The 64190-nt window shown below is 38.5% G+C and overlaps 4 protein-coding genes across 6 annotated transcripts in view; all 4 read right to left on the bottom strand.

Moving 5' to 3' along the window:
- Window positions 1-24917: 24917 nt before the first annotated feature.
- LOC104226623 (protein trichome birefringence-like 33) lies at window positions 24918-28642 on the bottom strand. 2 transcript variants are annotated; one of them, XM_009778650.2, is made up of 6 exons: window positions 28494-28642; window positions 27740-27953; window positions 27481-27652; window positions 27188-27381; window positions 26939-27109; window positions 24918-25287 (listed from the first exon to the last, which is right to left on the bottom strand). In XM_009778650.2, exons 1-6 carry the CDS (start codon window positions 28627-28629, stop codon window positions 24948-24950), a joined length of 1227 nt encoding a protein of 408 aa, XP_009776952.1. In that variant the 5' UTR covers window positions 28630-28642; the 3' UTR covers window positions 24918-24947. The 2 variants fall into 2 exon arrangements, with proteins under 2 accessions (XP_009776952.1, XP_009776953.1); XM_009778651.2 differs by having other exon boundaries at window positions 26939-27097.
- A 7422-nt stretch (window positions 28643-36064) lies between these two features.
- LOC104226628 (uncharacterized) lies at window positions 36065-36610 on the bottom strand. The gene has a single exon (XM_009778658.1). It carries the CDS (start codon window positions 36608-36610, stop codon window positions 36065-36067), a length of 546 nt encoding a protein of 181 aa, XP_009776960.1.
- Window positions 36611-51151: 14541 nt separating this feature from the next.
- On the bottom strand, window positions 51152-54672 carry LOC104226624 (protein trichome birefringence-like 33). Its single transcript, XM_009778652.2, has 6 exons — window positions 54404-54672; window positions 53576-53789; window positions 52863-53034; window positions 52561-52760; window positions 52235-52393; window positions 51152-51812 (listed from the first exon to the last, which is right to left on the bottom strand). Exons 1-6 carry the CDS (start codon window positions 54597-54599, stop codon window positions 51473-51475), a joined length of 1281 nt encoding a protein of 426 aa, XP_009776954.1. The 5' UTR covers window positions 54600-54672; the 3' UTR covers window positions 51152-51472.
- Window positions 54673-57148: 2476 nt separating this feature from the next.
- LOC104226625 (uncharacterized) overlaps window positions 57149-64190 on the bottom strand; it is a 12674-nt gene continuing 5632 nt past the window's right edge. For both annotated transcript variants that reach the window (XM_009778654.2, XM_009778655.2), the window contains exons 10-11: window positions 58299-58346; window positions 57149-57588 (exon numbers count right to left, since the gene is read on the bottom strand). In XM_009778654.2, coding sequence (XP_009776956.1) covers window positions 57508-57588; window positions 58299-58346 — 129 coding nt within the window. In that variant the 3' untranslated portion in view covers window positions 57149-57507. The remainder of the gene's footprint in view (window positions 57589-58298; window positions 58347-64190) is intronic.

Genomic DNA, 64190 nt, shown 5'->3' with positions numbered 1-64190 from the left:
AAAGCATGAAATGAAAGGAGTTTGAAGAAATTTAGATGTCTGTTTTGTAATGCTCATGGTATATTGACTTCTTTTGTATAAATTGATTAGTGCGTGATTCAGTAGTGAAAGATTAGTCAGATAATACTTAATCAAGTTTTAGCCTCTTGCATCTTAGTTTATAGTTGTTTGTTAGTACAAGATGTAATGGTACAATATATAGAAGGTATGGATAATTGGTATAGAATTTTCGACTGGATTCTCGTTTAACTAATGACATGCATAGGATAGAATATTTCCACCTTACACAATAATGTTCTGTGTTATTTTTTAGTTCTTTTATCAGGACCGCTAGGCAATATATAGGAGCACGTTCGAATCCCCATTAGTAATAATGCCTAGCGTTCAATTTCCTTAAGCTAGCCTAAATAAGTCTAGTTAAGTTCGATTCGAGAAATGTTCGGATTAAGTATTGCATTCCATCCATCTCACATATAACTTCTTTGTTCAACCAAAGTATTTCGTAAGGTATGGCGTCTTTTCACTTTATAAGTAATTAGAAATTGATAGGAATCCGGTTTAGGCCAAAGCATATACTTCAATTAGCATACATCTTTCTTTCTTCTATTTCTGGAAACCAAAAAATAATAAGAAATGTAGTCACTATAGGTTTATCCTTTAAAAATAGTGAGATGAGCCTCGCCAAATAAAAATGTAAATTGCGGGGCCCTCAACAACTAATCATAATATTTAGAATTCAGGCTAGGCCGTTTAGTGAATCTCATGGCCTTCTACAAAATAATAACGCGTTAGACTCTTTAGGCGCGACTTAATTAAATTACATTCTTAAATTCGGGTGCGCATTTATGTGACCCAAATTCAAATCTCAACGGAGTCGAAATGTGTTAACAACTACGGGTGCATTGATTGTGACGTGGTTCGAGATGCATTTTCACGACGTTGCAATTCTATAAAAATAAATGATAATAATAAAAGCGGTTTAAACTTAATAAAAGCACATAAGTCACAACATGTATTTAAATCAGATATTTAGCCATTATAACAATTTAAGCGACCGTGCTAGAACCACGGGATTCGAGGGTGCCTAACACCTTCCCTCGGGTCAACAGAATTCCTTACTTAGAATTTCTGGTTCGCAGACTTCATTTGGAAAAGTCGAAAATTTCCTCGATTTGGGATTCAAGATAAACCGGTGACTTGGGACACCAAAAACCAAACCTTTCCCAAGTGGCGACTCTGAATTAAATAAATAATCCCATTTCGAATATTGTCACTTAAATTGGAAAAACTCCCCTCGCGCATTTAACCCTTCGGGGCGGGCGCGCAAAAAGGAGGTGTGACAGCTCTGGCGACTCTGCTGGGGATGATGACCCAGAACCACTGGTTCAGGGTTCAAGAATTCGAGCTTAGAATAATTGTTATATTTGGCTTTATTATCTGATCTTTATTACATGTTTTTGCATAACATGCTAAATGTTGTCTTTTACCGCTTTGATATTATCTGAACTGTATATAAACTGTGCCGAAACCCTTCTCTTCTTACCTCCGGGGAGAAGCTCGCTGGTCGAGACTCCCTATTCTGTTAGTGTCAATACCTGAAATAAGAAAGAGGTCGGACAAGTTACAAAGCCGGACGATCTCGCGGGTCCCCGGTACGTAGCCCCCTCCTCGACTCGAGTTGTCCGCTCGGGTACACAGTCTAGAACAAATACCCAGGTTACGAACCTAGAATAACTTGACTTCATGTCGGATCCCTAGTAGGAACGCTTATTTGCATCATGTTGCATTTGACTTAGGGGACTCAACACAGGGGTTGGGTCCGTCTAGGACTAGCAACCTGAAATGAAAAGACCATCCTGTTGCATCCTATTTGTTTCCGTGCATTTATTTGTCTCGGACATGCATGTTGCCTAACTTTGGAGTATTTGAAAAATATCAACAAAAAAAATAATAAAAAATAACAATGTATAGGGCTAATTTTCTACTTTGAAAAATAGCAATGCCCAATTACTGTCAAAACTCTGCCGAAATTTTGCGATAATAAAAGGGGAAAATGTTTTATTTGCTAAGAAAAAGAAAAACAAAAAGATAGAAAAATAGTCTTTTATTTTTGGGAAGTTGTTTGTTGAAAAATAAAAGGAAAGAATTTTGTTCTAAAATAATTCGGTTAATTTGACCGAACTACGCGGGTCTGATTCTCACTGGATGTGAGATACGTAGGCAAACCTCATCGGTTCCGGCCCCAATTTTCAAAAATCCAAAAAAACAAATATATTTTCCTTTAGTTCTTTCTTAGAAAATACAAAAAAAAAAAAAAAAAATATAGAAGTTTTCTTTAAACCCAAATAAAAAAAATAGTCTCCTCTTTCTGAAGTTTTTCATATGAAAAAATGAAATAAGAATTAAAAATCAGCAATAAAAATCCAAAAAAAAATACTCTTTGCTTTTTAGTCTCTCTTTTGTAAAATGTTCAAAAAAAATAGTTGAAAAATTGAATTCCAAAATATTAGGACTTTTCTTTAGAAGTGCTTTTGTAAATAAATAAAACTCAGAAATTCCACATCATTTTCTTAAAAGTCCCTCTTTCAAAATTTAAGAGGCAACATCATAAATCAAAAAATATACATTCTTTCTTCCGTAGAAAAGGTGAAACAAAAGAAAAAAAAAATCAACCAAACACATTTTCTTTTTCGTTTTAAAAAAAAATATACATATATAAAAAAATATATATATATATATATATAAAATTCCCAAAGTTCAAGTCAAAAGCAAATAAATTTTTTAGAAGTTTTTCTTTAAAAAATAAAACAAAAATAAAAAAAATAATTCTTTCTTCTTTTAAAAGCATTCCTTTCAAAAATTCAAAAAAAAAAGGGTTAGTTTAGTTACTCCATTTTCGAGGCGAGAACTACGCCGGTTTGATTCTCACCGGATGTGAGATACGTAGGCAACCCTCATCGGGTTCAACCCCACCTTTTGCTAAAATAGCCAAAAATCAATAAATAAATAAAAACGTGTCAAATTTTAAATTTTGCCATAAATAAGTTGGGTGGTGTCCAACCTTCCCTTTTGCTAAAAATAGCCAAAAATATATGTCAAATTTTAAATCTGTCATAAATAAGTCAGGTGATGTTGTTTTGTCATAAATAGCCGAATGTTCCCGAAAGGGACGCCGGAAGGCTGACTTTGCATAAACAGCCACCTTTGGGTCATTTTTTAAGGTTTGGTCCAGTTGACCCACACAGCCTTAAAATCTTCGTCACCGAGGCGTTGAAAGGCCGTGTTGGCAATATTGAGTTTTCTAATTTGAAAAACGATAAAAAGAGTCATAAATAAGTCAGGTGATGTTGTTTTGTCATAAATAGCCGAATGTTCCCGAAAGGGACGCCGGAAGGCTGACTTTGCATAAACAGCCACCTTTGGGTCATTTTTTAAGGTTTGGTCCAGTTGACCCACACAGCCTTAAAATCTTCGTCACCGAGGCGTTGAAAGGCCGTGTTGGCAATATTGAGTTTTCTAATTTGGAAAACGATAAAAAGAGTCATAAATAAGTCAGGTGATGCTGTTTTGTCATAAATAGCCGAATGTTCCCGAAAGGGACGCCGGAAGGCTGACTTTGCATAAACAGCCACCTTTGGGTCTTGTTTAGTATTTTTTATCCAGTTGACCCACACAGCCTTAAAAACCTTCGCCCCGAGACGCTGAAGGGCCGTGTTTGCAACACCAGGTTTTTATTGTAATTTGAAAAAAAACCCAAAAAAAAAACAAAGAGTTTGCGGTCGGGTGAATACCGTTTGAATTTTGTCATAATAAGCCGAGCCAGCTTCGGTCGCGTCTTAAACCGTTCTTGCCGAAGTAGCCTTAGAGTATCTTTCAGTTGTCGAAAGGTTATTTTCGTAAAAGAACGGACAAGTTTGTAAAATGATCCTCCCCGGCCTCAAAATTCATGTGAAATTTGGAAGGGGCCACGTTTGCAAAAAATAACCGTTCGGTTGCATTTTGTGAGTGTTGAAACCCAATTTTTTATTATGAAGAAAAAAAAATGTTTCATTACTTTTACCTTTCATTTGGCACGAACTACGCAAGGTCTGATTCATGCGGGGTCATGATACGTAGGCAATCTCCATAAGATTCGACCATAACAAAAAAAAATGAAAAATCGAAAAATGATGAAAAAGATATATTGACAATAATAAGGACCGACTGAGTCCATTCTAACATGTTCTGTTTTGAATTACAAAGAAAGTTGAGGTGGTCGGTTTGTGGTAAGCGGCCGACACAAGGTCCAAAGAAAAATGACAACTAACGTCGAAGCTGTTACAAGTGCTCCAGAGACTCAGAGTCGGAGGGTTCCTCGTCATGAGTCACAATTCGCGACACAACAAGAGCAGTACCACTCTCCTGAGTACCACTCGTACTCGTTTGATCTTGCGGCGAAAACTGAGAAGCCTGCCCGAAAGACGGTACAGGAAGAAATGACCCAAAGAGTGAAAAGCTTAGAACAATGGTTGGAAAACATGCAAGGGCTGGCAGGCCAAAAGAGTGTTGCCTTCAAAGATCTATGTATGTTCCCCGATGTCCACTTGCCGCCTGGTTTCAAGACTCCCAAATTTGAAAAGTACGATGGACATGGAGATCCCATAGCCCACCTGAAAAGGTATTGCAATCAACTGAGAGGTGCGGGAAGAAATGAAGAATTGTTGATGGCTTATTTTGTGGAAAGCCTTACGGGAGTAGCCTCCGAATGGTTTATGGATCAAGACACGTCTCGCTGGTATGTCTGGGGTGACATGGCACAGGCCTTTGTCAGACAGTTCCAATACAACATCGACATTGCCCCAGACCGCATTTTCCTTTCAAACCTGAAGAAGAAACCAAGTGAAAGTTTCAGGGAATATGCCATCAAATGGAGGGAGCAAGCAGCTCGAGTTAAGCCACCCATGGATGACCACGAGATAATTATTGTCTTCCTTCAAGCGCAAGAGCCAGATTACTTTCAAAACATGGTGTCCGCAGTTGGCAAAACCTTCTCGGAAGCAATCAAAATTGGAGAGATGGTAGAGAATGGTCTCAAGACAGGCAAAATTATAAGTCAAGCTGTTCTTAAAGCCGCAACTCAGGTTGGCCGGGTTGAGTCTGATAATCTTAGCGACACAAATGAGGAGATTGAAGAAATCATGATGACATCAGGGTCTAGAAGAGGTCCCAGGAGTACATCTCGAAGGTATGCGCAGCCTCCTCAGATGTTTCATGGCTCCCCTGAGCAGTATTATCCACCTCAGAATCCTCAATACTTTATCGCTCCACCTCAGTATGTTGTCCAGCCACCAAAACGCCCCAGGAGGCGAGCACGAGCATCACAAAATCTCCAGGAGTCTCCACAAAATTTTCAGGTGCCCTATAACCCACATCCGAGCCAGAGGTATAAAGGGGAACAAAGGTTGAAAGATAATTTTACACCAATAGGAGAGTCCTATGAAAGCTTATTTGAGAAGTTAAAGAATCATGACATGATTGCACCTATTCCTCCAAATCGTGTGGACCCACGTGCAAGAAGCTTTGACCCTTCTAAAAGGTGCGAATACCATTCCAATGCCCAGGGGCACAATGTGGGAAGCTGTCGGGATTTGAAAAGAGAAATAGAAAGAATGATCCAAGAAGGGCGGATTGTGATCAATAATAGTGACATGGAGCACTCGAGCCCTATCGAGAACTTGTTGACAGAGGTTGATGATGTCGAAGCTGGTAATGGTCTTGGCAGTATTGATGCAAAGCTCAGTGGCTAAGATGCCAGTTTTTGGATGAAGTGGGAGGCCGCTCCATTCTTTGGTTAGCGAGAGAGACGCTGTTGGTGGCTTATTTTGTTGTCATTTCTGTTGTCCGGATTATTAAGGTTGTAATTTGGATTTTGTCCTGTGTCAAAACTTCTTATCTTTCCATTTTGTCCTAGCAATTTGTTTAAATTTTGTCCAGTTTGTGTTAGGATTTTATTCTGGTTTGTTTGGTTTTCTCAATCCATTCCACCGGTAGTCTAAAGCAAATCCGGTCTTTTATTATTTCCAGTCATCTCTTTGTTTAATACTTTTATCATTTCGTTCACTGCCGATTCTAGGGACATGACATGCGCACCCAGTTTGGGCCTAATCTTTAAAGTTAATCATTAAACCCCGGAAAGGCGATCGGACCATTTAAAGAAAATAAGGACGGTTTGAGATTATTCAGAGCTCGAGTCATGTGGAACTGGGGCAAGTTAAGCACAAAGAAAACCATTAAAAGCAAGATTCGCCAAATTGGCATGAAGGTCGGTCATGATAATGAGAGTGTCGCCCAATGGTGCTTAGAAATGACAAAGGAAAAATAAATGTTTAACATAATTGCCAAGTCCAGCACCATCGGAAGAGGCTATAAATCTATGCTCAATTGTGTTGTTTGCACTTGGCATGTTTTGAAGACTGGAATGACGAAGGCATTTTGTTCTGCTACCTAAACACTTTATCCTTCGTTACCCCTTTTGAGCCTTATTTACTTTCTTTCATACCCCTCGTTCGGAATCAGTAGCAACGAAGAAAAAGAAAAAAAGAAAGAAAACAACAAAACGAAAAAAAAGAAAAGAAAAAAGAAAAGAAAAATGATAACAAAGAAAGAAAGTCAACTGAAAGACGAGGAATTGGGAACTACGTTTGACCTGATTCCTCAAAGAGGATACGTAGGCGCTTCACGGCTCGGTCATAGTTTTGAAAAATGAAAAAAAAATCAATTAAAATATCCCCAAGCAAGAAACTGGGGCAAAGGTTGCGTTTGTTGTAAATAAATCTAATTCCGAAGGCTGTAACTAATAACCCAAAATTAATGTATTTTGTGAGCCTTTTATACCCTTTCTTTCTAGCCTATCCAAAACCCACACTACGGTCCAAAGAAAGACCTTCTGATCAGTCTTCAAAAGATGCCAAGTCAGACAAATGAAGAGTCTTACCGGCGCACATAACATTCTGTTCCACAGCAGAAAGGACTCTAATCTCCAACAGAAAGAGTCACACCGGCAACACTCCAGATCCCCAGCTGGAGAGAGATATAAAACGAGAGAGTCTTATTGGTGAAAACCTTCACAGGCACCATAAGGCGATGAAAGCTGAGAAAAGAACCAAAAATGAGAGAGACTTGATAGTGAAAACCCTTCGGGCACTACAAGTCGAATAAGATTGAGAATCAGATGGGGAATCGCCAATTGAAGATCTTGAAAGATGATTGACGGTAGAGGATAGGCCACATACGCATGTCATGGCCATTAGAGTCGGTATCTGCGTTTGATAGGTTTTTTTTTATTTATTTATTTATAGTTTCTTTTGTTAAAAGGTCATCTTTTTCCTTTTGTCCTTTTATTTTGTTCCCTTTTATCTTTTTTTTTTCTTTCATAAAAAATCCCCAATAGAGTCTGTTTGGTCAGAACAAGTGTGAATTGACTTCAAAATAGGCCATCAGCTTTCCAAAATGAGATCTGACTAGTACATCCAAGTGGTATAGTCAGCAGGGAAAAAACGCGAGGTCAGTGTCAAAAAGATATCCTTAGCAAAAGGGAATTGACAGAAGGATTGACAAGTGTCAAGAGGGATACCATTGCCTTTATCAAAAGTCATAAACCTCAAGGCCAAGGCCCATGAACAGAGCAGGGAGAGCAGTGAGCATGATTTGGTAAATTCATACTAGACTAAAAGGTCGGGGAAATGCCAGTTTCTGAGCTATGTCGCAAAAGAAGAGTGATATCCCCAGCAGAAAGGGATTATCCCCAGCACATAATATCATCCCCAACAAGCTGTGGAGCGTAGAGCAAGGAAGGAGAAAGGGAAAACCATCCCAGTGGGAGTATCACAACCAACCACCATGTTTTAAACTAACAAATTTTGTCTGATTTGAAACAGGTAAGGGAAATGGCATTGATGCCAGAAATGCATGCACAGGGATATTATCAAACTGGGGCAGAAAATTTTCCTTCCATTTAGAAAATTTTCTGGAAGTCAGGTACCCCCAACATGTAAGTAAATAATTCCCCAACAGTGTTATCCCTAGCAGTTGCGAGGAGTCCAACACAAGGTTGGAAAGTCGGTATCCTCAGCGGTTCCTTTCGGGGAAAGGCAAAACGACTCTCAAGGGAGGTAGTCTTCGAAGGAAGAAGCTATGCAAAAAACAAAAAAAAAGAAGAAGAAGAATAATTAAAAAAAAAAGGAATAAAAAAAAACAAGACCTAGTCCGATGAACCTTCTCCTAGGATCAAAATCTTAGTCCGACGAATCTTTCTCCTAAGATAGAGACCTAGTCTGATGAACCTTCTCCTAGGATCAAAATCTTAGTCCGATGAACCTTTCTCCTAAGATACCAAAAAAGAAAAGACCTAGTCTGATGAACCTTCTCCTAGGATCAAAATCTTAGTCCGACGAATCTTTCTCCTAAGATAGAGACCTAGTCTGATGAACCTTCTCCTAGGATCAAAATCTTAGTCCGATGAATCTTTCTCCTAAGATACCAAAAAGAAAAGACCTAGTCTGACGAACCTTCTCCTAGGATCAAAATCTTAGTTCGAAGAATTTTTCTCCTAAGATAGAGACCTAGTCTGATGAACCTTCTCCTAGGATCCAAATCTTAGTCTGACGAATCTTTCTCCTAGGATACAAAAAAAACAAGACCTAGTCTGACGAACCTTCTCCTAGGATCAAAATCTTAGTCCGACGAATTTTTCTCCTAAGATAGAGACCTAGTCTGATGAACCTTCTCCTAAGATCAAAATCTTAGTCTGATGAATCTTTCTCCTAAGATGCCAAAAAAAAAAAAACCCCATCACATCCCCAGCGAGTCCCCTTGTAAAAATTCTCCAGCAAGCTTGCCCCAACAAATCCCCAGCAAGTCCGTTCTGTACAAATCCCCACAAAGTCTCCCCTTGTACAATCCCCCACAAAGTCTCCCCAATATTAAAAAAAAAATGGAATCTCCCCAGCACATCCCCAGCGAGTCCCTTTGTAAAAATTCCCCAAAGATCTTACCCCAACAAATCCTAGAAAAACCGCTTTGAAACAAATCCCCAGCATGCCCCGTTGTACAAAAATCCACACAAAGAATCCACTTTGTAAATATTCCCCCCACAGAGCTTCCTTTTGTACAAATCCCCACAGAGTATCCCCAAAAAAATCCCCGTTGAGAATCTCCAAGCAAGATGGGACCCAAAAAAAAATAAAAAAAAAATAAAAGAGAGCCTTGCGAGGCAAATCATCACAGAATCTGGAAATACAAAGCCTGAGCAATCAAAAGAGTTTCGCCATTTGAATCCAATCAACGGCAGGACTTCGCGACAGAAATAAGGATGCAATAAAGCAACAGGAATGATCAAGGTCACCAAACCGACCGTCATTTCCGAACTAACAATTGTTCTTTGTCTGAAAAGTTGAAACAGGTATAATCCAAGACAACCGTGCAAGAAGCAGGTGTCACCCAAAGAAGAAGGTACACGGGTACAAGAAATACTTTGGCAATGATGAATTCACTCGAAAGGTAAGTTTCCACGAAACTCCCTTTTATCTTCTACTAAAACAAGAAAATTCAAAAAAAAGAGATCGTTTAGTATTCTCGAACTTTGTCCCCAGCCAGTCAGCATTAGGGTTTTAAACCCTAAACTGAACTTTTTTCCTTTAATCAGCATTAGGGTTTTAAACCCTAAACTGAACTTTTTTCCTTTCAGCCAGCATTAGGGTTTTAAACCCTAAACTGAGCTTTTCCATGCAATCAGCATTAGGGTTTTAAAACCCTAAACTGAATTTTCCCTTTAGTCAGCATTAGGGTTTTAAACCCTAAACTGAACTTTTCCTTTAGTCAGCATTAGGGTTTTAAACCCTAAACTGAACTTTTTTCCTTTCAGCCAGCATTAGGGTTTTAAACCCTAAACTGAACTCTTTCCCTTTAGTCAGCATTAGGGTTTTAAACCCTAAACTGAACTTTTTCCATTCAGCCAGCATTAGGGTTTTAAAACCCTAAACTGAGCTATTCCATGTAGTCAGCATTAGGGTTTTAAACCCTAAACTGAATTTTCCTTTTAGTCAGCATTAGGATTTTAAACCATAAACTGAACTTTTTCCTTTAGCCAGCATTAGGGTTTTAAACCCTAAACTGAACTTTTTCCTTTAGCCAGCATTACGGTTTTAAACCCTAAACTGAGCTTTTCCTTCCAGTCAGCATTAGGGTTTTAAATCCTAAACTGAATTTTTCCTTTAATCAGCGTTAGGGTTTTAAACCCTAAACTGATTTTTCCTTTTAGTCAGCATTAGGGTTTTAAACCCTAAACTGAACTTTTTTCACTCAGCCAGCATTAGGGTTTTAAACCCTAAACTGAGCTTTTCCATGTAATCAGCATTAGGGTTTTAAACCTTAAACTGAATTTTCCTTTTAGTCAGCATTAGGGTTTTAAACCCTAAACTGAACTTTTTCCATTCAGCCAGCATTAGGGTTTTAAACCCTAAACTGAGCTTTTCCATGTAATCAGCATTAGGGTTTTAAACCCTAAACTGAATTTTCCTTTTAGTCAGCATTAGGGTTTTAAACCCTAAACTGAACTTTTTCCATTCAGCCAGCATTAGGGTTTTAAACCCTAAACTGAGCTTTTCCATGTAATCAGCATTAGGGTTTTAAACCCTAAACTGAATTTTCCTTTTAGTCAGCATTAGGGTTTTAAACCTTAAACTGAACTTTTCCTTTTAGTCAGCATTAGGGTTTTAAACCCTAAACTGAACTTTTCCATTCAGCCAGCATTAGGGTTTTAAACCCTAAACTGAGTTTTTCCATGTAATCAGCATTAGGGTTTTAAACCCTAAACTGAATTTTCCTTTTAGTCAGCATTAGGGTTTTAAACCCTAAACTGAACTTTTTCCTTTAGCCAGCATTAGGGTTTTAAACCCTAAACTGAGCTTTTCCTTCCAGTCAGCATTAGGGTTTTAAAACCCTAAACTGAATTTTTCCTTTAATCAGCATTAGGGTTTTAAAACCCTAAACTGAATTTCCCTTTTAGTCAGCATTAGAGTTTTTAAAACCAGAGCTGAACTTTTCCCCAGTTGGTCAACATTAGAGTTTCAGCTTTAAAACTAAACTCATCCCCAGCTAGTCGGTATTGGGGCTCCAGTCCTGAACTGAGCATTTTTATCTTCCTTCATCAATTTTGTGAACTTCCTGGCAGATAATTAACGAAATTTTCCTAGTGAAACTAGGGCAGAAAAATTTCGTTCGTTTGTTTTCTCCCGCATGTCTAACCTCGAGCCACATGGATCGAAATGACCCACGAGATGAGTCCCAGCTCGGAATCAAAGAAAAAAAAGGTCCTGAACCCTGCCAATCGCGTCTCACTCAGTATCCCAGAGATTGAACAAGTCGCCATAATTCGCAAGCATCAAGATTCAGATCGGAGTCTACAAGCAGAATCAGCTAAGACCCAAGATCAAGTCGTAAAAGAATCATAGATAGGAATCTTGTAACTAGCAGTTGACATGCATATAAGTAGTTAGTTCAGTTTCCAATTTTCGTTTGGTTGTAATAAGGCGGTCAGTGACGTAGCAGTGACAACAGCAACAGCAGTAGCAGCAAGCATTGCCATCCCATGGTAGTCCCAGCTACCAAAACTTCCCGAACTACATTGACCTGATTCCTGTTTAGCCCAGGATATGTAGGAAATCTTTGAAGCAAGATTCGGTCAGATCTTTCAAAAAACATGCTTCACACGGAGTATGTCCATAGGCAAAAATCGCTCATACACGCTCATTTTATCTTTGCACGAAAACTCTTCGTGTTTCCGAACAAAGAGGGGCAGCTGTGAGCACGTGATTTTTGTTTCGCGCGACAATCGCTCCAAAAGAAATAAAAAAATAATAACAATTGATCCTGTTGAACAATTTTTGGATTCTTACATGGCACTTTGTTAATTATTTATGATTTTTGCCCATTTTTACTTTATTAAAACAAAATACAAAAAATGTACGTGTCATGCGTAATCTGAACCGTAACACGGTTGTTAAATAGAAAATCATAAACATGCATCTTTGTCCGTGATTTTGTTTTGTTTGATTTTTACCTGTTTTGAATTATTTTAATGTGTGTGCAAATAATTGTAAGTGTTTATTTAATTTTAATTTGATTTTACTTAGTGTTGTTTTTTTTTAAAAAAAAAAAAATAAAGAAGAAAAGGAAATAATAAAAAAGAGCCCTTCCTTTTTCGGACTCAGCCCAAAACCAGGCCTGCCCGGTCCAGTCCAAGATGACACCAAGGACGTCCAAACGACGTCGTAATGGTTGAGTTTGATCTGAGCCGTTGATCTCCGATTGATCAACGGCCAAGATCACCTCCCCATAACCCACTAATGACCCCGACCCGTTTCCACCTGGATCGACCCAAACCCTCTAAAAGATGAAACGACACCGTTTCCTTCGAGTTGAAGGATCCTGGCCCTTCATCGCATCTCATCCAACGGCCAGGATCCACCTACCCACTAACTATATAAGCCTGTAACCTTACCCTGCCCCCCTATCCAATACCCCAGCTTCCGTCTTCACCTTCTTCCCCATAAAACCCTAGAGCCGCCCCTGTATCCTTCACCATGAAAACCGGCGGCATGAACGCTGGTGACCTTCACCTTAACACCCTAGAATCCCTTTGCCATCCTAAACATGGATTTGTGAACTACTTAACTCGAATACCATCCTACCTTCTCGAATCTTCATTTGAAGATTCGAGTCAAAACTCGATCTACACCGTTTAACCCTAGCTTCACACCAGACAGTCCCCAGATCCCCCTCGAGACCAAACCATGCTTGGTTTGGTCCGAATCTGATCAGGGAAGCATGAATCCCAGATCTGATTTTTGGAACCTTAGGGTTCCTCGTCACTGGTCCATGTCCGTTCGAGCCAAAGAAATTAAGGTCTAATGGACCTTAATCGAAGTGTTTCTCATCTGAGAAACACTTCGATTAAAGTCCGTTCAGCCTTAAGAAAGGTCTGTCCGAGTCCGAGTCAAGGTTTTGATTCTTCGGGATTTAAGGTGAGTTTTGTTCTCTTTTCTTTGTTCTGTTAATCCATGTTTGTTGAAAAGGCTGTTATTGTTGTTGTGTAATGGTTGTTTCGAATTTTACCAACTGTGTCCTGTCCACCTTGCCTGAACCTTTGTTGTTTGATTAGTTTCTTCTCCTACCTATTTCTGATAATGCGTATGTATGTGCTGTGCGAATAATTGAGCTTCAAATGTTGACTGATCAACTGGCTCCTCGAGTACCACTTTGCTTAGTCAGTATAATTCAAATCGTGTGTCGTTACAGTTAAATGTCTGATTTTTGGTTACGATTGTATGTGTTATAACTAGTATAGTCGAGTCGACATATGTCGTCAATTAGTTTCAGTTATCCGAGCAATAACAAATCAACTTACTTCTGCTAAGCATTTGTTTGAATCAATTAAGAACTGAGTTTGTTTATTTATAGTTGTTAATTTGAATCAGTAATGTAAAAGGAATGTTTTGTTTAAAGTTCTGAATTGGAGGGCATGTGCATTTATGCACCACAGGTGCACTTATGCGCAGCCTGGTTCCCGCATAAAGGGCTTTTGATTTAAAAATGGTTTGACAGCATATGCTGTCAGATATATTCTGCTGCACATACTTTGCTTTAGTTTAAAGAAGTATTAAACCTTTTTAAAGAATAAGTCTTCCAGGGAATGTTGATGGGGGTTAATACTTAAATAGCTAAGTGGAACTGAAAAGAAGAGGGCACATGGGAGGGGTTTCTTTTAGTCTATCAGGCTGTAAAAGGGGTAATGTTAAGGCTTATAAAAAGGAAGACATAAGACACAAAGAAAAGGGTGAACACAGAGGGAGGGAATTAGGAATAGACACAGACTTCATCAGTTGGAAAGGGGGATAACACCTGATATTAGAGGGATATACAGAGCATATAGGGGGCAGAGATAGAGTGAACACAGAAAAAAGAAGAGGGTGAAGAGAGAGCATATAGCAGACCATCTGATAATAAAGGGAGGGTGATACACATTGAGAGATATACACATACACACCTAAGTCAGGCATACAGACTTTAAGATAGACATAGATACATACACATAGACAGATAAAGAGAGAATACACGTGAAAATTTAGTTTTGGAGATTGAGGGTTGCAGTTCTGAAAAGCAGAAAACTGGAAGGAACTCTGTTTTGATAACACAGACAGACAAAACTATAAATTGCATTCTTCTTGCTGTCTTGATTTCAATGGTCTTGACCTGTTTTGTCCAATACATGATTTCTTCTAAATCCGACTGAGCCTGCTGTTTGTTTGTGGTTTCACTCTGGGATTTGGTCTAGCTGGGATTTTGGTTCTACCCCAATTGTTTTGTTTTGTTGCTGCTGCCGCTATTCTGCTATCTACTGCCGCTGACTCTTCTGCTTCACTTCTTCTTTGCATTTCAGCATTCAGGTACACATTTCGAGTCCCATTTTGGTGTTAACTGTAACAGTTCGAAAGCATGAAATGAAAGGAGTTTGAAGAAATTTAGATGTCTGTTTTGTAATGCTCATGGTATATTGACTTCTTTTGTATAAATTGATTAGTGCGTAATTCAGTAGCGAAAGATTAGTCAGATAATACTTAATCAAGTTTTAGCCTCTTGCATCTTAGTTTATAGTTGTTTGTTAGTACAAGATGTAATGGTACAATATATAGAAGGTATGGATAATTGGTATAGAATTTTCGACTGGATTCTCGTTTAACTAATGACATGCATAGGATAGAATATTTCCACCTTACACAATAATGTTCTGTGTTATTTTTTAGTTCTTTTATCAGGACCGCTAGGCAATATATAGGAGCACGTTCGAATCCCCATTAGTAATAATGCCTAGCGTTCAATTTCCTTAAGCTAGCCTAAATAAGTCTAGTTAAGTTCGATTCGAGAAATGTTCGGATTAAGTATTGCATTCCATCCATCTCACATATAACTTCTTTGTTCAACCAAAGTATTTCGTAAGGTATGGCGTCTTTTCACTTTATAAGTAATTAGAAATTGATAGGAATCCGGTTTAGGCCAAAGCATATACTTCAATTAGCATACATCTTTCTTTCTTCTATTTCTGGAAACCAAAAAATAATAAGAAATGTAGTCACTATAGGTTTATCCTTTTAAAAATAGTGAGATGAGCCTCGCCAAATAAAAATGTAAATTGCGGGGCCCTCAACAACTAATCATAATATTTAGAATTCAGGCTAGGCCGTTTAGTGAATCTCATGGCCTTCTACAAAATAATAACGCGTTAGACTCTTTAGGCACGACTTAATTAAAATACATTCTTAAATTCGGGTGCGCATTTATGTGACCCAAATTCAAATCTCAACGGAGTCGAAATGTGTTAACAACTACGGGTGCATTGATTGTGACGTGGTTCGAGATGCATTTTCACGACGTTGCAATTCTATAAAAAATAAATGATAATAATAAAAGCGGTTTAAACTTAATAAAAGCACATAAGTCACAACATGTATTTAAATCAGATATTTAGCCATTATAACAATTTAAGCGACCGTGCTAGAACCACGGGATTCGAGGGTGCCTAACACCTTCCCTCGGGTCAACAGAATTCCTTACTTAGAATTTCTGGTTCGCAGACTTCATTTGGAAAAGTCGAAAATTTCCTCGATTTGGGATTCAAGATAAACCGGTGACTTGGGACACCAAAAACCAAACCTTTCCCAAGTGGCGACTCTGAATTAAATAAATAATCCCATTTCGAATATTGTCACTTAAATTGGAAAAACTCCCCTCGCGCATTTTAAACCCTTCGGGGCCGGGCGCGTAAAAAGGAGGTGTGACACATGTTATGGTAGAAGAAGGTATAGTGTTGGGTCACAAGATATCGAAGCGAGGAATTGAAGTTGATAAGGCCAAGATTGAAGTTATTTCGAGGCTCCCTCCCCCTACTTCTGTCAAAGGGGTGAGGAGTTTCCTTGGGCATGCGAGTTTCTACCAGAGGTTCATAAAGGATTTTTCTAAAGTGGTACATCCGTTGTGCAAGTTTCTAGAGAAAGATGCAAAGTTCTTGTTCGATGAGAGTTGTATGCAAGCATTTGAGCTTCTTAAGCTCAAGTTGATTCTACCCCCATCATTACAGCACCAAATTGGAGCTTGCCTTTTGAGCTCATATGTGATGCTAGTGACGTTGCGGTTGGGGCTGTTTTGGGCCAAAGAATCAACAAGATGTTTCATCCGGTGTACTACACAAGCAAGACCATGAATGAGGCTTAAAGAAACTATACAGTCACCGAGAAAGAATTGTTGGCTATTGTGTTTGCTATGGAAAAGTTTTGACCTTACTTTATGGGGGCCAAAGTTATAGTGCACACCAATCAGACCGCTCTTAGGTATTTGATGACCAAGAAAGACTCCAAGGCGAGATTAATGAGATGGGTGTTACTTCTTCAAGAGTTTGATCTAGAAATTGTTGACCGGAAGGGTAGTGAGAATACAGTGGCGGACCACTTGTCCCGTTTGGAGGAGGAGGGGAGGCCTTGTGACGGCCTTGAGATCAATGATTCATTTTCCGATGAACAACTCCTTGCGATGTCAATGAAGGATATGCCATGGTTTGCTGATGTTGCCAATTACCTTATGACCGGAATAATCCTGTGTGAGCTCTCTTCTAACCAAAGGAAGAAGCTCAAGCGGGATAGTTTAGATTTCTATTGGGATGAGCCATACTTGTTCAAGATTTGCACATATGGTGTAATTCGATAATGTGTCCCGGAGGAGGAACAATTGGGTATTTTGGAGGCTTGCCATTCCTCTACCTATAGTGGCCATCATGGCGGGGCGAGAACGACTTCTAAAGTGCTTAGTTGCGGATTTTACTGGCCTACCTTGTTTAAAGATGCAGGTGATTTGGTGAAGAGATGTGATGAGTGCCAAAGAGCCGGCGGAATTTCAAAAAGGGATGAGATGCCCCTCAATACAATTCTCGAAGTGGATATTTTTTATGTTTGGGTCATCGATTTCATGGGTCCTTTTGTGAGCTATTGTGGAAACACTTACATTCTTGTGGCGGTAGACTATGTCTCAAAATGGGTTGAAGCCATGGCTTTGCCCAACAATGAAGCCCGGAGTGTTGTGGCATTTTTGAAAAAGAGTATCTTCACAAGGTTTGGCACTCCTCGTGCTATAATTAGTGATGGGGGGTCCCACTTTTGCAACAAGGCTTTCGACACGTTACTTTCTAAGTACGGTGTCAATCATAAGGTTTCGATCCCCTATCATCCTCAAGCTAGTGGCCAAGTGCAAGTCTCCAACAGAGAAATAAGAGTATCTTGTCTAAAACTGTCAATGCTAATAGGACCGATTGGTCGAAAAAGTTGGATGAAGCTCTTTGGGCTTATCGGACGGCTTAAAAAACTCCAATTGGTATGTCACCGTATCGGTTGGTGTTTGGTAAAGCTTGTCATCTTCCGGTGGAATTAGAGCACAAGGCCATGTGGGCTTTGAGGAAGTTGAACTTAGAATGGGATGTTGCGGCAAATCTGCGGGTTGAACAACTTAATGATCTTGATGAGTTTAGATTCCATGCCTACTCCAGCTCGTCCTTGTACAAGGACAAAATGAAGTACCTTCACAACAAATATGCTCGGAGCAAGGAGTTCAAGGTTGGAGATATGGTTCTCTTATTCAATTCTCGGTTACGTCTATTTCCGAGTAAGCTCAAGTCAAAGTGGAGTGGGCCGTTTAAAGTTGTGTTCATGACCCCATTTGGTGCTCGTGATCTAAGGAACAAGAATAGTGAAGTATTCAGAGTCAATGGACATCGGGTCAAGCATTATCTTGGGAAATTTGATGATAGCCACGTGGTGGCACTTCTCCATCTAAAGTGATGTGCTGGTAACATGCGTCGTGTCGCGACGTTAAATCAGGCGCTGCTTGGGAGGCAACCCATGTCTTTTTTCCTTTTTGTTGTTTTCTATGTTTCCTTGGTAGTGTAGGTTTATTTTTGAGCTAACTGATTGTAAGATGTTGCCGGGATTGAGTTGATGCAGTGCAAAATAGTTTGAAAAAAGAGTTGAACAGTCTCTGAAGATTGCCAGTGCGACCGCGGTTACTTTTGTGCGGTCCGCACTGGTGATGGTCAAAAGTGGTGCTCTCTAAAGTTTGCCACCGCGGCCGCATTCCATTTAGTGCGGTCCGCGGTGGACCTCCGCGGCCGTGGTCTGTTTTGTGCGGACCGCGGAGGTTGCCTGCTATAGCTTCATTTTGAACAAACCCAGTGCAGTCTGCGGTCGATTTTGTGCGGCCGCGCTGGTAGGTAAGGCTGGGTCCCACTATTTTTCTATAAATAGAGCCCAAGGGTCACAGCTTAGACTTTTCGATATTTTAACACTCAGACCCCTAAAAGCTACTGTTCACTCTCTCTTCTGATAGTAATTTTTGCTTAACCTGATTAATTGCATCTTATCATCACAATCTGATAACATTTCATCATCTTTCTTTGTTTTATATTATAATTTCATTTTGTTTTTTATGCCCAGTAGCTAGAGTCTCTTCTTCTTCCCATTTTTATTTCATTTGTTAGCCTAGAAAAGTGTAATGGTTGGATATTTTATGTTTCGAGACCTTTGTGAACTGGGCAAAATGAGTACGAACAAGTTAGGTGGAAAACTTGAACAAAAATAGCAAAAACTTAAACCCTAGCTTAGTGTCTGTTCAAAGTACTCTCTGCGGCCCGCGATCGCCTTTGTGCGGTCCGCGGTGCCCTGACGCGGTCCGCATTACCATTTTGCGCGGACCATGGTGCCCAAGTGATTGAAATCGAACCTATTCCCAGCGCGGCCGCATTGAACTTTATGCGGTCCACGCTGGCCCACCGCGACCGCGGTGCTACTTTGGATGGGCCACGGTGGTTGAATTTAGAGAGATGGTGTTACAGTCCTTACATCAGTGCGGACCACGGTCGCTTTTATGCGGTCCGCGGTGCCCCCAATGCGACCGCACTCCTGTTTGTGCGGGCCGCGGTGCCATGTTCTGCAACTGTTTCTGCAACATTTAACCTGTTGTCTGCAATTCAATTTCAAGACTTGTTTCACTGTTTGTGCTGATACCAATCATGTTAGATGTGTATGCTTGCAAATAATGGTCAAACAATGAGGTAAAGGTGCCAACCAACCCGGCCGAGGTAATTCCTCCCGGGGAGGGAAGCAACGGATGGTAAAACTCACTCCCCAGGCTAGAAAAAATATAAAGGACATAAGGAAAGCAATCAAAGCGGCTAATAGAGCCCTTGACACCTCGGGGAGTGAGTACAAGCCCTCCCGGGAGATATCTTCAGATTCAATCCCTCTATATATCCCATATTCGGAGAACTCCATACATATAGACACTCCCCCATCTTCCCCCGATGCTCGAGCCTCAATCAACATTTCTTATGGGTCGTCTGAGGGCTCAGTGGCAGGTAGTGGGGATGAATGCTCTACCTCTCCCACAACATCAATATCTGGAGAGGGTGCTAGAGGTGATGAGGGAGATGGGGAGTTACCGGGGGTGGTGTGCCGCAGGTTGGGGGTGTTGACCAGACTAGGAATCTCGCTGTTTGGAAGGATAGATTCGTCAGTCAAGTGCGTTCCGCAAGTTTAGGGAATGGTGGCCGGCACGGAAATTGATTCTTGAGAGGAGTTTCATTGACAGAGACCTCCTACTCCTACACCCCAATGTACATAGACAGTTTCAGGCTCGAGTGGGTTGGGAGTTCTTTAAAGATAATTGTGTGAAGGCGAATGAGCATATGGTCAAGGAGTTCTATAGAAATGTGGCCCACATCTTGAAGGGCACTAAGGTGACCAAAGTGAGAAATAAAAATGTGGTATTTACCGGGAAGGCACTAAATGAATACCTGGGATTCAATGATGAAGATGAGTCCCTTTACAATGAAAAGTTGGCAATGGGCGAGGAGGTTCATCCGTGGTTAGCTTCATACCTGGTAATCCTGGGTACGGTTCCAGAGTGGTTTCAAGCAGGGGCCAAAATACTTCGGAGAACTTTCAACTTTGAGGCTAGAGAGTGGTTGGCTTTTGTGTGCAGTTGGCTTGACCCCACTACCCATGATCAGACTATTCCACTTGCCAGGGCTATTCTTGTTGCTTCTATTATGGCAGGATATCCTATCAACATGGGCAATGTGATGTCCCGCGTCATTTCTGCAGTGGGTGTTGAGTATGACCGGAACAACCCTTTTCCCAGCACCCTCACTATGTATTTCCGGGACCTGGAGGTGGAGAAGAGACCTTTTGATGTAAAGGTCAAACCTGTGGGTCTGTTCTCATGGTACAGTTTGAAGGGGTCAGACAACCCCAAGGACAAAAATTACAAGCCGCCTGCTTCTGTCCCGACCGGCCAGTTTGAAGAGCCGGTTGCAGTAGAGCCCTCCACTGAGCCTACTTCCACAGTTGCTGACATGCCTCCCGGACCTTCCACTACTGCTGGTCCCTCTATTTCAGCTGGCCCGGGGATTCCATCTTCCCAGGCCCATCCTATCACCTCCCACCAGCTGAGACAGACACTTCATAGCTTGAACAACTGGATGGTGACTGCTTCATCCAAGTTGTCAACCTTGACTTCTACCATTGCGGCTCAGTCGGCACCACAGCCAGTGCAGGTGCCCCAATCTATCGAGGATTCACTTAAGGAGATTCTTACCGACCAGCAAAAGATCCTCGATTCTCAGGCTGTCTTAGCTAAGGCGGTAGATTCACATGGCAAGTCCCTAAAGGATCTTGCTAGGGAGTATAAGAAGTTGCGCAAAACACGGGCTTCCAAGGAGTCTGTGAAGGCGTTGAGGGAGGATGTTGACAAACTGAAGGCAGACCAACTGCCTTTAGACTTGTTATTCGAGGATCCAGCCCCAGCAACAACACCAGTAGCAAAGACACAACAGCTTCCAAAGAAGAAGAGAAAGCTCCCCAGTACATATGAGGCGATCATTCAGTTGGCGGACCCACCGTAGGCTTCCTCCAGCCAGCCACAGGATGTTCCTGATATTTAGCCCGTACAGGTCCAGGCCCCAATCCCAGCAGCTGAGCAGCAGGAGACCTAGAACCAGTCTGAGGTTCCCGTACATACAGAGGACCAGGGGACCATTCATGTTCCCATGCAGACAGACGAGGCTTAGGGAGCTCCTATATCCTTTCCTCTTGATTTTTTTATGCTTATTTGTTTAGTTGGCATTGGGGACAATGCCAGCTTTTATTTGTGGGGGTGCGCCCTACTTTTTATCCGGATGATTGTATATATTAGTTGACTTAGTTTATGTTTCTGTTGAATTTTTTTATTTGGTCTATATATAACTTTACATTTAGTTACTTTTATCGCACTTTTTATCTTCTCTTTGGTCGGTATATAAAGTTGCATTTTTGTATATATATTCATCCCCCGTTGTATATTCTAATCCCTTATTGTAAATATTCATTCTATTCTATTTTCATACAAATTTTTCATTCTTAGCTTAGTAAATAGGCTCGCAGCCTTTTTGTTTCGGTTTTGGCGCTTTCAATAAACCCTTGGTTTTCTTAATGTCACGGTTCTTTCCAAGGGTGGAGTATTGTGCGAACCGGGTGGCTCTTCCTGATGATGGATGGCGTGATAACCTTCTTAAGGGTTTGAGTCCGTTTTTGATTTTTCTCTTATTTTTAGTAGTTTATAGTTAAGGGTACCTCAAGCAAAGCTTCACTTGGGCCTAACACATTTGCCTTTGATCCCATGGTCAAAGACAAGGGGTTGTGTTTAGGATGGTGAAAGTAGTGACCTTGAGACTCTTGTTTTGACCAAACAAACATCATGTGGTCTTTCGAGACTATTGTGTACTCAATGGTTTCTAAGGTTATTGTAGGCCTCCGACTCTATGTCTTTAGCAATCCTTGAGTGTGTGTGGTGAGAAATCGAATTGTGAGTCCAAGTCCCGAGCCAATGGTCTAGAACTTGCCTTGAATGTTTGCTGAAGCAAAATTTTGAGTGAAATTCGATTTGAGAAGTGATTATAGGCTCTCCTTGATCCAAACAATAGTCAAACAATTCCATAGCTTACCAATGATATAATCCTTAGCTAACCCTTTTGAGCTTTAAACCTTTTTCTTTCAAGAACCAATGCTACAAGCCTGTACCCCTTCTAAATTATACCCTCTCTTGGCACCCAAATCGTCCCTTAAGTAATGGTAAAAGTCTAAGTTTGGGGGGGAGAGACAAGAAAGGAAACAAAGTGGTAAAAGGAACAAAAGCAAAAGGAAAGGAAGGCGATGAAAAAGAAAGAAAAGAAAAAGACAAAAAGAAAGCCCAATGTGCAAAGAATAAAACGGGATTCAAGAAAAACAAAAGTGAAAAAGGTGTGGAAAAAAAGTAGAAAAGGGAGAAATGCTTTGAATTGCATAAGAAAGAGTGACAATGTGTCTCTCTAACCCCTCGAAAAGAAGTGAAATACTCAAAGAGTCAAAGAGAATTGTGCCAGAATAAATCAAAAGAAGTGCTTAAGGGAAGATGGAACCCATATAGACCAACAACTTTTCCTACCCTGAACCAAAAGCCTTCACATTGACTCCACAAAGCCCTATATGATCTTGAGTTGGATGACGCTCGCATTAGTGGATACTTACACGAGGGTCAAACATATGGTACTTAGAGCCGGACTTGTGACCTTTCCTTGATAGAGACAAGTGACTTCCCACTAACCTTGGTTTGCGTGCTTATACTCTAAAAAGGTGATGTTTGCTTAGGGAGAGTTGAGGATGTGTGAGTTTGGGGTCCACAGCGACCATAGTAATTGAGAGAGTTCTTTGATGTAATGAATCAATTCTTGATGCTCTTGTGTCACACTTGATCCATAGTTTTTCAAAGTTTAAGTTTTGTTAATGATCCATTCATATTGAGGGCAATTGTTAGTCCCAATTGATGCTTGTTGAGGTTACTTTAGAACAGCTGGAATTACTTGGATTTTCCTTTAAGGGGTGAGTCTTATTTTGTTTGCTTGAGGACAAGCAAAGGTTTAAGTTTGGGGGAGTTGATAAGTTAGGATTTTAACATATTTTATGCCCCTACTTGCCTATGATTTGATCATATATTGTTACAAAATAGTCCTAAAAGGCTCACAAGTTGTACTTGATCGCAGGTTTGATCGACAAAGTGACGAAATGTCAAAGATCGGCTAAAAAAGGAGTGAAAATTGCTCAAGTATCAAAGACCAAGAAATTTAAGAAAAGAAGGACTAGTGCAGACTGCACAAAGTGGAATGTGACCACACTAGGTGGTTCAGAGAGTTGGTGAATCAGGCTAGAAGAAGTGCGGCCGCAATACATATCTCGCGGTCTGCAGTGAAGGCTCCACGGTCGCACTACTCTTTTGTGCGATCTGCGGTCATGAGGTTCAGAGAGATGAAGTTTGCAAAGCTAGTGTCATACGGTCCGCGGTCGTGGTTGCGCAGACCGTGCCAGCTCCCTCCACGGTCGCGGTCCATTCTATGCAGTCCGCGGAGTCCAAGTTCAGAGAAGCAGAAGTGGGCCCAGTGCGGCCGCAGTCCATTTAATGCGGCCCGCACTGACCCCGCAGGGGTATTTTTGTCCATTTATTCCAGCCTAGTATAAATAGAATATTTTACCATTTTTTAGCCAATCAGATACATCAGTAGAGAATTGCGCTCGTGAGAACGTATTTTGTAGCCATTTTTGGCACTTTTGCTTTACATTAACGATAAATTCTTGCAATTTAATTTTAGCAATTAATTAATATGTTTAGTTCTTCATCTATTTCTTCAATTTATTTATCTAGCATGAGTAATTAAACCCATTAGCTAGGGTTGTGGCTCAACCCTAGTGTGGGTAATTGATGGGTGTTTCCATCTAGTATTAGATTAACTATGGGTGTTTGCTATTTGGGTTGATTTTATGTTTTAATCTAGAATTTGTGGTTGCAAACAGTGATTCAAGCTTTGTTGGTTTAACTCTTCTTGAGAAAGAGAGTTTACAACCCCAAAATTGACCCAACAAGGAATTGGGATGGACTCATGAGAAATGATAGTCTCAATTAACGGGCTAAACCTCGAGAGAGTAATTACCCTACTTGAACCCTAGTTGCTTGGTCTAATTTGCCTACCCATTTGGTCTCGAGAGAGTCAATTGGGAAAAGTCACTTTCTTTACCAAGAGGTGTAAGAGTGGGTAAAATTGTGCAACGGTTATAGCATAAGCCCCAATTATGTCAATCGAATCTTAGTAACATCTACCCGTCAATTAGCCACCTAGGTAGTGTCACGACCCTAGTGCCCAACTTCCCATTAGATACAACTTAGCAATATTCTCGTAGCATAATTTAGTGTTAATCAATAGTTTTACAAAAATAGTGATAATTTGAAAACCCAAAAAGTTTTGAAGTGACATTAGGAGTACAAACACATCTCTAGGATAGACAGACAATCCAACTCCATTACTAGCTCCCTGAGGAATTCGATCCCGACCCTCATATCGGGTAAAAGCTATTGCAACCTGCTCTTCCTACCTTAGGGTAGCGTCGAGTTGGCAGTGATCAGACCCCAGCTGGCGGATAGTAACTACACGCATATCGGTTGCTTAGCCTTATGTTTCCCTTCTAAGGAATCTCAGGAAGGCGCCGCATAACAGTACGTATGGGACCTTAAATTAGATAATTGATCGCCCCATTTCTCTCTTAATACCCCGTAAATCTATGGGCAAGTTACACATTTGGTTGGTCGGCCAAAAATATTACATTCGCTAGCCAAATACATAAAAACATATGTATAAATATATATATATATTGCTGACTATTATTTTTAGTATAGATATATTGTCCTAAATTAATATTCCATCTTGAGAACATATATAATACAACAACCTTAAATTTTCAATAAAATTAATCTCAAAGATAGAAAAGCTTGGCAAATAAAAGTTCGTTCCAAGTATCTGGAAGCCCAGGCAAGCACCAATGAACACAATCAGCATAGCTGGAAGGGTTTGCTAGTTGCTTTGGCGTTAATGGATTCCAATGTTTCTTGTAAATTGACGAGTGTGCGTCTTTTCTATAACTTGAGAGCTGAGTGATATTGAGAAATGAGATGGGAACTTTTGATTTGCCAAATTCTTCATCAATCACATGCATTATGCTTTTTCTACTATCTGTTGCCCAATAATTTGGATCATCTATCATTTTAGTCTCATTGAAACAATTCTTATTTGGTTCACCTCCCCATTCTATGCTCCTGCCAAACAAATAGTAGATACTCTTATTTTCTCAAGGAAAATGCAAAACCCTAAATTATCAAATATTGTTTTGAACATATTGAATAAGAGCCTTGGAGCAACGTTAACGTTGTCTTCGTGTGAACTATAAGTTAGGGGTTTGAGCCGTGAAAGCAGTCACTAATATTTGTATTAGGATAGATTGTCTATCTCACACCCCTTGGGGTACCATATTTCCTCGGATCTTATGTAAATGTAGGATACTATGTGCACCAAAATGTCCCCCTTTTTGTTTAACATATTACAAACTATGGATCTTTATTTTTAATTTCTTCCAAACTGAGTCACATAAATGTTTGGATCATTAATTTTTTTTAAAATAAGAAAATAGGTTAACTCCTTGTGATATAATAACCCAAAATTATATATGTAAATCGTGCCTAACTGGTAATTCCAAATACTCTTTTCCAACTTCAAACTTTAAGTACTTCTTGGAAAAAATGCATAAGTACTTCCTCAGTTATAGCTGGATTTCAACTATACACTCTACCTTTGCGGGGATTTTATTACCTCCCTAAACTATTTTAAAGTAGAATTATTTGCACCTTTAAAGCTTACATGGTAGTATGTGTGTATTTCACTCTCCCAAGAAGAGTAAGAAGCAAGAAAAAATGATTTCTAGATTTTTCTTTGTTGCTTTTTTACATTTTTAGTGAGATATATAATTTTTTACTTTTTTTCCTTTTCCTTTTTATTTGTCTTTTTCTTTACTTCTTTTTCGTTTCTTCTCTAATTCCGATAAATATTTACTCGCTGGCGACTTTGTCTAACCATTCTTCTTCCATTTATTCTGTTTTTCTTCTTCCTCTTTCTATACTTTTTACACATAAATTAAACTCTCAAAAAGATCTATTCATAAGCAAAGCAAAATACGCTCAGATTTGGGGGGGAAATTAATCATCGGAAAACCTTCCCACGCCGAAAAAAATGGAGGCATTGAAATTTTAACTGGAAAAAGTCTTCTTCTAACCTAGCAGACACACTTATACTCATATTATATATCGTCACTCACCTCTTAATTATAACATCCATCATCTTTATGCCACCCACAATCACAATTATAGCCATCATCCGATAATCTTCTACATATTAATAGCCATTTAAAGAAGTGTAGCAGCAGAAAAAGAAAAATGTGAGTGAATCTTTGTTATTCCGGTTTGTTGGTAGTGACTGGAGTAATGAAGAAGAGAAAAGATAAAGTAAAACAAAAGAAATTTTTTTTTCTTTTTTTTTTATTAATGAAATCTGATGTGTCAAGCAAGTGTGGTTTACTGCTCAACAAAAATTTGGTTGTGGTACTTTAAGGGTGAATTTATTTGACATTAAAATAGTTCAAGAGGTAATAAAACTCCCGCAAAGGTAGAGTATGTAGTTGAAAATCCGGCTATAGATCAGAGAGGTATTTATGCATTTTCCCTAATTTTTGTTTATTTTCAACAAACTATTATCCAAGTAACTTAGAGTGTATTACGTTTTCCTTTTCTTTGTTTACTCGTTTTCCTTTTTCTTTAAACCAAAAGTAGCATACAAAAAGGTAAGGAGATGAGAAAATTTTTTTTTGGGGTGGGGGGTGTGGGGGGGGGGGGGGAGAGATTAATTGTTTTACTCAACCTTTCATGATAAGGTGACATGCTAGTGAAAAAGACTCTGGTTTTCTTTGGATTCATATGCTCTTTAATCCAACTCAACATACTCTTCATTACCATGCGATATGCATTCTCTGTGGACACCTCGACTATATCTTTCACTTCATCGTCAAAAGACCCTTGTCTGCAAATAGTACTGAATTCAGAATTTAAATATATAGTGTTAAACTCGTAAATAAAGAACAAGAAAGTTCTTAAGAAATAAGGAAATTACAAGATACTAAAATTGCTCAGCCACCAAAGGTAAGTATCGAACACAATTATGTCAGACCCTTTCCAATATTTCCCATGTACATCAATTGAACCATTTCGAACAACTCTTTCAACAATCCTATGTGTGATTGCAGCATCAGAATTTGATTCCAGAAGAAATGGTGCCCAGTAGAACTCAATCGTTGCATTATAATCCTGGAAATCAAATATAAGCTAAATTATATTTGTATTATTAAATCAAATGTACTCATAGAACTTTAATTTGTAAGTTCAAAATTTGCTACTGATGATCACCTTAATGGTGAAAATGGCGAAATTACCATCATTTTCGATGGATTTAGCATTCTCAGGAATCAGTCTATGAACAAGACAAATCATGGAAATATATTGTCCTCTGTTCAACGAATCGCCTACGAACAACATCCTCTTCCCCCGAAGTGTTTCCACCATTAATGTCGCATTGAAACTGTCATTTATGTAGTCATAACATAATTCCTCATATATAAAAGTTCGACTTCTATATATATATACTGATAGTGTAAAAGAATTTTACCTCGGGAGAGAGCAACTATGAGGTTGCCATCTCCAATGCTGATAGTCTTTATCTGGCCTGCCATGTTCTTGGCAAGTCGACTGTGGCGTTATGTACGGACACTCTGATTCTTCATACAAAGGCCGATTCTCGTCCCAAACCCATTTCCCACTGAATATATCGCATCCTTTCTCTGTCTCTCCTATGGCAAATGGTAACTTCTCCTTGTTCTTCTCTACCAACACAATTCAAATTATACAAGTCAAAAAAGTTTTTTTTTTTTTTTTGGTGAATGTTTGGATTTAGTTTTAAGAGAATTGGTTTTTGAATTTGTTATTTTATCGGTTTGCAAGCAGAGACGGATAGTGTGAGTAACTGAATATTTTGCTTTCAACTTAAACTATGTTACATATGCATATACTAAAAAAAAGCAGCCCGGTGCACTAAGCTCCCGCTATGCGTGGGGTCTACGAAAGGGCCGGACCAAAAGAGTCTATTGTATGCAGTCTTACCCTACATTTCTTCAAGAGGCCGTTTTCACGGCTCAAACCTGTGACTTCCTAGTCACATTGCAGCAACTTTAACAATTATGACAAGGCTCCCTTCATATATGCATATACTAAGATTGGCTTAATATGTTATCATGTCTGGATAAACAAATAAAAATGTGCTTTTGTCTTGGATAAATATGCATGATAAATTCTTCTGAAAAATAAATAAATAGATGGATAAATAAAAGAAAAAGAAAAAGTGCAAGTTCTGTGGAATTACTCACTAATGTGTTGTTGGCTGGAAACTCTGGGACCAAGCTGGCACAAAATACAGCTGAATTCTTCAGTGTACAAAAAAATGACAAGAACAATAAAAGGTAGTAATATTAATAGAAGAGAAGAGGAAAAAGGTGGCTTCATTTTTATTTGTCTTTTTCTGTTTTGTTATTGTGTTTTTAGGTAGTGAAATCATTTACCAAGTGTTCAGTGAGGGTAGAATAAATACAGGAAATTTATAGGTTATTTTATTTCTAGATAATTGCAAAGTTAATTAATTTGGATATTTTTGTTATTCTCGTTATTGAATTCTTACCATTATTGTTACATTAGGTTTGAAGGAAATAATTGATAATAGAAAGGTTACTAATCACGAAAGAGACTATTATGATTACATTAGGTTTGTCATTTCTTCAAAATAGTCATTATAGACAAATTTCTTGTGGTTGTGGTCAAATCGATAGGTCTAATTTAACAGTTTGATTATGTGTGTTCCTTCGAAACCAAACAATGTCAAATTTGGTGTTAACACTTCTATTATTGTTACTGTCCAAATCCAACTTTTTAGGTATTATCTGCTTTAGCTTGACTTGAAAGTATAAGGGGGTGAATTATTTATTTTTAAACTTAACTGTTGTTAGTTGATTAGTTTTTCAATTAGTCGACTAGATGTAATAAACTGACAGTAGTAATAACAGATTATAAGATGTTGAAATTAAATGCAGGAATTAAAGATACCGGAATTTTTATACTGGTTCGGATTCAATGTGAATCCTAGTCCAGTCCCCTTGGGTTGTAAGGGAGTTCTTTTTAGTGAATGAGTTTCTTCGAGTACAAGGAAAATGATGTGATAGTTCAGTTCCTATATCACTCGTCTCTTTTGATACAATGCCTCACCAGCGTTGTTCTCTCTTTCTTCTCTAACTTGTTACACAGCAGGTCTTAGAGAGCTACAATGTTTGTTTGCAGTAGAACAAAGAGAGGGTGTTTGGTTCGATCAAAGTATGTTTTGCTAAGATGTGATTGCAGGTTTAAATACTTTGAAAGAGGCTTGAATTATGGAAAGATTTGCCAACCCAAGAGATTTGATCCTTGGAAAAAGATTGATTTTTTCCAAGAATAAAACTGTTTTGCAACGGCTCTTTTCATCTTGATCCTCCATAATTAGACACTTGATTGAATATTCAGCGAGATCTTGATTTATTTGATTCCTTTAGTTTAGCCTTGATTGATCCCGTCAGTATCTTCTGATTGATGTCTTCTTCCTTTAATCATGTCTCTTGATCTTGTCAGTATCTTCTAATTTATTCCGTCAATCTTGTATATCAATCCATACGTTTCTTGATCATTGTTGATTGAATTCACCAATCTTGACAGCTATCCAAGAGTTCCTATACAAAGAGCAAATATATAATTTTCATCATTAAAATTAGATCTAACAATCTCCCCTTTTGATGATGACAAAATAATATATGTATAAACATCAGTTGACTTCCTTGTAGTTTGCTCCCCCTCAATAGGAGCAGTAAGTAGCTTGAGGCGCATATAGTTGACACATCAGTTGACTTCCCTATAGTTTGCTCCCCCTCAATAGTAGCAGTAAGTAGCGCATGTAGTCGACTTCTTCAAGATCTGTGACTCCCCCTCAAGAGTTGCCATAGTCGACTTGTTCTATACCTGCATAGAATACATATATCATTTCTCCCCCTTTTTGATATCAGCAAAGACGGAATAACAAAACGGCATGCATAAACAGAATCCATAGTAGAATGTACTAGTAGAGTGAGAACATAACAAAAGAAAGAAAAAATAATAATCCACCGACTGATATCTCAGTCCAAAAACAGCACAACAAAAAATATTGTCTTAAACTTCCACACTAACGACGCAGAAAATAGGTAAGAGTGTTGCAGATGGCCTCCTTTAGTAGATCAAAGCTAGCGTTTGCTGAGACACTCATTCCATCAAGCATGTCATGAACCTCTTTGAAAGCCTTGACAGCATTTTCCCTTACTCTGAGAACTGCAACCCGTATCTTGGAGACATCAGACCCTGTTTCCTTGGAGATAGCATGAATGGTACCAATAGTGGACTGGGTGGCAATGAGAAGATCTTTGATTGCAAAGAGATGATTGCCAATTGCGCTAATTTTCTCAGCAAGGTCAGAGTCACTAAGGCTAGGATGGGAAGTAGAAGGTTTGGGCTTAGAGTCTGTATGAGCAGTCTTGACATCACTTTCTTGTTTCTTGACCCATGAACCCTTCACACACACATACCCCATACTTGCAAAGGCTCTGGAGTTATATGATTTTGAAGCAATGGTGAATGAGTATGCAAAGATAGAAATATTGTGAGCTTCCATAGGGTAGACTAGTGGGATCTTCTGCACTTTCAATCATGAAATTGATGACCCAGGAGGACAGTTTGATTTTGAATTTAGTCACAAGGCAATAGACCAGAAAAGTGTCTCATACAGAGAAGGTGGAAAAAGAGCCAGTACGAGGAAGCAGAGTAGTTGCCACAATGTGGGTTAGAACACGAGTTTCAAAACTAACATCACTAGGACCTAGCTGGTTTGGTAGGGATTCAGATGGACACTCAGCAATACATTTTTTGGCTTGATCAAAGAAAATTTCAAAATCATCGGGCCAGGAATTTTTAAAGAGCATAGGGAAACCAGAACACTTGCACTGAAAAATCAAATCAAACATGGAACAATCAAGAACAATACGCTTTCCTAGTACTAAGGATTCCAACTTATCAGACTTACTAGAACGAAGATTCGCATAGAACATTCTCACTAGGGCTTCATAGACTTTGGGCGGGAAATAGAAAAGAACTTTGACCACCCTTGATAAACAAAAAGGTCACAATTTAGGGCTTCCATGTCATCAAGGTCGACTACCCTCCCATGATCAATAGGCTTGTCTTTTAGAGCAAGAAAGAAGTCCCTATTATGAGAATCCCAGAAATTGAGTCCCGGCTCAAGGGAACTGGAAAGGTCACTTTTGATTTCTTTGGAGTGGAGAAAATAGGGGGTTCTTCCATGGGTCTTTTATCCAGGACTTTTTCTCCTAAGGGTTGAGAATGATCAGAGAAATCTGCCTGAGAAGAGGCAAACCCCTCAGAGTGATCGGACCCTAGGTCTACCTGTTCAGGGGGCTGAGAAGGGGGTTTTCCCTTGGAGCGGGTGCTCTTTCTAGTGGAGGCAGAGGGATTTTTGGATGGTTTAGCCATTGTATGAGGTTGGTGGTGGAGCAAAATTTCGGAGAAGGGTATGAAGGCGATAGAGACAGTGGAGATTGATATGAGAAGACATCATAAAAGGAGTTTTTTGACAGTTGAGTACAGAAAAGGAAAAGGTGTCAGTAGATCAGACGTGACGATTGGTTTTCCTTCTTTGAATTCTATAACTGATGTGAAAAGAGAAGAAAAATGAGGGAAAACGGATGCGTAATTAATGAGTAAAAAATATGGACTATTTTATATACAAAATTAAATAGTGGCACATAGGTCCTACTTTTAACTATTAATGAAAATAATGCCAAGAAGTTTTCTTAGTGAACAAAATCATTCTTCTAACAAAGGCTTGGTAAAGATATCCGCTAGTTGATCAGTTATTCCTACAAAAGATATTTCTATATTTCCTTTAAGAACATGATATCTAATGAAGTGATGCTTGATATCTATATGTTTTGTCCTATAATGATGAACAAGATTTTTAGATAGACAAATAGCACTTGAATTATCACAGAAAATTTGCATAGGTTTAAAAGAAAGTTCATAGTCACCAAGTTGATGGGACGTCCACAATAATTGTGCACAGCATTGTCCAATAGCGATGTATTCAGTTTCAGTGGTAGATAATGCAACTGATGCTTGCTTTTTACTGCTCCAGGATAGCAATGCCTTCCCAAGTAATTGACATGTACCACTTGTGCTTTTTCTATCTTCCTTATCACCTACAAGGTCAGCATCTGAAAAACCTTCTAATTTAAAAGAGTTAAAGCGAGGATACCATAGTTCATGAGAGACAGTTCCAATGAGATATAAAATGATTCTCTTTACTGCAGTTAGATGAGATTCCTTAGGAGCTGAATGAAACTTGGCACATTTATAGACACTAAACATAATATCCGGTTGACTTGCAGTCAGATAAATCAGTGGGCCAATCATTCCACGATACTTAGTTTCATCGACAGGGATTCACTGTTCATTTTTGTCTAGACTCGTTGAATGACTCATTGGTGTGCCAATGGATTTAGCATTGCTCATGCCAAATTTTTGAATCAGTTCCTTTGTGTATTTGGTCTGATATGTAAACATTCCCTTTTCAGATTGTTGAATTTAAAGTCCAAGGAAGAATGTTAGCTCTCCCATCATGCTCATTCGAATTCACTTTGCATAAGATTTGAAAATTCCTTGCACATAAGAGGGTTAGCACTACCAAATATAATATCAACATAAATCTGAATAATGAGATTACCTTTTGATGATCTTTAATAAACAAGGTAGTGTCTATTTTACCTCTTGTAAAGCTATGATCAATAAAAAATGAACTAAGTCTATCATACCATGCTCGTGGAGCTTGCTTTAGTCCATATAGTGCTTTGGTTAGCTTATATACATGGTAGGGAAACTTTGAATCTACAAATCCAGGAGGTTGCTTCATGTATGCTTCTTCCTCAATAAATCCATTCAAGAAAGCACTTTTGGCATCCATTTGAAACAGCTTGAAACCCTTAAACGATGCATATTCCAGAAGGATTCGTATAGACTCCAGACGAACTACTGGAGCGAAAGTTTCGTTATAGTCAACTCCTTCCTGTTGTGAATATCCCTGAGCAACTAATCTGGCATCGTTCCTTACAACCTTTCCATCCTCATTCAATTTATTTCTGAAAACCTACTTTGTTCCAATTACAGAAACATTTTCAGGTTTGGGTATTAGTTTCCACACTTGATTTTTGCCAAATTGATCTAACTCTTCCTACATTGCTTGTACCTAACTTGAGTCTTTTAGAGCTTCCTCTAGCTTTTTTGGTTCAACCTGAGAGATTAATGCTATGTTTGCTTTCTTTTTAGAGCCCCCCTGGTTTTCATTCCTTCATTTGGATCCCCTATGATGAATTTTTGAGGATATTCAGGTTCGCTTCTCCATTTATTTGGACGAACTACATTAGTAGTCGACTCCTTCGGTTGATCTGGTACACTGTTGCTGATTTCATTAGTTGACTCTATCATAGCATCAGATTTATCAGTTGACTCTTGAGATTTGCTTGTCTCTTGAATTTCTTGAGCTTGATCTTCATTACCTGCAGCAATTCCTTTCTCAACCGGGGGGGGTTATTTTCATCGAATATATACTATTTAATGAGTAGCCCAGAAAAATACCTTCATCACTTCTTGGATCAAATTTTCCAAGGTTGTCCTTACCGTTATTGTGAATAAAATACTTACTTCTGAAGGGATGAAAGTAACTGATATTAGGGCGTTTACCTTTCCATAGTTCATAAGGAGTCTTCTTCATAATGGGCCTTATGAGACATCGGTTGAGAATGTAACATGTTATACTTACACCTTCTGCCCAGAAGTGATGTGGCAGTGAATGATCTAGTAACATGGTTCTTGCCATGTCTTGGAGGGTTCTATTTTTCCTCTCAACAACTCTATTTTGTTGAGGTGATCGTGGTGCAGAGAAGTTATGAGTATCCCTGATCATTACAGAAATCTTCAAATGCTCTGCTTTCAAATTCTCCTCCATGATCACTCTGGATTGTTGTAATCAGATATCCCTTTTCTCTTTTAACCTTTTTGTAGAAGATCTCAAAAACTTTCAATGCTTCATCTTTATCAGATAAGAAAATCACCCAAATGAAACGTGAATAATCATCAATCATAACAAAAGCATATATTTTTTCTCCTATACTAGCAGTTCTAGTTGGCCCAAATAAGTCCATATGAAGCAATTGCAAAGGTTTAGAAGTAGATACAATATCTTTCTTTTTGAAAGAGTTTCTAGTTTATTTACCTATTTGACAGGCATCACAGATATGTGTTCTAAAAAAATCAGTTTGGGCAGACTAATAACTAACTCATGCTTGGACAATTTTTCTATCAAATGCATGCTTGCATGACCAAGTTTCCTATGCCATAACCATGGATCATCAGACATGGACGTTAAGCAAATGTGACCATCTATCTTTTCAAAACCATCAAGAATATAAACATTTTCATACCTTTTACCTGGGAGGACAATTTTACCTGTCTCATCTTCAATAGCACAACCTGTTTACTTAAAATTTACCTCATATCCTGAGTCGCATAGTTGACTTATGCTCAGGAGATTGTAGTTGAGTCCATCAACGAGATAAAATTTAGTGATATCGCAATTGTTATTGACGGGAATTGTTCCAGTACCGATTATCTTTCCTTTTGAGTCATCTACAAACATAACGCTTCCTCCATCAATTTTTGTAACTTCTTTGAACAGGTTTTTATCACCTGTCATGTGACTAGAACATGCACTGTCTAAGTAACATTTTCCTTTGCGGCTTACTCTGTTGTGTTCCTGCAAAACATAGTGATTACTTTCTTTTAGGTACCCAAGCTTGCTTGGGTCATAGAGGGTTAGTATTACTAGGTTCAGAAATGTTTTTTGGTTTCCAAACCCATCCTGAAATATTTGCTTTACAAAAGCGGCAAAAAGAATATTTATGTCCACTTTTGTTGCAGTAGTGACACATAACTCCTGACCCATTTTTAGGTTTTTCATTAGTGTTAGTACTAGTGGACTCTGTTCTAGCTGGTCCTTTTCCAATTGACTTTAAGTATCCTGGTTTGACCTGACAGAACTATGACTAGTGGACTTGTGCATGCCATTGAGTTGCATTTGCAATTCCTCAAACTCTTCTTGAAATACTTCTGTTTCAATTTCACATACTTCATGTTTAAGCTTCCAGTCTTTTACTTCTTGTCTCTTAAGCTCATTCATCATTTTTTTGAGACTCTTTCAAAGTTAAATCAAGAATATCCTACAATTCATTGCATCTTTCACAGTTATAAGATCTTACCTTGCTTGTTTCACCTCGTGCCATGAAACAGTTCTCATTGTTATCTTTGCATTAGTCATCTGAAGTGTCCTCGTCCGTCCAGCATCCCGAGGATTTGCTCATCTCATTTTCCAGAATCGTCATAAAGCAAAGATTTGCTATCTCTTCGTGTTCTGACTGTCTTCATCACTCCAACTTCCAAAAGATTTGTTCTTTTTAAAGCCTCTGAAAATTTTTCTTTTTAGATTTGGGCATTCAGCTTGAATGTATCCAAATCTTCCACACTCATAACATTTTCCATCATTCTTGTCATGTTTGTTGTATTGTCTGGATCGCCTAGGTGGAATTTTTCCTCTCCTCGTATTCCTGAATCTTCTCATTAAACCATCCATGTTTCTTGACAACATAGAAATCTCTTCTTGAAGGGCTTCAAGATCATAATCGATATCATTTTCATCTATTTCAGTTGAGGCATTGAATGCGACTGTTTTCTTTTTTTCTTCTTGACTAGTCTTCTTGAGATGTGTCTATTCAAAGGCTATGAGTTCTCCTCGTAGTTCATCATAGGATAACTTGTTTAGATCCTGAGATTCAAGTGTGACCACTTTGGTCTGCCAAGTAGTTGGTAGGCTTCTGAGAATTTTTTTGACTTGATCATTACTCGTATATGGTTTGTCGAAGGCTTTTAGATCGCTAATTATTTTGCTGAATCTAGCAAACATCTCTTCAATAGACTCTCCTTCTTTCATTGAAAAGATTTCGTAATCATGAACCAATATGTTGATATGTGTTTCCTTTACCTTGCTGGTTCCTTTGTATGTAACTTCAAGCTTGTCCCACATTTCTTTGGCTGTGTCACGGCTAGAGATTTTCTCATACTCTTCACCACTTATGGCATTATAAAGCAGGTTTCTCGCTTTATTGTTAACTTGCACCACTTCCATTTGCTCGTTTGTATATGAATCTATATCTTCAGGATCAGCAAGTGGTTGAGCGGCAACTAGCGGGGGATAATTCCCTTTTTTGATGATTCTCCATACTTTAACGTCATATGCCTTGGCATAGATCTCCATACGCACTTTCTAATGGGAGAAATGTTGTCCATTGAAGTATGGTGGCCTAACTTGTGAAGTTCCTTCCGGGAAGAGAGCTCCTACGATAACTTGATTTGCCATGATCTTTTCTCACGAGCTATTAAGCAAAAGAAAAACGTGAGTCTTGCTCTGATACCAATTGAAAGTACAAGAGGGGGTGAATTGTTTATTTTTAAACTTAATTGTTGTTAGTTGACTAGTTTTTTAATTAGTCGACTAGATGGAATAAATTGACAGATTTTCTGATTGATGTCTTCTTCCTTTAATCACGTCTCTTGATCTTGTCAGTATCTTCTGATTTATTCCGTCAATCTTGTATATCAATCCATACGTTCCTTGATCATTGCTGATTGATTTCGCCAATCTTGACAGTTATCCAAGAGTTCCTATACAAAGAGCAAATATATTATTTTCGTCATTAAAATTAGATCTAACATGACTGACTTAGGTTACATCTAGGTTTTTGAGGCTCACAACTTTGTTGTCTTGGGCATTAATTCAAATGGCGTTATAATTGTTGAATTCTAAACTTATTTTTATATATGACTCCGAACTTTTCCCTCTTATTCTAACGTAGATTTGCCTAAAATAAATTTTACAACGACTCCCTACCTAGTTCAACTGCCAATGGTCAGTAAGTTATTACAATTATGTAAACAGTTTTTTAAAATTAGCTTATAATGTTGTTGATTAAAATTTTGGCAATTCTGCGTACTAGTGAATTAACCCGTGTTTCGCGGTTATGATCGACGAATTAAAATACTTTTGTTAACTTTTATTGACAAAATAATTTACTAATTAGACATAGTCACATTTCTTTCATGAACTATTACAATTGGTAAATGACCTTTTACAACTGATAAATAACTTTGACAGTGAAATTTTGTTTGTCAATGTATATAAGTTAAAATTTAATCTTTAAACCCTTCAAGTGAAAGCCAAAACTTCAAATATACTCCTATCTTACTATTAGAAAGGTAAAACTGAACATCTGCCTTTAGCTACAGGAAACCAATACACAAGTGGGGAAAAGTATAGCCGCTCTTAAATTAATGGTCGGAAAAATATATATTTTCTGTATATCGTTTGTATATATAGATTTTTGTATGATATACACAAAAAATATATAATTTTTATACTTTTGCGGCTACCAGATGTAAATAGTTTTAGCGGTAGATTAAAAGTAATCTTTGTCCGAACAAATATTTATCGACCAAATAACATCATTTAGCCCTTCAAAATTAAAGTTTTGCGGACCTACTCTTTTATTGTACTGTAAGCATTTAAATTTTATCGAATCTAAATCGATAAAATTATTTGGACTATATTTAAATTCAAGATATATTGGTCCAAACAAATATTATGAGCTAATATAATAGAATTATATATATAAGTTCAATATATATGGATTAAATAAATAAGTCTTAATCTATTGGGCTAGCTCATTTAATTGGGCTAAAGTGATGAGCCCACTTCATTAAGCCCAAGATGATATCTTCCTAGAGGCCCAGTTTGGTGTCATGTGTCAAATGACATGGCGCGCCAAGTCAAGCGGAAGAGCCAATAGGACAATGCCACATATCAAAATGACAAGGCATGTCCAGTCACACTAAAAGACCAATGAAATCGCGCCACGTGTGCAAGTGACATGTTCTGGCCAATCAAATGCAGCCATGTCACACTTCAATTTGATTGGTCGGAAAGAGTTTGTTCTTATCATAACTCTTCCTTTCCACAACTATAAATAGGGGTTTTCATAACTCAGAAAAGACACCAGAAGTTATAGCAAGAAGCAAGAAAGAGCTCGTGGATCAAACGCTGCAAAATCCTCCACAAGTTTCAAGCTTCAAGTTCAATTTCAATAAATCAAGTTCAAGCTCAAGAACGAAGAACAAATCAAGTTCAAGCTCAAGAACGAAGAACAAATCAAGTTCAAGCTCAAGAACGAAGAGCAAATCAAGTTCAAGCTCAAGAACGAAGAACAAATCAAGTTCAAGCTCAAGAACGAAGACTAAATCAAGTTCAAGTCCAAGCAATCAAGCTCAAGCTCAAGAACAAGATCATCGTTCGTGGCAACAAACATAGATTCAAGATCAAGTTTAAAGGCCCTTGAATTTATTTACCATTGAAAAGAAGAATCAGAGGATTCATAGAGAGTGTACACTTAAATATTCGAAATTAAATACTACGATTGTTGCGATATTTTTCGATCTTGATTTTATTTTCTTGACACAAATTTATTGTCTACAAATTCTGGCATGCCCAGTGGGACAATCTCTGCCTCTCATCTCAACTTTTCATTCACCAAATACCAAGAACATTGAAATGGCTTCAAAGAAAATCAACTCCGGTTCAACTTCCACCAAGGCTGCTAACTCCAGGTTCTATGCTGATGTGGAAAGCATCCTCGATGTTACCTTCGGAAGCTTTGGACCAGTTACGAGGAGCAAAGCAATCTCTTTAGGACAACAAGCACCCCGAGTGTCATCTGCGTCAACCCCTGTTTTCAGATCTTCATCCTCAAAAGGGGCAAGATCTTCCACAAACGCATCTGAAGGAGGAAGCAATGTTGCTGAAAAGATCAAGAAAATTCTTGCTCTACTTGACCTCTCCGAATCCAAGCACTCTGTTGTGAAGGAAGATGATGATGCTTCAAGTGATGGATCCTCCCCACTTACACCACATAGCGTGAGCCAATCAAGGATCAATCTGTGTAAAAATCCATGCTACTCTCTGTCGTCCACGACAATCATGCAAGCCATGGTAACAAACACTTCGTCTATGGAGGAGCAGTTGGAAAACTTGACGGAAGCAATCGCTGGCTTGACAAAATGCATGCAAAATCAAGAGGCTAGAATTGACAAGCTAATAGACAGAGTGAGAATCTTGATGGAAGAAGAATCAACCCATGCACCTGGCAAGCTCCCAAAAGTTCTAGAGAGTGACTCTCTCCCAAGACAAGTAGCATCCACTAAGGCTATTCCTGTCTCATCTGAAGGGATGATTCCAATAGATCAACTGAAGGAGTTCACTGAAGGAACCATTACAAACAAATATGAAGTTGCTGCCAAATCCTCCCTTACATATGCAAAGCCATACACTGCAAGGGTCGATATGTTGAAGATGCCTGTTGGCTATCAACCTCCAAAGTTTCAACAGTTTGATTGTAAAGGTAACCCAAAGCAACTTGTGGTGCACTTTGTTAAGACATGCAACAATGCTGGGACTTATGGAGATTACCTCGTCAGGCAGTTTGTCTGCTCATTAAAAGGAAATGCTTTTGATTGGTACACGGACCTCGAGGCTGGATCTGTTGATAGCTGGGATCAACTAAAGCAAGAATTCCTCAATCACTTTTATAACACAATACGCACTATGAGTATGATAGAGCTTACAAATACTCGTCAACGAAAGGGGGAACCAGTTATCGACTTTATCAATCATTGGAAGAATGCAAGCCTCAACTGTAAAGATAGGCTTAGTAAAGCTTCAGGCATAGAGATGTGCATCCAAGGCATGCATTGGGGATTGCCCTACATCTTGCAAGGTATCAAGCCTAGCACATTTGAAGAACTTGCAACTCGTGCCCATGACATGGAATTGAGCATGGCCTCCGCTGGAAATGAAAGGCTGCCCATCTATGAACCTCGCAAAGCGAATGACAAGCAAGAAGTTAGGAAGTGGGGCAAGTTCGTACCCAAGTCTGAAAGCAAAGAAGCTATAAATGTCAATACGTCACCTATGAAGTTCACGACGAAGGTGAGCAAGAAGAAGAGTATGAAATCCACTTCTTTTCAAGATAAGCCAAGTGGAAAGTTGACTCTAAAAGAAATGCAGGAGAAAGAATACCCATTCCTGGATTCTGATGTGCCAGCCATTTTTGAAGAACTCCTCGAGTTAAATCTCATTGAGCTTCCGGAGATGAAGCGACCAAATGAAGCTGGGAAAACGAACGACCCAAATTACTGCAAATATCACTGACTTGTAAGCCACCCTATGGAGAAGTGCTTTGTCTTCAAGGACAAAGTTATGGACCTGGCCCGTGAAAAGAAGATCGTGCTTGAAGATGAGAAAGCAAGCGTGAACCAAGTTTGTATCACCTTTGGCTCATTCAGTCTAGATGAGTTATGCAATTTAAAAGGAATCAAAAATGAAGAATTACTGGTGAATAACAAAGTTGAAAATGATCAACCTGATGATGATGAAGGTTGGACGTTGGTGACTCGTCGTAGGCGCCACAAAAGGAGCCCACGAAAAGAATCAATAGAACAACCAACAAGGAAGATGATGGTAAAGAGACCAACGAAAAAGAATCCAGTTAGGCATTTGAAGAAAGCAAAAGTGGAGATGCACCATTCTCAAAAGCCACGAAATCCAGTGATCTTGGCGGAGTTTTACCAAGTTGGTTCTGCACGAAGATTTCCCATGAGGGTATTGATGCCTCTTGTTGCCATGCTGACAAAGGGGAAGAAAAATGTGATGATCTACCATTGGCACCATCTTCAGAAAAGCCCATCGAGTCCACTCTTCAAGGATTTAACGCTTGTGAGGAAAAGGTCACGTTCACAAATGACGATCTTTTGCTAGGTAACACGCCTCATAACCGCCCATTGTACCTGGTTGGCTATATGCGCGATGAAAGGGTAAATCGAATTTTTGGTTGATGGAGAATCCTCAGTGAATATTTTGCCAATACACACTATGAAAGAACTTGGTATTCCTATGAATGAACTCTCAGAAAGTCGTGTGATGATCCAAGGATTCAACCAAGGGGGGCAAAAATCCATAGGCACGATCAGGTTGGGAATTACTATTAAAGATATGCAATCAAGTGCATGGTTGCATGTGATCGACGCGAAGACTTCATACAATGTTTTGCTTGGGAGGTCTTGGATACATGAGAATAAAGTTGTTCCATATACCTACCATCAATGTTTGAAATACTACGAGGGTGAAGTCAAGAAGACAGTAGTTGCTGATGATGAGCCATTCACCGAGGCTGAGTCACACTTCGCCGATGCAAAGTTCTACTTGAAGAACCGCATTGTGAAGGAGCTAAAAGTTGATAATGGTATGAAAAGCAAGAATGACGAACCCATAACTAAAAGAGCTGAGGTGACTATTGGTAAAGCCAAAGCTATTACTGAGGAGGTACCCGCCAACGTGAATAAATCTCATAAAGGGGGTATTACTTCTTATGGAAAGAAAGTAAGTCTCGCGCTCCAATATGTCCCTAAAAGGAAGAAAGACGAGGGCGAATCATATAATCTCCAAACCAAGACACTAAGGTATTTAACTCTTCTGGTAAAACAAATTAAGGCAGTAAAGTTGCCCTCAAAATCGCTTGCAGGGTTTGTAGCCCAAAATCATTTGCAGAATGTGGCACTCCCTACAAAGCGAACAGATGAAGTTTTTGATCCTAACGCTTACAAGCTATTTGCAAAAGTTGGATACAATCTCAATGAGCCGTCAAAGTTAGGGAAGCTCCCATCAGAAGCTGCAACGAGGCAACCACGTGAAGGTCTGGGATACAAGCAATTGTCACCAGTGCGCATCTCAATAAGAAGGGCGAGTAGCAATTATATCAGAATAGAAGACTAATCTGCCACTTCTAACATGCCTTTTGTCTTTGATTGGCTTGGAAAATCAACTGTGAGAACTTCCGTATTTGAGAGATTAGGTCCATTAAAGAAGGGGAATAAGTTCTAGAGAAATTATCGAAATACAAGAACACCGGCTTCACCCAAAATTCAAGAGATCTCTAAGGATTTCCAAAGTTTGGTTCCTTCTAGAATGAGGCGACAAACAAAACTTGTGGTTTCATGTGAAGAAGTACTGAAGGTAAATCCATATATTGTGGTCTATACTAAGGAACGTGATGAAGATAAAGAGAGTGTAGGTTCTTCGTATCATGTCACTGTACAAGGCGAGAATGGTGTTCCGTCTTCGATGGAGGATAATGCAGAATTGGAGCATGTTTCATCGTGTTATCACATATTATTCAATGATGGGGACCCTCAAGAAGATGAAGATGTGAAAGATGCTCCACCTGAACTTGAAGAAGGAGTGAAGACGACAATTGATGCCTTAAAAGAAGTCAACCTTGGCACCGATGAAGAGCCAAGGCCCACCTACCTAAGTGCTTTACTAGAAGCTGATGAAGAGAGCACTTACATTGAGTTACTCAAAGAGTTCAGGGATGTCTTTGCTTGGAGTTACAAAGAGATGTCTAGCTTGGACCCGAAAGTAGCAGTCCATCACCTTGCAGTCAAAAATGGTGCTTGCCCTGTTAAACAAGCTCAAAGGCATTTTAGGTCAGACTTGGTTCCCTTGATTGAAACTAAAGTTAACAAACTCATCGAACCTGGATTTATTCGCGAAGTTAAATACCCAACATGGGTTTCAAGTATTGTCCTTGTAAGGAAAAAGAATGGCCAGATTCGAGTTTGCGTTAACTTTAGAGATCTCAACAATGCATGTCCGAAAGATGAATTTCCGCTTCCTATTCCAGAGCTGATGATCGATGCTACTACTGGTTACGAGGCAATGTCTTTCATGGACGGTTCGTTGGGCTATAACCAAATACGCATGGCACCAAAAGATGAAGAGCTTAATGCATTCCGTACTCCAAAGGGTATTTATTGCTACAAGGTAATGCATTTTGGCTTGAAGAATGCTGGTGCTACTTACCAAAGGGCTATGCAAAATATTTTCAACGATCTTCTCCACAAGAATGTCGAATGCTATGTTGACGACTTGGTGATGAAATCAAGAGAGAAGGGCGCCCATATGAAAGACTTGAGGATGGTATTTGAATTGCTCCGGAGGTACCAACTTAGGATGAATCCTTTGAAATGTGTCTTTGGAGTTACTTCTGGAAAGTTCCTTGGTTTTACTGTCCGACATCGAGGGATCGAAATTGATCAAGCCAAAGTGGATGCCATTTTGAAAATGCCTGAGCCTCGAGATATCCATGAATTGAAAAGTCTGCAAGGAAAGCTAGCATACCTTAGAAGATTCATATCAAACCTAGCTGGGAGGTGCCAACCATTTAGTCGCCTCATGAAGAAAGGCGTTCCTTTCAAGTGGGACCAAGATTGTAGCAATGCCTTCGAAAATATCAAAACCTACTTGATGAAGCCTCCAGTTTTAGCAGCTCCTATACCTGGAAAGCCATTGATACTATACATTGCGGCACAGGAAAGGTCTGTTGGAGCACTGTTGGCCCAAGAAAATAGTGAGGGGAAAGAAAACTCTCTTTTCTACTTGAGCAGTATGATGACACCAAACGAGTTGAATTATTCTACAATTGAGAAGTTGTGTTTGGCGTTAGTCTTCTCAATTCAAAAGTTGAAGCACTACTTTCAAGCTCATGTTGTCCATCTTGTTTCTAAAGCAAATCCCATCAAGTTCGTGATGTCAAAACCTGTTCTTAGTGATCGACTAGCGATATGGTACCTCCAATTTCAACAATTCAAGATTTTGTACATCCCTCAAAAGGCTGTAAAAGGACAAGCATTGGCAGACTTCTTGGCAGATCATCCGATACCTGATGACTGGGAACTAACTGATGAACTACCCGATGAGGACGCAATGGTCATTGAAGTTCAACCTCCATGGAAGATGTACTTTGATGGTGTTGTGCATCGTGGGAGAGTTGGGGCTGGCATAGTATTTATCACTCCCCAAGGTGAAGTCTTGCCCTACTCCTTCACCTTGACACAACTCTGTTCCAACAATGTTGCTGAGTATCAAGCATTAATACTTGGGCTTGAAATGGTTGTTGATATGAAGCAATTGTAATTGCAAGTCTTTGGTGACTCCCAGTTAGTGGTCAATCAGCTTTTGGGTAGTTACGAGGTTAAGAAGCCTGAACTACGCCCATATCATGATTATGCTAAAATGTTGATAGGGTGGATCGGTGATGTGACTATTCAGCATGTGCCAAGGAAAGAAAATAAGAAAGCTGATGTTTTAGCTGCTCTAGCTTCATCATTAGCTCTGCCTGATCAAGCACAAGTTACCGTCTGCCAGAAATGGGTAGTACCACCGCCAAATGAGGCTGAAGGTGAAGAAAACGAACTCGAGCATCTTGTTGTTGTTTCTGAAGTTGAGAAAGAAGAATGGCGACAAACCATTATCGACTACTTATGCTATGGGATACTTCCAGAAAATCCGAGGAGAAGGACTGAAATCCGTCGTTGTGCACCTCGCTTCCTTTACTACAAGGATACTCTATATAGAAGGTCGTTCGAGGGAGTACTCTTGCGATGCTTAGGAGAAGAAGAAGCTCTCCAAGCATTGCAAGAGGCATATTTTGGGGTATGTGGGTCACACCAATCTAGACCAAAGCTTCACTTCCATATAAAAAGGATGGGATATTATTGGCCAATGATGGTAAAAGATTGTTCGGACTACGCTCGAAGATGCAAGGCTTGTCAATTCCATGTGAATTTTACTCATCAACCTCCTGAAGTGTTGCACCCGACTGTTGCATCCTGTCCATTTGATGCTTGGGGATTGGATGTTGTTGGACCACTGCCAAAGTCCTCTGGTGGGCACCTAAACATATTGGCTGCAACTGACTACTTCTCAAAATGGGCTGAAGTTGTTGCTCTTAAGGAAGTAAAGAAGGAAAATGTTGCAAGTTTCATCCGAGTAAACATTATTTATCGCTTTGGCATTCCTCGTTACATAATAACGGATAATGGAAAGCCATTCGATAATAGGTTAATGAACAAGATTTGTGATCTCTTTGGCTTCAAGCAACGTAACTCTTCGATGTACAATGTTGCCGCCAATGGTCTAACTGAGGCATTCAACAAGACTCTATGCAACTTGTTAAAGAAAGTCATCTCCAAATCCCAAAGAGATTGGAATGACCGTATGGAAGAAGCTCTATGGGCATATAGGACGACTCACCGCACGCCAACACAGGCAACTCCTTATTCACTTGTTTATGGAGTCGAAGTCGTCTTGCCACTTGAGCATCAAATACCTTCGTTACGACTGGCTATTCAAGAGGGATCACTGATGAAGAAAATGCTCGTTCGGTTAGCAGAGTTAGAAGCTCTTGATGAAAAGAGAATGGAAGCTCAACAGAGTCTTGAATGTTATCAAGCTCGATTATCTCGCGCCTTCAATAAAAGAGTTCGCCCGAGATCCTTTCAAGTAGGAGATCAAGTCCTTGTCGTACGAAGACCCATAATTACTTCTCATAAACCTGTAGGGAAGTTCACTTCAAAATGGGATAGGCCATATGTCGTACAAGAAGCTTACTCAAGTGGGGCTTACAAGCTAGTTGATGCAGATGGTATGAGGAGCGGCCCTATCAATGGCAAGTTTTTGAAGAAGTATTATCCTTGAAGTTGCAATGCTCCTTGACGCACGAGCCTAAATTGTATGTTGCTACACTCCTGTCCCGCAAGAGTATAAACTGTGTACGGCCCAAAAAAACGTCTGCTAGGTTGAAAATCTCGAAAGAGGCGACCTAGGCAAAAGTTAGGACATAAAAAAAGGGAGTCCGATAGGTTGAAAACTTCGAAAGAGGCGGCCTAGGCAAAAGTTAGGACATAAAAAAAATTTTAAAAAATCACCCAGTCTGAACTACGGTATGACTCGATCCTCTTCGCCGAGGTACGTAGGCAGCCTAGAGTTTCATTTTAAGTTCAGTCGCATAAGTTCAAAGATACATATTGCTCCAATTGTTGTTCGAATGAAGTATGAAGTAATGTAAGATCAAACTGAAATGCCATCCTCCTGTTGAACTTTGATCTCATTTGATTTAAAGGGGGCAACCCTCCATGGTAAATTGATATCTTCGATGGGCCAATTTTAGGAGGATGTCAAGTATTTGCATTGAAGTCCAGGGATTCTCTATGTCTTAAGGATCGCCAAACCTTCAAGTTTGTTGGTCTCCAAGTCCGCTCTCTGCCTTAAAAAAAAGGGGAAGAGAAGAGAGATATCAAAAGGAAACACAAGTATAAGGAAAAGATTGCTTGGCACGACGTTTCAAATTCAATGAGACTTGAACACAAGATATTTGTGAGAATATGGCTCTTAAATTTCGATTGATAGCAAGTAATACATCTTCCGATCTCGAAGCTTCCATACCAAGATATGAATTTTTGTGAGACTGCGCAAATCTAGAATTGATAGAGTGGTGCAATGTAAAGTTAATTTCAGAATATTATCTGGGATGGTTCAGAAGTTATTTGATTGAGAATTTTGGATATGTTCTAGGTCTTGAAGTCTAGTTTTCTTGAAATCAAACGTTTTGCAATTTTGATATTTCTACACCGAGATATGATTTTTTTGGTGAGACTACGCAAATCTGGAATTGATAGCATGGTGCAATATAAAGTTGAATTCAAAATATTATTTGGGACGATTCTGAAGTTGGTTGATTGGGAATTTTGGATATGTTCTAGATCTTTAAGTCTAGTTTTCTTAAAATCAAATGGTTTGCAATTTCGATATTTCTACACCGAGATATGAATCTTTGGTGAGACTGCACAAATCTGGAATTGATAGCATGGTGCAATATAAAGTTGATTTCAAAATAATATCTGGGACGATTCTGAAGTTGTTTGATTGAGAATTTTGGATATGTTCTAGATCTTGAAGTCTAGTTTTCTTGAAATCAAACAGTTTGCAATTTTGATATTTCTATACCTAGATATGAATTTTTTGGTGAGACTGCGCAAATCTAAAATTTTCAACATGGTGAAATCGAAAGTTGGTTTCAAAATATTATCCGGCGCGATTCTGAAGGTTTTTGATTCTGTGTATTAGATATATTTTAGATATTGAAGTCATCAAACGGTTCGTTATTTTCACTCTCCCACGGCAAGATATGAATCATTTGTTACAAGCACGTAAAGCTGAAAATTATGCGACTAAGATAAAAGTCGAACAATGTAAAGCAAAAGAGAAGCTGAAATATTTAAGCCCTCGAAGTCTCCAAGTTGAAGTCTTCAAGTGTATTCAAGTTGAAGTCCCCAAGTTGAAATCTTCAACCCCGTCGGTTTTCAAGTTGAAGTCTTCAAATCCGCTGATCTTCAAGTTGAAATATTTAGGCCCTCCAAGTCTCAAAGTTGAAGTCTTCAAGTCTGTCGGTTTTCAAGTTGAAGTCTTCAAATTCGTCGATCTTCAAGTTGAAATATTTAGGCCCTCCAAGGCTCAAAGATGAAGTCTTCAAGTCCGTCGGTCTTCAAGTTGAAGTCTTCAAATTCGCCGATCTTCAAGTTGAAATATTTAGGCCCTCCAATTCTCAAAGTTGAAGTCTTCAAGTTCGTCGGTCTTCAAGTTTCAGTCTTCAAATTCGTCGGTCTTAAAGTTGAATTGTTTAACCCTCCGAATCTTCGAGTTGAAGTCTGCAAAGTCCGCCAAATCTTCAAAGTTTTCCAAGTGTTCAAGTTAAGGTCGTCTTCGAGTTGAAGCTTTATAACTTTCCAATCTTAAGGTGGACATATAAGTCCCTTTGCACCTTAAGTTGGCCTTGCCGAAAGTCGGGTCATTTTGAGAGTAATCTCTCTGATAGTCAGGCCACATTGAGAGTAATATCTCCGATAGTCAGGCCGTTTTGAGAGTAATCTCTGCGATAGTCAAGCCACATTCTGTGGATATATAAGTCTTCCAATCTTAAGGTGGACATATAAGTCCTTTTGCACCTTAAGTTGGCCTCTTCGCGAGTTTGTCCTTAAAAGGAACTATAACTTTCCAATCTTAAGGTGGACATATAAGTCCCTTTGCACCTTAAGTTGGCCTTGCCGAAAGTCGGGTCGTTTTGAGAGTAATCTCTCCGATAGTCAAGCCACATTGAGAGTAATCTCTCCGATAGTCGGGCCGTTTTGAGAGTAATCTCTTCGATAGTCAGGCCACATTGAGAGTAATCTCTCCGATAGTCGGGCCGTTTTGCGAGTAATCTCTCCGATAGTCAAGCCACATTATGTGGACATATAACTCTTCCAATCTTAAGGTGGACATATAAGTCCTTTTGCAGCTTAAGTTGGCCTCTTCGCGGGTTTGTCCTTAAAAGGAACTACAACTTTCCAATCTTAAGGTGGACATATGAGTCCCTTTGCACCTTAAGTTGGCCTTGCCGAAAGTCAGGTCGTTTTGAGAGTAATCACTCTGATAGTCGAGCCGTTTTGAGAGTAATCTCTCCGATAGTCGAGCCACATTGAGAGTAATCTCTCCGATAGTCGGGTAAGGATGAGTACTCATCCCTTCACACTTCAAGATTGTCTTCTTCATGTGTAGATTATCTCGTTGAACAAGAGCATATCTTTCTCGCTTGACCTACAAAAAAAAGGAAAAAAAGATAACAAAGGAAGAAAAGCACAAGAAAAGAAAAAAAAATTACCTTCGCGTCAATGCTTCCGTGTCCACAAAACTAGACTCAATAGAGCTTGCGAATACTACAAATTGATGTTTAGAGGGGAAGAACATACGTCTATATATACACATATGGGAAGGCATCGGACAATAAATTTGACGATGTGGGATATTGCAATTGTATTTCATGTCGGATTCGGCTACTGCTTTGTGTCTTCGAAGAAGGATTGGTCTAACTACGGCGGCAATGTAAGAATTCCGACAAATCAATTGTGTTGGAATTTGTGAATGGATGAATTGTATCCGGTCATTACGGTAAGGACTCTCTACAAGGAATCAAGTGTAATTTGTAGTGTCCTCCTAAAATTTCAAGTCACAGCAAAATATTTTATTAGAGACAAAAAAGGAATGCTTTTCCAAGAATAGAGATTGCTCACCAAGTAGAATATAGATTGCAAAGTACGTGACGGACCATCTTGGAATCTAAAATTTAATGGTTTTTATATTCTATGTGATTGAGGCATGTAACAGTATACTAATATAAATACTTCAAGCCTAATCTTCAAAGATTTAAATGCGTCAACAAGTCTTGAAGTAGGGGGCATTTGTAAGCATTTAAATTTTATCGATAAAATTATTTGGACTATATTTAAATTCAAGATATATTGGTCCAAACAAATATTATGAGCTAATATAATAGAATTATATATATAAGTCCAATATATATGGATTAAATAAATAAGTCTTAATTTATTGGGCTAAAGTGATGAGCCCACTTCATTAAGCCCAAGATGATATCTTTTTAGAGGCCCAGATTGGTGACACGTGTCAAATGACGTGGCGCGCCAAGTCAAGCGGAAGAGCCAATAGGACAATGCTACGTGTCAAAATGACAAGGCATGTCCAGTCACACTAAAAGACCAATGAAATCGCACCACGTGTGCAAGTGACATGTTCTGGCCAATCAAATGCAGTCATGTCACACTTCAATTTGATTGGTCGGAAAGAGTTTGTTCTTATCATAACTCTTCCTTTCCACAACTATAAATAGGGGTCTTCATAACTCAGAAAAGACACCAGAAGTTATAACAAGAAGCAAGAAAGAGCTCGTGGATCAAACGCTGCAAAATCCTCCACAAGTTTCAAGCTTCAAGTTCAATTTCAAGAAAAAATCAAGCTCAAGCTCAAGAACGAAGAACAAATCAAGTTCAAGCTCAAGAACGAAAACTAAATCAAGTTCAAATCCAAGCAATCAAGCTCAAGCTCAAGAACAAGATCATCGTTCGTGGCAACAAACATAGATTCAAGATCAAGTTCAAAGGCCCTTGAATTTATTTACCATTGAAAAGAAGAATCAGAGGATTCATTGAGATTGTACACTCAAATATTCGAAATTAAATACTACGATTGTTGCGATATTTTTCGATCTTAATTTTATTTTCTTGACACAAATTTATTGTCTACATGTACCAAGAGAAAAATTCGCGAAAAGTAAAGAATCATATGCATATCTTTATACTATTGAAGAGATGAAAACACCAGTAAGTAGCTACCAAAATATAAAAATTGAACACAAATATAGTACTCCTTATACATCTTTTTTTCTTTTAAAAAATATATAAAGCTGTCCAGATTTACCATACATGTGGAATTCTATACTCTCTGAAGAAAATATCTATGACGAATAAAAGCTTTGACAATCACTACTTTCTTCTCCTTCACCAGTTCAATTCTGCTGCTTGTTTGGTTCAAAATTCTGTTACAACCATAAATGTGGAATTCCACATTTGTTATATCTTAAAGCCTGGGATTTACCATACATGTGGAATTCTATACTCTCTGAAGAAAATATCTATGAAATTTATAGTAAAGTTTCATTAATAATATGTTTTCTAGTTGGCAATATGACTTAGAGGAGACTTGAGAAGATCTCCATACATGTAAGCTTTAAAAGAATAAATATTTCTAGTTGGACGTGATGCTATGTTCGAGTCGTGGAAGCAGCGACTAATGTTTGCATTAGGGTAGGTTGTCTACATCACAAGCTCTTGGGGTGCAGCCCTTTCCTGGCCCCAGCATAACAAATTCCTTTGCACCGGGCTACCCTTAGACGTGATGTTATGTTTTGATTTTTGTTTTTTATTTTATTTTATGTAAAACAATACTATAGTACTTGGTACATTTATGAATATATGAGCTCTTCAATTAGATAAAGAGAAAAATAAATTGTGTACAATTTCTCTTCCAAGTTCTGGGCAAAACAGATTGACACAAATTCTTTCCTTGTGCAATAAACTGCTATAATCTAGTTTTCCTTTTCAACAATTTTCTCTCAAACTGCTGTCCAAAAGAACAAAAGGAATTTGATTTATTCTTGAAACTCTCTTGCTGCAGGAATTGAAGAGAATAATTGCTCGCCCCATTTCTCACCTAGCACCCCATAAATCCATTTTGAGAACATTATATAACACGATACGCCTTCAATTTTCAATAAAATTAATCTCAAGGATAGAAAAGCTTGGCAAATAAAAGTTCGTTCCAAGTATCTTGAAGTCCAGGCAAACACCAATGAACACAATCAGCGTAGCTGAACGGATTTGCTAGTTGTTCTGGTGTTAACGGACTCCATTGCTTCTTATAAATCGTTGTGTGCGCGTCTTTTCTATAACTTGAGAGTTGTGTGATGTTGAGAAATGAGATGGGCACTTTTGATTTACTAAATTCTTTTGCAATCACTTGCATTATGCTTTTTCTACTATCTGTTCCCCAGTAATTCGGATCTTCTATCATTTTAGTCTCATTGTAACAGTTCTTATTTGGTTCTCCTCCCCATTCTATGCTCCTGCCAAACAAAGAATAGAAACCTAAATTATCAAAATGATGTTTGAACACACTAAAAAGTATTGAATTTGGATTATTCCTTCAAATCGAGTCGCATAAAAATGTGGAAGTAGTCACTAATGCTTGCATTAGGGTAAACTATCTACATCACGCCCCTTGGGGTGCGGTCTTTCTCGGGCCTGGGTGAATACAGGAAAAGTAGGTTAACTCCTTCGTGATCCAACGCCCCAAAATTATATATGTAAACCACGTAAAATCTAACAATACTTCTACTCTTTTCCAACTTTAAATATCAAATATTTTTGTTTTATTTCAACCAAATATTATCCAAACGCCTTTTTATATTTTTTTTCCTTTTTATTAAAACCAAAAATGTAACATATAGCAAGGCAAGAGAGGAAGAAAAGATTATTGTTTACTCACTTTTCATGAGAAGGTGACATGCTAGTGAAAAAGACTCTGGTTTTGTTTGGATCCATATTCTTTTTAATCCATTTCAACATACTCTTCATTGCCATTCGATATGCCTCCTCTGTGGAAACTTCCACTATATCTTTCACTTCATCGTCGAATGACCCTTGCCTGCATCAATTTGCATTTCATATATGTTAGTACATAGTATGTCACTGGCAATTACTTGTAGTTATCTTTTAGGTGATCTGATCACTTGTGTCAAAATTCGTATGCACGGTTAATATATAAAAGTTAAAACTTATAAACGAAAAACAAGAAAGAGCAAAGGAAATTACAAAATATTAAAATGGAGGCCCCTCATCCACCAAAGATAAGTATTGAACACAATTATATCAGCTCCTTTCCAATATTTTCCATGTGCATTTATTGATCCTTTTCGAACAACTCTTTCCTCGATTCTATGTTTGACTGCATCATCAGAATTTGATTCCAGTAGAAATGGTGCCCAGTAGAACTCAATAGTTGCATTATAATCCTGGAAATTAAAATACAAACCAACTTACATTTGTGTATTAGATCAACACACAAATTAATAGAATTGTAATGTGTAAGCTCAAAAATTGCTAGAGATGATCACCTTAATGGTGAAAATGTCGAAATTACCAACAGTTTTCATGGATTTAGCATCGTCAGGAACGAGTCTATGGACAAGACAAACCATAGAAACAAACTGTCCTCTGTTCAAGGAATCGCCCACGAACAACATCTTCTTCCCCCGAAGAGTTTCTAGCATTAACGTCGCATTGAAACTGCCATTTTACATTAGCAAAAGGCGTCATGAATCATGTGTTTATGGAACAAATGCTGTTTGGAAAGGATGGTGTGAGTTTGTATTTGTTATTGAAGTTGACATCTTATTCCCAGGGGCGGATTTAGGCTGTTTTTATGGTACACGTGAATCCATGGTCTTTCCGCCAAACTAACTATTTTATGTAAATATTTCGTAAAATTGATCTAATATTATTTGTTGGCTTCCATGCTTCAAAAAGATTGAACGATACACTTGGTTGAATCCTGAGTTATTTATCCAAAGGAACATGGATCGATAACCCACTTAGTATTCCTATTTTCTCGCTTTTTTTAATGGATAATGGGTGGATAACTATTTTCTTTTAACCATTTTACTACCTTTATACATAACTAACATCAAATGATATGTCGACTAGTGATCAGTAAATAACTACACTGATGTCAGAAAAGCTCTAGATTGCTGACTAAATAGACTCGTAATATAATCAGTATTACATTCAAGTTTAACTTTTATAAACTGACAGTATAAAAGAATGTTACCTCGGAAGCGAGCAACCGTGAGGTTGCCATCTCCAATGTTGATAGTTTTTATCTGGCCGGCCATGTTCTTGGCAAGTCAACTGTGGTTGTATGTACGGACACTCTGATTCTTCGTACAAAGGCCGATTCTCGTCCCAAACCCATCTCCCACTGAACACATCGCATCCTTCCTCTGTCTCTCCTATTGCAAATGGTAACTTTTGTTTGTTCTTCTCTACCAGCACAATTCAAAAATACAGTCAATTTCACTCCTACTTCATTCATGCAGATTAAATAGATGATCTGTGTTTAGACAGAGGGAACAAAAGCTAAATTTTTTTTTGTTTGTCAGTGTTCGAATGTAGTTTAATAATTTTTTTAAAAAAAAAGCAGTTCAAGTTCAGTACACGAAACATCCCGCGTTCACGTAGGAACCAGGGAAGGGCCGCACCCCAAGGGATATGATGTAGGCAGCCTACCCTAACTTTGTTATCGGATATTTGTAGAGGCAAATTTAGGATCAGTGTCATCGGGTTCAACTGAACCATGTACTTTCAACTCGGACTTTGGATAGATATATAATATGATCATACTTATTAATGAACTCCTTGACTCTAGATCCTGGACTCGACTCTGCCTCGAAAGAACATTAATTTTGAAATTTATTGTGAGAGATTTTATTTTATGTTTTGATTGATTTGTCATATTTTCATGTTTGGAGCAACCAAACAAAGACAGCACGAAAACAAACATGTTCTTTTCTCTTGGACAAACATGCATGATAATTCTTCCCAAAAATAAATAAATAAAACAGAAAGAAAAAGGTGCAAATTCATTAGTATTACTCACTAATATTTCTTGACATAGAATTGTGTTGTTGGCTTGAAACTCTGGAATCAAGCTGGCTAAAAATGCAGTTGAATTCTTCACTGTACAGAATAATAATAAGAACAATAAAGGGTAGTAATATTAAAAGAAAAGGAGAAAAACGAATTTTTCTCAGAAAAGAAGAGGAAAATGGAGAAGAAGATGGAGGTGGCTTCATTTTTTTTGAATCCTTTGGTAGCTACACTTATTTTCTGTTTTGTTATTGTTTTTAGTTAGGTAGTGAAAGTCATCTACCCATTGTACAATGGGGTAGAATAAATACAGAAAAACTATAGGTTAAGTGTAAACAGAGTTGAAGAAAATTATTTTTATTTTCAGGTAATTGAATAATTAATTAATTTGAAGAGGAGCCTTAAATTTGTCTTTGTGTGACATATTGGTCAGGGGTTCGTGCCGTGGAAGCAGTCATTAATGTTTGCATTAAGGTAAGTTGTCTCAGGGGCGAAGCTATTTTGGTTGAAGGGTGGTCAACTAACCACCATTCGCCGAAAAATTATACTACGTATAAGGTAAAATATTACTTGTTATTGATTAAAATATAAAAACAGGCTTTGAACACCCTTGCATAGCCCACTGGCAAAGGGTGTGTTAGGACCGAAATAATCAGGTGTCATGCGGAATCTAGCAAAGCAAACCTTGAACGACGATAAATCATATAACGAAAGAGAGATCTACCAAAGGAGACACAAACATTTAACGTAGTTCAGTCAACTGATCTACCTCCACATCGGAGATGAGCAATCCACTATATAAAAAGAGAGTACAAAATATCGAGAGAACAACCTCACGAAAAGGCAAACACAAGTGACACACTAACACTTGTCCCGTAAAGTTCTCCCCCTAAACAAGACTCCCAAACCCACAGTGGCTACATTGTGGATGCTACTGAATGAGAAGGAAGGATCCTCAATTTATACAAGTCCAAACCTTTTCCTACAAGAAAAAGGACTAGCCAAATATGGGAGATTTGTAATTTTCTTCTACAAAAAGAAAAACTCAATTAAGATAATTATATTGCCATTTTCCTTCAACAAATAGGAAAACCAAATATGGTAAGAAAATTACGACAAACACCTAACAAGGTGTTCAAATTTTGAACACCCTTAATTTCCTGGCTTCGCCAACTGAGTTGTCTACATCATTATCCCTTGGGTGCGGCCATTCCTCGGACCCTGCGTGAATACCGAATGTTTTGTGCATCGGGTTGTCCTCTTTTTTTAACAATTAATTAATTCAGATTTTTTTGTTTTCCACCCGGTGTCAGTACCCAACATTGGGGCCCCGACACTGGATTCGCATCGCGTAATGCCTATTAAAAAGAAAAGCACTCTATACTAGAAACTTTTTCATGCCCATGACTCGAACTCAAAAGATAGGGAATCATATTCATCCCACACAACTCTTGGCGATAATTTGGATTATTAGTTGTTCTTGTTATTAAATTCTTTCTATTATTGTTGCATTAGGTTTGAAGGAAATAACTGATAATAGAAAGGTTACTATAACTAACAAAATTATTTTCATTACATTAGGTTTGTCATTTTCCCAAAATAGTTATTTTGGTCATATCTCTTGTATGCAAGAAAACTAGTGGTTGGGGTGAAATTGATAAGTGGAATTTAACAGTCTAATTATGTATGTTTCTTTGAAATAAACTAATGGCAATAGCTTTCCTGATTTGATTAACTTAAAATGATGGTCAAAAGTCTAGTAAGTTTTATTTAATTTACAGCTCAATATTTGTGGTGAAATAATGTTTCACTTGGCTTCTAAGTTAAGGCTAGTTGTGAATGATTGGATATAATTTTTCCACTTTTTGTATATTTTTCGTAGTTTACACTATCAGCATAATTTAATCTGTAATAGCATATCATGTATTTATTTTCTAGAAATGATTAGTTCCACTTATTACATATGAATAATTACTTGAATTGTCGTTTAAATGACTATCGGTATATAGAAATTAAACTCAGTATTTAAATTGGAGCATGGAGTGTTTAAGAAATTAGGTAAAGTCAGCACCAACCATTACTTGTTTAAAGGGTGAAGTTGGAGAGTGATTTGAGATTTAGGTAACATTTCAACTTCATTTTAGTTGACATTTTTTTATACCCACCCTTACCTAAGCCAATCTCTCATGGAGCAGGTGACATACCAAGATTTAGAAGCATCTTTAAATATATGAATAAGAAAAAAAATCATGATTATTTCACTTTCACCATCATTAGTTGTCCTAATTGTTGGCCAATAGATTCCTCTTTTTCATGTCGCTGTGTCTGAGTCAGCTTGCATGGACATCTAATTCCGCAGGGTACCCGCTACCTCTCATCAACACATATGCCAAATAACAGCTAAAAAAAAATTTAAAGAGCTTTTTCCATCGTAATCTGTCTGCCCCACCTGCTTTTTTGCAAAAAAATGTTATGGTTGTTCCACAAAAGGTTTCTCGAATAACAGCCCCATATAATAAAAAAAGTACTATTGTATTAGCACTGAAGGGGAGGGCGTAGTTGATAAAGTTGCTGCCATGAGACCAGGAGGTCACGGGTTCAAATCGTGGAAACAGCCTCTTGCAGAAATGCAGGGTAAGGCTGCGTACAATAGACCCTTGTGGTCCGGCCTTTCCCCGGACCCCACGTATAGCGGGAGCTTAGTGCACCGGACTGCCCTTTTCTATTGTATTAGCATCACAGTAACACGATGGAATTGCGACAAATTGGTGAAATCCCTTCTGTCTAAGAAACTAATGGGCAAAATGAAATTCAGATCCAAATCCTGTTCATGATAGAAGCATCAACAGCCTACAAAGAATGCTGTTAACTAGAACAAAGTGACACTAGGAAAAGGAAAAAGAAGAAAAAAGACACTAGCACAAAAATGACAGCCTAGTCAAAGAAATTACAAGGAATTGAAGTAACATCCATGAGAAAATGCCAAGTTGTAAGATGTCCAATTTTAGTCTTACTGGGGCGGAGCACGACTATCTGATTTTCTTGAAGCAACAACTTGAAATAGTCAATTGTCGATCCACGTCAAAAAATTGATTTGTCTGATCATTTGAGTAGTCAAAAATTGACAGGAGAATACGAACTCCTGTGACCATGAGAAGGTCCTCTAAATCTCCGCACCAATGATAAAAACATACTCTGCAAAAAGAGAATATAAATGTGATAATAAGTACCAACGTTCAACTAGCAAAGAACACATAATCCGATTAAAAAAAATGTGCACACCATTAAAAGAAGGCTACTCTCAATCTTTTCTCTTCTTTTTTAAGTTATCGTGATAAAGCGGAGGACTATGATGTAGTGTTTCAGCAGGTCCACTAATCCACAATTCAACTAAGACACTCTTCGTGAACTCACATTAGCCATAAACTTCAGCTTGTATGAAAATTAGCAGCAAGGAAGAAAGAGTTTAGAATACAACACATAAATCCAGCAGATTTGTCCATCCACGAGGTAGAGAACTCGCAGCTAGAGTCGACAACCACCAAACTAATGCAACTATGGTCCATAGAACTCGGACATTGCTAGGTGTTATAATTGAATTCATGGCTAACACGCCGATGTTGGGTGTTCTTTCATGATACCATATTTGTGGTGACACACCTGGGTGCTATAAATGATTAAAACCAAAGCTTCCCACTGCATCCTTTTTCTCTTAGTAAAGAACCACGACTGTGATTGCTCCTAGCCTATCCCCAACCTCTCCTGGAAAGAAGTTACTCACTAGAGACGTTTGGACAAGCAAAATCAATTCTGTAAAATGTTCCACCCTTAATCCTAGCCAATAAGGAATTTTCACCAGATCAAACAACCCCGCTCTAATATAAAACACCAGCATTATTTAATACCTGTAACGTATGTGGCAAGCTCGCCCAAAACTCCAAGTTTGGAATTATCTGCATAAGTTTAGGAGAAGGAAGATGTCAGATTACAGCATTTTAACAATTAAATGTTGCTCACTAGCAAAGTCAAAACGAGTTTTAAATAACCACACCGCACTCGGTGAAAAAAAAATGTTCTTAGTCGGGAATAATATTTAAGCCAACAGAGTATCTCCAAACAGTGGACTAAACTTAGACTATGGTTACTTCACTAACATCTGAGGTAGCTAAATTTTCCATAAAAACTCTTATTTTGTAAGTAAAATTGTCACCAGGTTACATTAAAAGAATTAATATTCTCTTCCATTTTGCCTGAAATTAATTAAGAGTGGGCTCAGCTTATGAATTCTTTGACTGATTATGATCTAATTCATGGCCTATTAGAATTAGAAGTAGAAGGCACTCTGGTGGGATCTCCATGGTCAGAAAGTCTTTTTCTGCCACTTTGTTAGTGATCAGGTGGCATTACTTCTTCAGCCTGAATCAAGGAACCCGTTAGATGTGAATGCTATTAATTTAAAAGATACTTTCTCAATCCTAGAATAATTTGGAGAGAGACAAAAGATAGATAGGAAAAGCCAAAAAGGAACTTAACAACCTTGTAAGATCTGTAACGTTCATCAATGACATGCACTAGGGTGTAGCAAACTACAACTCGAGGAAAACTGCAAGCTTACACACACAGAAGTGAAAAAATTATACTCCCTCTTCTAGAAGTGTGTTTATGATACCTTAGTGTAGTGAACTTTCTATGTGCAGATATAGAGTGCAATTTTGAATGCACTCATCGCACTTATTATAGAGTCAAGTCTTGACTGCAATTTGCAACTGTTTGTAACATCCACTTCAATGGTAAACTGAAAAGACAATAATAAATTTGGAAAGTCTAACTGGTTAATTATGAAGCAACAAACCCAAATCATACTCATCCTAATTTGATTAATTTGCCCCCAACACAAAATTAAGGTCACAATATTTTCCTCGGTATTCAATCAAATAACGGTGTGTCTGGTATGAAGGAAATTATTTTCCTGGAAAATAGTGATTTTCTTGTTTATTTTCTAGTGTCTAGTCAGTAAGCAGAAAATAATTATTTTCTGGAAATATATAATTTTAGGCAAACACTATGAGAGACGGAATGGGTGAGGGTGGGGGAAGGTCCAGGGTCAGGGTTTGGTTCGAGGTCGGGGTCTGATCCAGGTTCGAGGTCGGTCGGGGTTCGAGGGTCAGGAGTCCGGGACTCAAAGCGGCCAAGGGGTAGGCAGTGTGGACTGAAGTGTCGGGGATTGCCGAGGGTGGAGGAGGTATGTCCTATATCTGAGGCCCAAGCGTCGAGGGCGGAGTGGTGTCTACGGTGAGGGGGTGCCAAGGGCGGGGAAGCTTTGGGGGGGAGGGGGGAAGGTAGGAGAGGTTTAGGGTGGAGATGGTGGGAGAGTGGATGGTCCAACAAGAGTTTTAGAAACTATTTTCCCTCCTCCTTGTAGAGAGGTCATTTTCCTTAAATTGGACGAAAATGAGTTCATAAGAAAAATATATTCAGCCAACCGATCATGGAAAAATTGAAAAACATTTTCCGAAAGATATTTTCCTCCATGCCAACCACACCCGAAGTGTTATCATTCCTTTGCAATATGTTTTCATCTCAAAGTTCACAATTATCCACCTTTGCATCACTCAACCACCACAGATTGCATTCCCATCTACAACCACAACTCATCAATATCTGCACAAGCCGAGGACCAAATCTGTAATTATACTATACTTAGAAGTCTTGCCTTGCTTATCTAGAAAGATTTATTATTCGTAAAAGACTTTTCCATAAAATCAAAGGAACCCACTATTCTTATCCTTTTGCTTTGTTGCTCAACAGGTTTATTGAGGTTTATATATGGGCAGTTCCCCTAGGGCGGGCATCATGGTTGGTCAGATATAGTCCACCAAGAGGCTCCACGTAAATCACCAGAATCAGATCATGATGTCTTTGTAGTTTTGATCATTAGATCTTCCTGAATTCGATCACAAATACAAACTGAAGGAGAATCTAATGATTCCAAAACTGGACGACCCCATTTCATAGTTTCCAAAGGAGCTCTATCTTTTCTCCAGGAGATGAAATCAAAAAATGGAGTACATACAGTGGAATTTGAGGATATTGGAACTTAGGGATGGTCTGGAATTGCAAATGTCAAAAACAATAATAGCAAAAGCAGGAAGGAGCAGTGTTTGGAAAAGCGATCGCTTCGTCGCTTTAAGCGCGAAGCGACCAGGTATCGCTTTTCCCTGCCTGAGGCGACTCGACAGTGTGAAGCGCACGCTTCAGTGGACAAAGCGACGACAAGACGGGTCTGTTTTTTTATTACACAAAACAGACCCCTAAGATCGCTTCTATTAATTGCTCGACAAAACAGACCCCTTCTCTCTTCTTCATCGACAAAACCTAGGGTTTCTGCTATTTTTTCTCTTATTCATCGACAAAAAATCGCTCGACCATTGCTGACCATTTCTCCAGTCCAGGTAATTTTCTTCCTCTCCTTTCTTATTCTCATTTTTTTCTTTCTTCTTTCTTTCTTCTTCTTGTTCCCGTCCAGATTCTCCTATTTTTTCTTTCTTTTTCCTTCTTTCTTCCTTCTTCTTTCTTTCTTCTTCTGACCAGTCGCTGGACTGCACAGCGCTGGTTTGATTCTTCTTCTTCCTTTTTCCTTCTTTCTTCCATTATTTATATATGTTATCTTTTTCAGTTTATTTGTTTTTTTTAGTGTATATTTCAATATATAAAATTAATTATTATATATATGTTATATTTTCAGTTTATTTAATTAATTTTATATGTATATCATTTTAAAAATTTATTTTTATTATTATTATTATATGTTATATTTTAGTTTATTTGATTTTTTTAATGTGTATTTCAGTTTATAAAACTAATTATTATATAAATTATATGTATTTTCAGTTTATTTGATTATGTATTTTCTTATATCTTAATAGGGATTTCAAAATGCCTCAAAGTTCGAAAGAGAAAGACCCGTCTTGGCGATATCGCGATAGAGTTAATGAGAAGAATACAAATGTTGTATGCAAGTTTTGTAACAAGATTACAACGGGTGGAATTTATCGCTTTAAATTCCATCGTATTGCTGCCGATAGAAACGTCACAAGTTGTCCGAAATGCCCACCGGAGGTGAGGGATGAAATAAAGAATTTTGTTGAGAAGAAGAAGGAGCACAAAAAATCAAATGAGTCATCAACCATTGGTGACCAATCTTGATGATGATAATGATGATATTGAAGAATTGTCACTTCCAAAAAAACGGGGAAGAGATGCAATCTCCTCAAGCCATGGATCATCGACGGGTACGAGTAGGACTAAAGGTTCCTATAGATTGCTACTTCCCAAAGAAGCCGGAAGCAAAGAGCGGCGGAAAAGATGTACAAAAAATTGCTAAGGACATTTTGAGGGATCGTGCAGTTAGAGCTTTTGCACGATAGCTCTATGATGCTGGGCTCCTCTTCAATTGTGTCAACTATGACACTTTTGGAGACTTTATTGAGGCCGTTGGTCAATACGGACCTGGAATGAAGCCTCCCACTTATCATGAAATCAGAGATCCTTATCTAAATAAGGAAGTGGAGGAGACTAATAAAATTGTCAAGGAGCATAAAATTGTGTGGAACAAGTATGGCTGCTCCATTATGATGGATAAGTGGACGGCAAGAACTGGGAAAATGATTATTAATGTGTTGGTGAATTCTCCCCGGGGAAGTTTGTTTCTTGAGTCCATTAATGCTAGCGACTCATCCACTGACCACATCAAAATGTTCACCTTGTTTCAGAACACCATTAAAAAGATTAGCCCAAGCAAAGTTGTTCAAGTGGTCACTGATAATGCGAATAAAAATGTGAAAGCGGGTGGCATGATTGAAGTAGCGTACTAGAATGTCTATTGGACTCCATGTGCGGCTCATTGTATCAACTTAATGTTCGGGGACATTTTCAAGGAAAAACCCTTCTCTACAGTTTTTGGCCAGGGCGTTAGGGTACATTCTTATATTTCTCAGCGGCCCTTGTTATTGAATATGATGAGAAGATTCACCAGACAAAAAAATTTGGTGAAACCAGGCAAGACAAGGTTCGCCACTGCTTTCTTGACTTTGCATAGTATCCACTTGCAAAAAGACAATTTGAGAAAGTTGTTCACTTCAGAGGAATGGAGCAAGAGTAAATTTGCAAAGGAAAGTGCGGCGAAAAATGTTGCACGCATTATTCTTTCTTATTCTTTTTGGAATAATGTCCTTCATGCTCTTAAAATTGGTGGCCCTTTGGTTAAAGTACTCCGTTTGGTGGATGGGGAGCAAAAATCACCAATGGGCTACCTCTATGAAGCTATGGATAGGGCCAAGGAGACTATTCAAGCATCATTCACTGAGCAGAAATATGCAAAGGTCTTTCAGATCATTGATGCAAGATGGAATGAGCAACTTCATAGACCTTTGCATGCTTCTGAACTCGTCACTCTTTTATGATCAGCATGAGAATAATTCATTGGCTAGAGAAGTATGGATAGGATTCCATGAGTTTTGTTATCAAGTTGACCCCAGATGAAGACTTGCAAGAAAAGAAAGTAGATCAGCTTGCTATTTACAAGGCAGTTGAAGGACTTTTTAAGCTCCGACTTGCTATTAAACAAAGAAAGTCGAAGTCGCCAGGTGACCAAGTGTTTCTATATTTTATAGCTCTAACTTTAATGTATTTTTTATACTTATTAACTCTCAAACATTTTTTTTGACTTCTATAGTTGAGTGGTAGGACCAATATGGTGTACAGACTCCGGATTTACAGACTTTCGCCATCAAAGTTCTAAGTTTAACTTGTAGTTCATCCGGATGTGAAAGGAACTGGAGCGTTTTTGAACACGTGAGAAATAAAAAGAATTATTTCGTGTTTTGAGATAAAGTAAATTACATCTCAATTGTCCCAACTCCTACTAATTAGTTGACACATTTTGTTTGCAGATTCATACAAAGAAGAGGAATCGACTAACCTTGAAGCGCCTCCATAATCTAGTGCTAATAAAATACAATAGAGCATTGAGGCGTCGCTACAACCACCGCAATCTAATTGATCCAATTCTTTTAGACAATATTAATGAGGCTAATGAGTGGCTAACCGGAGTCCCCGAAAATTGTGAAGATGAAGAAGTATTTGAAGGCGACTCTAATTTCACTTGGGGTGAGGTTGTGGTTGGTAGTGGAGTTGGGGAGAATCCTTATGGTTTAATGGGGAATACTTCAAGTTCAAGCTTGATTAGGAAGGGAAAAAGTGTGGCTACTACAAGTCGATCCCTATCCCTAATTGATGAAGATGAAAGTGATCATGAAGAGGAATAGGAGGGGGAAGAAGAAGATGACGAGCAATATGAAGATAATAGAGGAATTCAAGATTTTGACAATCTTGAAGAAGAACGAGAAAGAGTAGAAGAATACGATGTTGATTCTAGTAATTTAGTAGCTATGATTTTGCTTGTCCTATGGTTTGTGGAGGATTTGGTGGTACCTAGTACCTACTTTTAAGTTTTAAAATTGAAGTTTTTGATTATTTATAATTTTATATTGTGTCTTTGCAAGGTTTATATTATGTTATTTAAGAACTGCGCTTCACTTTAATAAAGTGTGCGCTTCGCTTTTTAAGCGAGGCGAGCCCTTGTCGCTTTTTTGCGCTTCTCGCTCTTAAAAACACTAGGCAGGAGGGATCACCAAAATTATATCCTAATCTCATGTATCAAAATAAAGGTAACAAAGTAGAAATGAACATATCAACAATTATCCTGATGTACTTGTGCCGGAATATGCTCAACAATA

Source organism: Nicotiana sylvestris, chromosome 5 (assembly GCF_000393655.2).
Source record: "Nicotiana sylvestris chromosome 5, ASM39365v2, whole genome shotgun sequence".
In the NCBI taxonomy this organism is placed as follows: domain Eukaryota; kingdom Viridiplantae; phylum Streptophyta; class Magnoliopsida; order Solanales; family Solanaceae; genus Nicotiana; species Nicotiana sylvestris.
Note: the sequence above shows the minus strand (reverse complement) of the source record. Positions and strands in the feature narration are given on the sequence as shown.

What these genes read in the sequence shown, in the direction of transcription:
- LOC104226623 (XM_009778650.2), bottom strand. Translation starts at nt 28,629, where the DNA reads ATGAAGCCACCTTTTTCCTCTTCTCTTCTATTAATATTACTACCTTTT. An exon ending in CATAGTTGCTCTCTCCCGAG is followed by an intron (nt 27,653 to 27,739) that starts GTAAAATTCTTT and finishes CATAAATGACAG; the next exon opens with TTTCAATGCGACATTAATGG. An exon ending in CTGAGCAATTTTAGTATCTT is followed by an intron (nt 27,110 to 27,187) that starts GTAATTTCCTTA and finishes TTCTGAATTCAG; the next exon opens with TACTATTTGCAGACAAGGGT.
- LOC104226628 (XM_009778658.1), bottom strand. Translation starts at nt 36,610, where the DNA reads ATGGAGATCTATGCCAAGGCATATGACGTTAAAGTATGGAGAATCATC.
- LOC104226624 (XM_009778652.2), bottom strand. Translation starts at nt 54,599, where the DNA reads ATGAAGCCACCTCCATCTTCTTCTCCATTTTCCTCTTCTTTTCTGAGA. An exon ending in GGCCTCCATTTTAATATTTT is followed by an intron (nt 52,394 to 52,560) that starts GTAATTTCCTTT and finishes AAATTGATGCAG; the next exon opens with GCAAGGGTCATTCGACGATG. An exon ending in ATGTCACCTTCTCATGAAAA is followed by an intron (nt 51,813 to 52,234) that starts GTGAGTAAACAA and finishes TTTGTTTGGCAG; the next exon opens with GAGCATAGAATGGGGAGGAG.